Source organism: Trachurus japonicus, chromosome 2 (assembly GCF_045865225.1).
Source record: "Trachurus japonicus isolate A0001 chromosome 2, Traja_1.0".
In the NCBI taxonomy this organism is placed as follows: Eukaryota; Metazoa; Chordata; class Actinopteri; order Carangiformes; family Carangidae; genus Trachurus; species Trachurus japonicus.
This window is the reverse complement of record NC_140908.1, coordinates 706,626-778,714: the sequence shown is the minus strand read 5'-3', so window position 1 is coordinate 778,714 and position 72,089 is coordinate 706,626. Positions and strand designations below refer to the sequence as shown.

Genomic DNA, 72,089 nt, shown 5'->3' with positions numbered 1-72,089 from the left:
GTGATCAGAGACTAGCAGCAGCAAAAGTTGTAATCGTCATGGCAACAGAGTTGTTGTCGTTGTTGTTATAGGGAAAGAAGAAAAAAAACACACACCACATTTGTAGAAAGTCAGTTTATTCCAGCATCAGATTTCAGCAGTTCAGTCGACCCTTCAAAATAAAAGCTCAGCAGGACACAGATCAACTTCAATAAGGGCTTTTACTTTGAAATTATATGTTTTAAGGTGTTTTAGTGCAGTTATTAAATACAAAGAGCAGTTCAATAGTGTTACACACCGTGGTCACACAACCTGACTGAGACTTCATTAGAATCTAAGGCTGAGAACTACAACTGTTCCTCCAGATCCAGATCCAGATCCAGATCCAGATCCAGATCCAGATCCAGATCCAGATCCAGATCCAGATCCCTGTGGATTCATCCTTCATTCATCCAGTTGCAGGTTGTATGAGTCAGTCAGTTTAACTGATAATAATAAATAAATAAACGGTGTTCAGGCTGCAGCTCTTTCCTTCAGTTCTTTCTCCATGAGAGGTTTGGTTCATTCACAACAATTTAAAGCTGCCCTGTGGAGCTTTGCTCATTATGAGCCATCAGCCGTGTTTTTTTTCGAGTAGGCTACTGCAACAGTCAGCCTGCGCCGTTCGATGACGTTGAACCCCCCCTTCCCTCCCTCCCTCCCCGAACGGTAAGTGCAGGTAACCAGGCAACCAGGTGACTGGCGAAGTAGGAAGAGAAAAAAAAGTTGTGGTCATTCAGCTTTGGCATTTATTTAGGGGTGTGACCTTATACATGTGTAAACGTTTACACGGAATGAAACTGTAAACGTTTAGTAAAAAAAAAAAAAAAAAAAATCCCTAAACGATATCTAGGCCTACACGCAATTTATTTTCATATTTTTATACATAGGCCTACATTTTGGGGGGGGGGCTGGGTGAAAAATAGTCCCGCACACTGTCTTAATTTAGAGAAAACTATGATTTAATAAAAATGATGCTGTGACGCGCTTCCCTCCTCCAAAATGTGTGTAAGTGCGTTTTTTCTTTCCTTTTTTCTTGTCTTTTTTTTTTGCGAGCGAGTGTGATGGCGCCGCCACGCCGGGTCAAACATTGCTTTTCTGGTTGCCAAAAAATATTCTAAGCAAATATAGCCTCTCTAAACACAAACAAATAACCTTAAACGGATTGAAAGAGGTGTCTCGGGACATTAAAGACGGCCGAGGACCGACGAGACGCCTCTGTATTGCTCCTGCCCGGTCTGTCCTCCTCTCATCCGCACTTCAGCACCTGTCCTGGGCTGCACCGTGTCGGCTCGGCTCGCTCCTCGTAAATGACTTTACTCCTTTTAAAAGTAGTGTAAACAATTTACTGTTCTGATCACTCATACGCGTGTATAGTTAGGCTATACGTTGCATTATTATTAGTTATAGCTACTTCAAAAGTAAAGGACGGTGGAGCGAGCCAAGCTGTAGCCCAGGACAGGTGCTGAAGTGTGGGAGAGGAGGGAGAGACTGGGCTCCGCGGGGCTCTTGCAACTTGCGGCGGATCAGAGAGGGTGGAGGACCGACATGACAGGGGGTCTTGGTCTCCTGGTACCTGTGCGGGCCAGGACCGCGGAGGTCAGCGAGAGGGGGGGTACGGTGGTCGACTCTGAACGCGCTCACCGGGCGGATCTCTCCAGGTACGGTGCGGTGCGTGTCGGGGGGGGAGGGGGGCGGGATAGAATCCGCCGTCGGGTCTCCTCCGCTCCGGTGGCTGCAGTGTCAGTGCTTCCACCGGCTGCATATCAGACTAGACAAAAATAAGATAACATGTTCTTCTTCTCTTCTGTTTACCAGCGCTCTAAACCCTACGTCAAATCCGAACGTGTTGCGTTGCATGCGTAATTCCCTGTGCGACAGCGCGGGAAAGTCGCTCCTCAGAGGCAATTGCGCTCCTGGGTAAACCAGGGACTGTTGTGTGGTGGAGATGCGTTCAATGATCATCCTAATAAGTCGTTTGGCAGTGGCTGCAATGTAACGGACATTGTTTTATATGTATAAACTCCACAGGCCAGCTTTAAACAATATAAAAATAGACTCGGCTTTCATTTGTGACCCGCGCTGGCGAAATGTGTCATAAGTCACAACGTTCCAGTTTTATATAAATATAAAATTCCATGTACTATTGCATTTTTTTAAGCTTTAGCTTTCAAAGAAATGTTGTTTAAAAACAATGTTCTAAAGTTTCATCGTGCAGATAGATGAGAAAAGGCACATGAATAAAGATTAAAGTTGACTTAGTTGTAACCTTTAACCCTCTAAAGACGAACACAACATGAAACAACGGTGTCTCTATGACAACCACAGACGTTCTATAGAGGGTATGCACATGACGTCACGGTACTTGGAAGTCGCTGTGGAACGTCCACTGAGTGGCAAAAAGACGAGTGGCAGAGCCGCCAAAGTTTAAAAACGAGCAAGTAACTAAGCGATTTTCTCCGAGTCCATACAAGTCTGACATGTCTAGCTTTGCCAGCATGTAAAGCAGCATGACCTAACAGAGCTGCTAAACATCTTGAGGATACGTCTCACTCTGACCGAGTTACATTCAAGAACCTGTTCTCAATGACGGAAAGTAAATTCACTGGAGCGGTCATTTTTTTCGATCGATCAGCTGTGTTTACAGTTTCAGGTGTCATAGTTATGATGTTTAGACAGATAAATTAGTCCTCTAACACATCCTACAGTTTGACTGGTCAGAGTTTTTCAGAATAAAAGCAGCTCGGGAGTCAGTGTCAGGACGACAGTAACAGCTGTGATCTCGTCCCGTCTGCACTATAACAGTGAGCCTGTCAGTCACTCTGCAGGTACCGCGGTCACACTGTGTGTTACCGTCTCCCTTTGAGACAAACTGTTTGTAAAAACGGGCTATACAAATAAAATTGCCTTGCCTTGCCTTGCCTTACTATGGTTACAGGAAGTGTCAGTGGAGCAGACGGTTTTGGGGAGCTGGTTGTCGATTCCTTTTGACATCAATTTGTTTTGATATAAGATATTTTATCCAGTTTATGAGTCCACCGCTATCCGCCAGCATGTTGAGGGATGCTTGTTCTGCCACTCAGGGGGCAGAGGGCAACGTGACGTAAACGCATACCCTCTATTGTTTAAACACAATTTTCTCAGGTTTTCAATCAGAAGAAGAGAGTGAAGACCATAATTGAAATGTAATAATATCCTGCTTTAAATAACATAAATATCTGCATGACCCTAACCTCATGCAGCTGCAAACAAGCTTCAATAAGAAACTATATAGACTACGTCAAATACTATTTTCATTGTAGGCCTATTGTTTACTTGGTTTTACTTTTTGTAATTGTTGTTTGTTCTTAAAATACGCTCATCTAAAATCCATGGATGTGTGCATACATGTTTAAAGCTGACACAGATGTGTCCTGTTACAAGTGCCTTTGATATTTTTGTATAGGCTACACATCAATAAAAATATGAAACGAAATAAGAAACTGTGACACTACTGACCTGTACTGTAAACCTATCACTAGCTTATTGATAAGAGACCTCAGAGAACAACAAGCCCCAAGTTGCTTCTTCTTTTGGGTTTGACTCTTGTGACAGCAGCTGCTCCGTGTTGATGAGAAGTGACTTAAATTAATCATATTAAAAAAAATAAATACGCCCTCAGTAAATAAAAGTGAAAGCAGTAAAGTAACTTATTCCTTTAAAGCAGAAGTAAGCGATATTTTTGTGTTAATATAAGTCTTAAATAGTTGTATCTTCCGACAGCAATCACTTACATAGAGTGTTTGGACCGAAACACGGGTCTCTCAGTCACTCTGCTCTGCTCTGAGCCCAGGAGAAAACTTTTCTCGTATCCTACAAGTGTTATCCAATGAGGAGAGAGAACGGCATAAAGGGTTGTGTGTGCAGCCAAGGGATGCGCCTGAATGTGGTGACGTAGGGACGAGGACCAATAGATCCATGACGAGGGCGGGGGCTGCTAACTCCATCGGCTGACAAGAAGTTATGGTGCGTTCAAGGCAACCCGTAACTCGTGTTTTTCCGACCTGTGAAGTCGTACCAGTTTGATCTGGTATGAGTTCACGGGTCAGAAGTTACGAGTGGCCGTTATAGTGACTTTCACAGGTAAAACAGGTCGGAAAAACACGAGTGGGTTGCCTGGAACGCTACAAAGTCGTAAGTTGTGACATGAAGCTGTAATTTACGGTTTCAAAAGCCTGCCTGGAACGCAGCATTAGCCAAAACGACCGGATCGCTTACTTCTGCTTTAATCATATTAAAAAAAATAAATACGCCCTCAGTAAATAAGAGTGAAAGCAGTAAAGTAACTTATCCCTTCAACATATGAAATGCGGCGTGGAACGGCGTGGCAGAGGTGTCGCTGCTCGTCATCATTGTCGTTGCCATGCCGACGCCAGCAGGAGGAGGAGGAGGGGCGGGGCCAGCGAGATTCCAGCGTTCCCAGCCAGAGGAGGAGGAGAAGAAGATCGAGGATGAACAGCAGGAGCAGGAGGAGTCGATGCTGGGACGGGTTTATCTGCAACGACCAGGTGAGACGTTCACAGACAGTCAGGAAATCTGAACGCTTTAATTCTCAGGTGTTAACAGGTGTTTAACTGTTTTAGTTGGATCCCCATTACTCTTCCTGGGGTCCAACATAATGTCCAGTACATCACAACAGACAATTAAAAGCAAACTTAACCTAACAAAAGAAAAAATATATATAAAAAATAAATACAAATGAGAGTACAACAATGCTTCACAATCTTACCAATTCATATATTCTATATCAGGGGTACTCAAATACATTTTTCGAAGGGCCAGAATTTTTCTTAACAGACACCTTGGGGGCCGAACATTCAAATAGGCCTAGATTGAAATTAAATTCACCTTTTTCGTCTAATAATTTAAATATTTTTTATTTTACTTGTAAGCACATAATTTTTATTTATACACTTCATGGTGTTTTGTATGATATGAAATGAAAAATCTTGACATTATCATATCATCATTTACATATCATGCTGGAGCTTTACACTGCTGACTTGTATCCTCAGACATGCCCTGTGATTTTCAGCTTAAATATGAAAGGAGGCTGACCATCACAGGACATGTCTGACTCTGTTCTGAGGATACAAGTCATTGGTCCTGAAATGTGTGTTTCTCTTCTATAACACACATTCTACATCTCAGAGGCGACGTCTTTCCACACACGGGCTTCCTTCACCTTTCAAACGAGGCAGAGCTCAGTGGGAAACAGTAGGAGACACAGGCCGAGGGCACCGGGGCACAACACCGGGGGAGAAGCAGGTCGTGCAGCTGTGCGCCGCTGACGTGCACGAAAAAACAATCGCGTCTCATCAAATGCGCGCGGCTACGGCTTTTGAGTTGTGAGCGTGCATGACTCGCGGCTACATTGAATGGGTTTGAGCGCGCGCAAAAGACGCTTCATCTGAACGGCCCCCCATGCATGATGCACACACAGTTGAACCAAGACGGCGGTGAAAATCACCCACGGTCTCTGCAGACAGGCAGGGAAAACCCTGCAGTCCAGCCCGCTCCCCAAACACTCGCGCATGGTGATTTGGGTTCGTCGGCGTTTCTGTATCCCAGTGCAGCGCCTCACAGGCACACACAAACGCTCCGCACGTGTTTCTATGTCCCAGCGCATTGACTTACAGGCGCACGGAGCCCGAGAAATACAGTATACAGTAATATGTAAACTAGTAGAACTCAGTCGCGGGCCTGATTGGAAGGTTCGGCGGGCCGGATGCGGCCCGCGGGCCGCCTATTGAGTACCGCTGTTCTATATCATTCTATTTTATAATTTCATTCTATATCTGTATATTAAATATCCATTTATTTTAAGGTATTTTAATAATGTATATCAATGGTTCCCAAAGTTTTTTCTAGAATTTATTTTAAAGCTCTTTATTTGAGAATTTTTACCACTTTCCACTAGAAATGTTTTTAACTTTTTTGGAGGAATTGTGCCACTTTTTTTCCCTTAATTTCTCTATAATCTTTCCACAAATTCACACCATTGGTCCTAATTTGAAGGAACATTGACTAGAGAAGTAACGTTCTTCAGTCTCAGAACAAATATTTGTGTATTTCTGGTGTTCGCTTCATATCCGTGGTCTAATTTCTGTCAGTTTACGGTCCTTAATGTAAAACAGTTGGAGAACCACTGGTCTATATCTATATTATTACTTAGTAGTTCATATTCCTTAGTGAATAAGATGATTCTGTACCTATTAATAATGAATAATAATTGCATAACTTCTATATGCATCGTTTTGAGAGATATTTTTCCACCAATAATCAGAATAGTCTTGTGCTATCAGTCTGTAGCTGTGCAGCAGCTGTCTCACCTGCCACCTGCAGCCTGTAGCTCTTCTCCACGCCTACAGACGGGATGTTGCAGTCGTACGCGCCGGCGTCGTCCTTCTGCAGCTTCTGGAGGATGATGGAGAAGTTCCCCTTCTGGTTCTGGTCCGGTGGACTCAGGACTCGTTGGCTGAACTTCTGGTGCTGCGTCGTTGGGTCGTGGACGCCATCAATGATGTCCAACAGCACTTTGTCGTCTTTGTCCCTCCAGTAGACGTTGACATTGGGGGATGGGGAGAAGCAGGGCATGAGGACGTCGTCTCCAATGAAACCCGTCACCTCGGCAACCTGAGCGATGGCTGGAGGAGGAGGAGGAGACAGAAGTCAGAAGTCAAGACAAAGACAAAGAGAAGCAGGAAGCAGAAGCATCTACAGTCCCTGACAAAAGTCTTGTCGCTTGGGTACAAGTTGACCTTCAGTGCCCCTCAAATATATGTGCAATCAATTTTTTTTTATTTTTTACAAGAAATGGCTAATTTCAACATTTCACAGCCGCCGCAAATATTGCAGGAGACCTACTGGAGTCCGCATGGATCCGAGATTCACCCAGAAAACAGTTAAAGGACAATTCCAGGCGAATTCAACTCGGGGGTGTATTTTCATATCATTTTAGGTCTAAAAGAATGAATCTGAAGATTTTCAGTTTAATCGCTCCTGTTTTGCGGTAGCTGCGTCTGTCCGCGCATCGCCACGGCAGCAATGAATGGGAGTGGATGTAAGTTCCGCTGTTTAGGCTGTTTCCATCCCTCAAAGCCGCAATTCTTTTCCATAGACAGCATCAGATGGCTACTCAAACATGCACCGAGAAGTTTATTTACTTCAAGCAAGCCGACATGTTTGTAAAACTAGATCTAATTCAAAGTCTCCCGGAGTCTCGCGCGAGACCCAGTTGCCGTGCGCGGTGTGTTCACATGCAGTGGGAAAAGCTACCGTTTGTGTCATAAACACAGGAATATCAACTCTTTACTTGCTTCAAGTAAAAAAAACTTCTCGGTGCATGTTTGAGTAGCCACCTGACGCTGTCTGTGGAAAAAAATGTACACTTCAAGCAAGTAAAGAGTTGATATTCCTGTGTTTATGACACAAGCGGTAGCTCCTACTGCGCCTGAATACACCAGCACTGCAACTTAGGGCTCGCGCGAGACTCCGGGAGACTTTGAATTAGATCTAGTTTTACAAACATGTCGGCTTGCTTGAAGTAAATAAACTTCTCGGTGCATGTTTGAGTAGCCATCTGACGCTGTCTGTGGAAAAAAATTGCGGCTTTGAGGGCTGTAAACAGCCTAAACAGCGGAACTTACATCCACTCCCATTCATTGCTGCCGTGGCGATGCAGGGACAGACGCAGCTACCGCAAAACAGGAGCGATTAAACTGAAAATCTTCAGATTCATTCTTTTAGACCTAAAATGATATGAAAATACACCCCCGAGTTGAATTCGCCTGGAATTGTCCTTTAAGTTTGGTGGTGGAAAAATCATGGTCTGGGGTTACATCCAGTATGGAGGTGTGCGAGAGTTTTGCAGGGTGGAAGGCAATATCAATAGCCTAAAATATCAAGAAGTATTAGCTACCTCTTACATTCCCAACCATAAAAGGGGTCAAATTTTGCAGCAGGATGGTGCTCCATCGCATACTTCGATCTCTACAGCAAAGTTCAAGGCGAAGAAGATCAAGGAGCTCCAGGACTGGCCAGCCCAGTCACCAGACATGAACATCATTGAGCATGTCTGGGGTAGAATGAAAGAGGAAGCATGGAAGACGAAACCAAAGAATCTTGATGAACTCTGGGAGGCATGTAAGACTGCGTTCTTTGCTATTCCTGATGACTTCATCAACAAATTGTATGAATCGTTGCCGAACCGCATGGATGCAGTTCTTCAGGCTCATGGAAGTCATACAAGATATTAAATATGGATCTCACAGCACCACTACTTAATTCACTGATGTTGTGCAACATATTTTTGTATTTGAAGTAAATTATTTGTTCAATTTTCACATTACTCTATGTAGGGCGACAAAACTTTTGTCTTGCCAAAGTCTGACCTTTCTGTGTTCATTAAATGATCAATCTTTCTTCGGTGAAGGAAATTTATTTTAGTATATTAAACATAATTTGGGAGGGTTTTAGCTTTCATATGAGCCATTTCTAAAACCAATGGATTAATTAAAAGTCAGGTTATAAGCTGTTGTTTCAGCAAGATGGATGAGTGACAAGACTTTTGTCAGGCACTGTATGTGACAGCTGGTGGACAAACTCACCTGAGTCCAACCAGAGGACGGAGACGATCCAGATGAAGCTGAGGAGACAGAGACACAGTTTGACTTTCTGACTGAAGGAAAAGACAAAGAATGAAACAACATGGACTCTTCTCATTATTATTATTATTATGCTTCTTCTCCTCCTTCTCCTGTGAATATTCTCATTTGTCCAGGTCATCGTTATCCCCCATATATACTGACCATTGACTGTCAGTATATATATCTATGTTTATATATCTATGGTTATCCCCAAAGAATTTAAGTCAAAAGCAACTGGACTTGGACAAATAACCAAGTCCAGTTGCTTTTGACTTAGCCTAAATTCTTTGGGGATTCCTCCTTCTCCTTCTCCTGCTTCTTCACCTTCTCCTCTTCTTCTTTTCTCCTCCTTTATCTCCTTCTTCCTCTCCTTTTCCTTCCTCCTTCTCTAATTAACTGTCTATTGTCTGAAGCTCGCTCATTAGCTCATTAGCTCCAGGCCTAGCCTGTCTCCATGCGGCTTAGTGTGAGTTAACCAGGTCAGCTGGCTCGTTACCGTGTCGTTACCATAGTTACAACAGGTGTTAGTGAGTCGTAACGGTGTTGTAACGTGTTAGTTACTGTTCCGTTTTATTACTTTAGCCAGAGAGAGAGACCGGAAGCTGAGCCGTTAGCCTGTTAGCTCATAGTTAGCTCGTTGGCTAAAGCTAAAGCTACTGTCCACTACGTCACTCCGCTCCAGCTGCGTTCAAAGACCAAACCTGAAGCTCATTAATAACCAACCTGCTGAAGCGGCGCATCCCGTTTTATGACAGTGTGACGTCTTCTACACACCGGGACCGAAGGGAACTCTCCCTAAGGAAAAAAAAAAAAAAAAAAACTCTCCCTAAGGAAACATATGGGAAATGAAACAGGAAATGCGGAAGTCACGTGACCGGACGGACCGGATGTTGGCTACGTCACTCAGGCTACGTACAATATTAACCCATTAGGCTATTATAACCCATATTCATGAAATAAATAACTTTGAACGTTTATATGCGGACAGGTATCTATCTATCTATCTATCTATCTATCTATCTATCTATCTATCTATCTATCTATCTATCTATCTATCTATCTATCTATCTATCTATCTATCTATCTATCTATCTAATTGATTTTGACGTCAGCTGAAGATGATGTCATTGTGAGTTCCGTGTGTGTGTGTAACACTCTTCTCGTTTCCTCTTTAACACAAACTCCTTCTGCTTCTGCACAACTCACCACAAATGCGGCACCAAGACAATATCAGAGAGCACTGAGTTACACAATAATAATAAAAAAAACTGTCATTTTTATTTATTTATTTATTGTATTACCAATGTGTTGTTGTCTCTACCTGCCCAGCATTTCTTTCACAGACTTTGCCCTTTCGCTCATTCATCCTACATAGGCTATCGTATTATGATAAACATATTTTAAAGTGTTGTATTAACAGTTGGTTGCAGTGTCATAGTCATTCCTACCTGAGATGAACCTGCATGAAGCTCTGAGTCCTCATAGACTGTAAAAAGAAGTGAGTCCTGCACCACCTGCATCCTCATAGCGAGTTTGACAGTGACCATTGGAGTGCAGGTGAGTTATGGGTAAATAATATAGCGACGCAGTAAAAAGATTAAGTAGTTTTCTCTTCAACAAACAGTTTAAAGACAAAGAAAGAAAAAAACTTTAATTCTGTGTTTTGCCGGAATGAAGACCGCAAATTTCCCATTAGTCTCTACGGTCCCACCCAGCTGCTTCAAGTTAAGTTTCACTTGAATCTGTGTGCGGTCACTGCGGTATTTTCTCCTGTGAAGGTAACGTAACCAGTTCTAATGTTTTATCAATGTACTAATATCATACGTTATCTTTTATGGGACACGTTACAACATTTAAAATATTTCTGGAGACACGTTTGAATGGGTCCATGGCACTGGTCCGACCTCCCATTAGTTCGACCTCCCATTGGTTCGAGCTCCCATTGGTCCGACAATCGGAGTAATGAGAGTTCGAACTAATGGGAGGTCCTCATTAGTTCGAACTGGACTAGTTATTAGTCCAACTCTCCATTCTTACCGTTCACTATGCATTTATATCATTATTCATATAGGCTCCACCTGTCAATAAGACACAAGTGGAAGAAGAGGTGCAGTTTATTGTGTTGCACCAACGAGGAGCTGTCATTACGCACGACTTTTACGCACTGCTGCGCGCTCATTGGTGTCCGTAATTAAACCTTGACACTCATATCAAATCAAACTTACATTACAGACAGGTGGATTGGGTTCTCTGTCTCTCTCTCCCACTCCGAACAGACAGACGGACGCAATCAGAAAGGAAACAGAGGCTGCGCATTGATCCTTTTTTCCTTTCTGGGATCAAACGGATCATGTGCATAATTAACTGCAAAACAAGCACTTCATATTAATAACATATAAGGCTCATTATGCTTCCAGCCTGTCTAGCCTCTACCTGCTGTTTTTACTAAACTTAACCAACTCCTTTCTTCATTGCCTGAACCTAACCAAAGCCAAATTTACTTTTTTTTTCTCTCTCTCTCTCAGTCTGCTGCCAGCAGCAGCGGCGGCTGCAGCAGGCTCGCGCCCGTGAAGTGAGCTCAAGCCGGCCAGGTTCAGCCGTGCTCGAGCGGAGGGGGGGAGAGAAAAAAAAGTGTATTTCTTTTACTCTGTACTCTGGGAGGGGGGGCTCTGATTATCAGTTTACACATCTTGATCAGCATTTATGATGGTTGTGCGCGATCTGACATGATCTGGCTCTCTGACTGAATATGGTGATATTCTGGGCCGCGCGTGTATGTGTGTGATGTGCGTAGAGAGAGAGAGAGAGAGAGAGAGAGAGCGAGCTGCATGCTCCTATCAATGGAAGAGCTTGTCACAAAGTAGCGATGACAGTTCGAACTAACGGGACCACCCACTGGTTCGACCTCCTATTGGTCCGACTTGTGGTTGGTTTTATCGGAGTAACGGGAGGTCGAACCAATGGGAGGTCGGACCAATGGGCAATTCCCGTTTGGATATGGTTAGTTATAGTTAGTGATGAGAGTCTGGGAGTTATTATGACTCAGCATCAGTCAGAGACACTTCAACATAGAAATGTTGGATAAGCTGCTTCTGTTTGGTTTCTAAATGTTTGTAAGTATTGTAAGAATTATTATTTTCGCTGTAAAACGTGAGGAGCCTGGTGCTGTACAACTGGTGGCCTGGTGAGTAGTTTCTGCAGTGGTAGCTTATTGTTAGGTTTATTATAAGATGACTGACGAAGTGGAGTGGACATTATCTCTCTCTTTGTGTGCTGCTTGCGATGAAGAAATATGTCAGACTCCTGTGTGTCTCTGGAAAGAGAGTATTATTCCTGCTTTAGAGGCGTCGTCCTGCTGCTTTACGACATGGAGACACTGCAGAGAGACTTTATGACATACCGAGTTCAACAGGGAGAGGGCGCCACCATCACATATCTGGACATTAAAGCTAGGGTCTGTAATCCTGGAAAACTAGTAAGAGAGCGAGCAAGATTTGAAAAAGCACCTCCTAAAGTTCCTCCCCCCTGCTCCCCCTCCCGTCAGTGAGTCCGTCCAAGCCACGCCCCCACACACTAGCACGCGCACAGAAGCAGCACGGAGGAGAGGACAGCTACGAGCTAAGGGCTACGAGCTACGAGCTAACGAGCTAGGAGTATTTTTGGACGACAACAAACAGTCATGTCTCACTTACCGTACCTGTAAGTAAACTATATTATTATTATCATTATTATTTTTGTTTGTTTTATAGCACATCAGTCTGTGCAGACCCAGGGGCAGGTCGGGTCTGAAGGTCTGAATCTGCTGAATCTTCCTGAGGATCCGGCTGGATTCAGACCCATCAGCTAAATTACATTGTAACAGTTAGCCTGATTGTGATGTGTTTTTCACTGACAAACGTGTATTTAGTGTTTTTAATAGTCACATAGCATATCTGCCTAACTCAGTTTTTCATTGAAAAGTATGCAGGGTGATGCAGAAGTGTTAGGAAAGTAAATTTGGGCAGGAAAAGCAAAAAGAGGAGACCGCACACATCAGCTCCCTTCTGTGCAGATTTATTAGCACATCAATAGTAACGTTTCGAGCTCATAGCTCTTCATCAGACTAACTCATACACATAGGACGCCCCGTTTTTAAACCTGCCCCCGAGGGTCACATGGTGAGTCACATGGTAAAGGGAATGTATACATCAAAACCCATCTTGTACAAAACCAAAGCATACAAACAATCAAAGACACTTCATCATAATTAAATAGACCAACACCCATCAGGCCGACTGGCCGTCATACAGATCTAATGAATTAGAGGCGCCTCTAGTAATAGGATGGCTAATCTTCAAAATCTAGGACAAGGTTATCACATTATTAATATTCTAAACATTTTGATCTTGTTTAAAGATTTAACAAATTTTAAAGTTCAATTATCCACAACCCTGAGCTAGAATAGGGACAATCCAACCACAAAAAATGGAAAAGTTAATATATAGACGATCAAATATGCATATAATGGCACACTCCAAGACGTTTGAATTCACGGAGGATGATTACGCACAGATACTGTGTAAAGACTCTTTGTTTGGGGAATCCACCCATATACATGATCACGGCATCTCTACAAGAGCACTGAACAAACTACATGAAAGGGAAACACGCTTGTTTCTCCACGCTGTGACGCTCAGTGACTATCTCAGATCCAAAATGATTCCGAGGGGATTAAGAATAACAAAAACCCCATTTCTGAGTCGGGATAACAAAGACTTCTGTGATCGTTGGTGTGAAATTCTTAATAAATGTTCATTTGATCTTATGGCTTTGACCATCAAAGAGGTGACGACACAACTTACAACTGTAAGAGAAGAAATAATGGAAACAAAAAAAACAACTAACGGAGAATATGACGGACAAGGAGGAATTGGACAAGATGTTAAAGGAATGTGAACAGCGGAAACAAGAGCTTGACAAAGAAATAAAACTGTCCAAAAAGAAAAAGTTTGTGAGAGACCGGGCGGACTACGAGGGGGGCGCTGTGTACAAGTGGAGGCTGCCACACGGTGCTGCGACTTCCGGGGGCGGTAACATAAGAAGCGCCCATAGGAGACACAACTACAACTACAACGACACGATGCTACGTTCTTCCCTTTCCTCTCGGGACTCCGACTCCAGCCAACCCTCTGAACGAGAACAAGGTTTTTTAGAAAGAAAAACACTGCGGGGCCGAAGAGGAGGAAATGCCGACGCGGGCAGAGGACAAAGAGAACCATACTGGACCCGCAGAAAGAACCGGGACCAGCTGTGAATGTTGTCGTCAACCTATCCAGTAAGTCCCTCTCGGAAACATGTTTATCTGCCCTTTCAAAGGGTTTATCATTCGTACCCACGGCCCAATGTAATGAATTCACCACGTACATTGATATGCAAAAGTTTTTTCGCTCTTTAAGACTTAAGGAGTTCTTTAGTGGCCACTCCGGGTCCCGTTCAATAGACGGGCCCACTAATGTTTCCTTTCCTCCTATCACCAATCCCCAGACGGTCCCCCCACTGTCTATGATGGACACCGACGCGACGGCAGAATCTACTATGGACTCGCCCACAAACATTTTGGAGCCACGTGTTGAACCACCCAGCACCCGCTTCAGAGGTAAATCCTACTTTACACCCCCCAAACACAGAAACTCATCGTTGGAAACATACTGTAGATTGGTGGAAAGAGATGTTTCTACTATATTGAATAAACACAAACAATATAAAGTAAGAAATAATCTCTCTAAAGAACAGTGGGAGGAATTAAAAGCCATTAAGGAGGATACCACCCTGGTAATACAATCTGCTGACAAGGGAGGGGCGATTGTGATCCTCAATCGTGAGGCATACGACAAAGAAATTCAAAATCAACTGAGCAATTCAAAATTCTACAGAAAGTTGGATCACAATCCCATAACATCCTTCAAGAAAAAAGTGCATGATTTGGTGGATCTTCTGTGGATCAATGGGGACATAAATCAATCTGAACAAGCATTTATGAAAGTGGATTTTCCCATTACCCCTGTGTTTTATACTCTACCCAAAATCCATAAAAAGTTTGTGGATACACCACCTGGAAGACCTATAGTCGCTGCAATAGGTTCTTTAACCGAAAAAATCTCTGCTTTTGTTGACCATTCTCTGCAGCAGCTCACCACATCTCTTCCCTCCTACACGAGAGACTCTGTGGATTTTTTGAAACATGTTAAAACTATTAATATATCTCAGGAACAACAACTTTTGGTAACAATGGATATTGAATCACTTTACACTAATGTGCCATTTAAAGGGGGCCTTGAAGCTGCAGAATATTTCTTGAACAAAAGGACTATACACACCCCAAAAACACAATGTGTTCTGGATTTAATTGAATGTGTATTGACCTCTAATTATTTCTTGTTTGGTGCTGACTTTTTTCTCCAGGTGTCTGGGGTAGCGATGGGATCCAAAATGTCACCGAGCTTTGCATCCCTCTATGTTGGACTCTTTGAACAGGAGGTGATCTCCAATAAAGACATTAACCCCTTCATGGACCACATATCTCATTGGAGAAGGTATCTTGATGACATTTTTTTCGTTTGGACTGGCACAGAGACACAATTAAGACAATTTCACAAATTTATGAATGACAAAAATGAACACTTGAACTTTTCTTTGGAGTTTGATGCTCAAAAAATGAACTTTCTTGATATTCTGGTTTCGAAGGAGGGGGACACTTTAAAAACCAGCCTATATCGAAAAAGCACAGATAAAAATTCACTACTTCATGGGGACTCATACCATCCTACCCCTCTCAAAAAGAGTCTCCCAATTTCCCAATTTAACCGTATTAGACGGATTTGCAGCGATGATATGGATTTCCAGGAACAGTCGGCCATTCTACAGGACCGCTTCAGACAGAGGGGATACAAGGAGGAGTGGATCTCTGGAGCGGAGAACAGGTTTCGTATGACCTCCCAGAATGAATGCCTCAACAAAATAAAAAACAAAAAATCTGAGATTAAGACATCATGTTGCATTCAATATTCACCTGTGGGTCGGGAAATCGAGAAAATCATCAAACAGCACTGGTTCATCCTGGACTCGGATCCAGCATTGAAGGGATGCTTCAAGGACCCTCCTCGAATGATCCATAAAAGACCTCCGAACCTTCATAACATATTGGTGAGAGCAGACCGACCACCATCCGTCGCTTCACATTTCCTCACCCAAATCCAACCTGGTAACTACAGGTGTGGCAACTGCCAACAATGCAATTCCACATACAAAACACACTCCTTTAACCACCCCCACTCTGGAAAGAGATTCCCCATTAAGAGCATCATCTCCTGTAAAACTAAAAATGTCATCTACATGCTTCAATGTCCCTGTGGTCTCGCCTACATTGGGAAAACCACTAGACCTTTAAAAACGAGGATCACAGAGCACAGATGTGCTATCCGGAACCATGACCCGTCCAGTCCAGTTGCGGTTCACTTCACAGAAGCACGTCACAGCGTTGCCTCATTGAAGTATATTGGGATTGAATCAGTCAAACTCCCTCGCAGAGGTGGCAATGTTGACACTTTACTCCTTAAGAGAGAACTGTACTGGATATACACGTTAGACACCTTAACTCCCAATGGTCTAAACGAGGACTTTAACATCAGACCTTTTATGTGATCTTTTTGTGAGCTCATTTTGAGCTTTTTTGTTGGGGGCTTGATGAAGAAATTGAACATTGTGAAAGAGTCTGTGTAATATTCTAGTAATGTGTAATATTTTAGATGATTTTCCCCTGATGTATTCAGCATTAGGGTCGACTATGACGGGTCTTGATATTTGATATTTGCTATCTTGTTTTTTTTTTTGTTTTTTGTTATTTGCTATCTTCTAATGTTTATATTCCATCTTTTGTGTGATAGGTGGTTCCTGAGTTGTTCTGCGTATGATCATTGTAGTAGTCACTTCTCATGTTACACTTATCATGAGGGAATTCTACTGTTTGGATTATATGCATATTTGATCGTCTATATATTAACTTTTCCATTTTTTGTGGTTGGATTGTCCCTATTCTAGCTCAGGGTTGTGGATAATTGAACTTTAAAATTTGTTAAATCTTTAAACAAGATCAAAATGTTTAGAATATTAATAATGTGATAACCTTGTCCTAGATTTTGAAGATTAGCCATCCTATTACTAGAGGCGCCTCTAATTCATTAGATCTGTATGACGGCCAGTCGGCCTGATGGGTGTTGGTCTATTTAATTATGATGAAGTGTCTTTGATTGTTTGTATGCTTTGGTTTTGTACAAGATGGGTTTTGATGTATACATTCCCTTTACCATGTGACTCACCATGTGACCCTCGGGGGCAGGTTTAAAAACGGGGCGTCCTATGTGTATGAGTTAGTCTGATGAAGAGCTATGAGCTCGAAACGTTACTATTGATGTGCTAATAAATCTGCACAGAAGGGAGCTGATGTGTGTGGTCTCCTCTTTTTGCTTTTCCTGTCCACATTTTTTGAGGCCAGCACCTATTGAACTGGATGTGCGCGACCGTGTCTACTCTTTGAAAGTAAATTTGGGCCAATATCTCAATTTGGCTACATAAATTAGTTAGGCAGATATGCTAATAGGATAACGATATCTTTGTTGTTTGATTGTTAGAGTTTACACGATGACAGCACTGGCTCAGACCGAGCTACAGTCTGAGCCTTTTTTTTTCTCGATCTCAACATAATCAAGAACTGTAAACAACTGTAAACAATGACATGCCATTTACTGTGAACACAACATTTCTGTTAGAGAGTTCATTGTCATTCATAAACTGTAAAAGGAAAAATATAAACATACAAAAAATAATAAATGAAATTCCAGTAATATTAGTAATAATAAAGGACAACATGATGAGAAAGTCTAATCTCCTTGATGAACTATTCTCTTTACAGGCTAGAAATGAACGACTTGAGCTTGGAAGAATCTCATCAACCCAAACCTCCTGTTTGATACCTGCAGATGTCAGCATCAGGAGATGCTCCTCCACCAGGCCCTCCAGCTTCACGTCTACCTAGTTCCTGTGTCTGGAAAATAAAGAGACCGCTACCCAGATCCTCATGGACAGTATAAAGGTTTTGTCCCTTGTAGAGTGTAAACACACTGTAAGATTTACTAGAGCCCTGCCGTTTATACTGTGTTCTACATTAGATTCCTGTCAAATTTGCACTGAAGTTTACAGTCTGTACATTCCAAAGTTATTTTATTATTCTTATTTATATTTTTGACTTATATTTAAATTTTGTCTTTTGTTATTTATATTGTTTTTAATAAAAATTTGAAAGTGATGAATGCCTTTCATTTTAGTATTTCTGCAAAAGAAGCTATACATTTTCTCACCACCACAACAAAAATAAGTGATTACAGAAAAATTACAACCAAGTTGGTATAACCCTTTATTGTTACATAAGTATCTGTACATTTTCAACATGAGTATATCTACACATTGGAGAAGGTGTTTACATGGAAAAGGTGTTTCCAGGGAAGGCAGACAGGTAAGGCTGTGTGTGAGGAGTGTTTTGTCAGCTCTGTTGATCTGCTCCTTTGGCCTGCAATGTAACTGTAGTCCATCTCCACCTTTTCTGTGGAAAGGCTCCACTTCTTCGACTTTTTATTGTACACCTTGCCGTAGCTGTAATAAGAGAAAAGATAATAAGCTTTGTGTGATACATTCATATTAGCTTACAGTTTACTCGGGGTGGAGTTGTATGCGTCAAGGTCTGAAGCATAAAGCTCTGCCCCAGTTGAGCAACGTCTGAAAGGAGCAAAATCATAAGGAGCAGGAGGTAACTCCTGTCTAGTGTGGTGGCTGTGATACAACCTATAACCTACACCCTTATGAAAAACATACGTTCTTATCATTTAGGGACAAAAGTGTCCTCTTCAAAAATGCCAATAATATTTTTTGCCCCTTTTTTTCCTGATTAAAAAGGATTGAAAAAGAACAAACTAAGCATGGCGTGTGTGGTCTGTAAGATCAGTAATGTAAGTGGGTGTATGGATGGAAGAGTATGTGTGTGTGGGGTGTTATAGAGTGTAAAAACAGAACCAAAACATTAACCAAAGAGCAGGAGGTGTTGCAGGCAGGAGAGAGGAAGAACAGCTGACTCCAGGAGGGGGTTGTAGACCACAGCCTCCCCAGAGCCCAGGTGCAGCTTCGGCCACTGACCACCCTGCTACTGTGAGGAGAGAGAGAGCAAGGCAGCAGGGATGGTTGTCACAGTACCATACCTTGCATCCAATTGCTGAAGAGCTGTCTCCTCTGGGCAGCTAATGTCTGATTCCTGAACCCCAGCTACTGAGAAGTCATCATCTCTGTGAAGATTGCAAAATTAGAGAATACTGTCAGTGCAGCATCAACATACATTTACCCTTCATTCATAGAGCACAAAACACAGAACTGCTTATATGTAGAAATAGAAATCTTGGGTTTGGCAGTTGAAAGGAAGATGTTTTGACAGAACAAAAAGGCATAAAGATTTATATCAACTGTTGAGAAGATCCTCAGTTTTCCCCTATCCTCTCTGCATAGCAGCTAACAGAGTATAGTCCATAGACAAGCTTGTAGGCTAACATTATCAATTACTCCACCAACACCACACAAAGTTAGAGGTACAACCTATAGTAGCTGTGTTTTATTTTAGTGTTGGTGGTTGTTGTAGTTGATGTTAACAACTGTGTGGAGTGCTGGACCTCCTAAGGTGAAGGACAGGTTTTATCCTCAGGCCATCATATTTCTCAAAAGATAATCACTAACATTTACTCAATGCCTGTATAATGATACGGCAGATATCACTTCATATAATGTATATATACTATATGTGCAATATACTTTTCTGAAGTACCTCAAATAGCACTTTGAGCCACATAAAACAGAAAGGGCTAGATATGAAAGACAGATTTTTACACCACACCAAAGACAACGTTGGTCAAATTCATATTCATAGCAGCAGCAGCAGCAGCAGCAAGTTGAACTCACCGTGGACAGAGACTTGGAAACAGTAGTTGAAGCTAGCGGGGCCTAATCAATCCGTGTTCAGACTGCGTTGAGGTTGATCGATCCTTCTCATGTCATGACTATGAAAACATAAATACGCAACAGTTGTAAAACGTAAAAGCCAACATATGTGCGTCTTTTATCACAATAATAATGCAGACACTGACGACGATGGTAGAATCTATTCAATACTAGCGTCACCGACCAGTTTTAAACCCACAGAGAAGCTAATATTAGCATTTGGCTAATACAAGCTACAATAGCTACGTTAGCAAAGGTTAGCCTACACATTTCATGAAAATAAGAAATCCTCCCCGAAGCAAAACAAATAATTACCTGTCCAGCAGAAAGAGAGCAACCTCGGCATCACTTTTCAGGCCCAGATCCCTCCATTGTTTCCACCGACCTGAAGCTACACCGATGTACTCTGGTTTAGCCTCTTGCTGCATCCAGAGCATAGACTGATCCCGAGCCGTTTTGTCAGCAGCCAGCCTTTTCTTCCTCCGGCTTTCTCTTCCTTGCCTTTTTCTCGGGGCGAGTCGTTACAAGTAACCGTGGAAGTGGTGATTTGGGCTGCATTTTCTCAGCCGTTGCTTTGAAATGAGCATGAAATCCTTTCTTCTGCAGAGCAGTGCTGACTTTTTCCAGCCGGCAACAACAGCGAGACGTGAAGACTGTGCACGCGCGCGTAGGAGGGGGACGGGTGCAGAACGAGACACGGAGGCATCTGATTGGTTCTTTACTCTCCGAGCAAACTTCGACCAATCCGTGCCCTTCGGTCTGAAGGGCACGGATTGGGTGGAGTTTTCTCAGTCCTGCGGCTGTCACAGAGCTCTGTTTTTTTCCGTTCCTTTTCCTGATGACATAATGTACTGATTCCTCTGAAATTAGACGGGCCATTTCCCCCAGTATAACGAAAAGTGCTTCTGAACAGGACTACATACCCCAGCTTTAACTCAAGGACGAGCCTGGTCTTTTCCTGCTTGTAGCCCAAACTGATGGATTGGAGCGGAAGTTGGAGGGTGTTCCTTCCGAAAAGGCCCGTTTCAGAGAGGCATCGTGGCAGCCCCAACCACTTTCTGATGAATGAGTTGGCCTTTCCATCCATCTTACTTGTGGTGGATGAGGGGATCTCACTAATTTTCAGCGGCCAGATCACTCTCCTGTAGAGTGTGAACTGGTAGCACCAGACTTTGTACTTACCTGGGAGTTGGCTTTGGTCGATCTTTGCCAGGCCTTCTGAGAGCTGTTTCAACACGGTTCTCCCCATCTGTTTGTCCAAAAGCTCTGCTGTGTACTGCCTCCCAAGGCTTTTTATGGGTTGCTCAGAAAGGAGTGGGATTTTCTCTCCCCCTACGATGAAGGTGGTGCTGTCATTTCTGACTCCTCTTCTGAGAGACAGGCTCCGTGATTTTGAGGGCTTAATCCTCATTCAAGCCCAACATTGGGTCCATCGGCTCTGTGGTATTCGACCTGGCTTTGGTCCCTCTTGTCTCACCTGCCGGGGCAGTGCAAGGTTGCTGTTGGCCCTTCTGCCCACACTTTCGCTTCCCCTGGTGGATTCGCAACCCTTTGAATGTGGTCACTTTCTCCCATCCGCATGCACACTTACGGAGGGTCTTCTCCTCATTTCCTTCATTATAAGGTCAACTGTCCTGTCTTCCTATTCTCCTGTTTGTTGCTCAGAATTTGCCTAAATTTGCCAAAAAATAGCCTGGACCCGACCCATCGCTGCGCAGCAGCTATAATCTTTTCCCTTGTGTTTTTCTTTCAGGACATTTTGATGCAGTTTGTCGACGTAAACTCAAATCTGCCCTGAAGAGGAAGTTCCAGTGTGTGTTTGAGGGGATCTCTAAAGTAGGAAACTCAACTTCTCTTGACAACATCTACACAGAGCTCTACATCACAGAGGGAGGGGCTGGAGAGGTCAATGAGGAACATGAGGTCAGACAGATTGAAACAGCGTCCAGGAAACCAGACAGACCAGAAACAACCATCAGACAAGAAGACATTTTTAAAGCCCCACCTGGAAGAGACCGACCAATCAGAAGAGTGATGACAAAGGGAGTGGCTGGCATTGGGAAAACAGTCTTAACTCAGAAGTTCACTCTGGACTGGGCTGAAGACAAAACCAACCAGGACATAGACTTCACATTTCCCATCACCTTCAGAGAGCTGAATATGCTGAAAGACAAAAGGTTGAGCTTGGTGGAACTTGTTCATCTCTTCTTCTCTGAAACGAAAGAAGCAGGAATCTGCAGGTTTGATCAGTTCCAGGTTGTCTTCATCTTTGACGGTCTGGACGAGTGTCGACTTCCTCTGGACTTCCACAACACTGAGATCCTGACTGATGTGAGAGATTCCACCTCAGTCGACGTGCTGCTGATCAACCTCATCAGGGGGAAACTGCTTCCCTCTGCTCGCCTCTGGATAACAACACGACCTGCAGCAGCCAATCAGATCCCTCCTCAGTGTGTTGACATGGTGACAGAGGTCAGAGGGTTCACTGACCCACAGAGGGAGGAGTACTTCAGGAACATCAAGACCTCACGAAGCCTCCACATCATGTGCCACATCCCAGTCTTCTGCTGGATCACTGCTACAGTTCTGGAGGAGGTGTTGAAGACCAGAAGGAGAGGAGAGCTGCCCAAGACCCTGACTGAGATGTACATCCACTTCCTGGTGGTTCATCTAAAACTGAAGAAGGTCAAGTATGATAGAGGAGCTGAGACAGATCCACACTGGAGTCCAGAGAGCAGGGAGATGATTGAGTCTCTGGGAAAACTGGCTTTTGAGCAGCTGCAGAAAGGAAACCTGATCTTCTATGCATCCGACCTGACAGAGTGTGGCATCGATATCAGAGCAGCCTCAGTGTACTCAGGAGTGTTCACACAGATCTTTAGAGAGGCGACAGGACTGTACCAGGACAAGGTGTTCTGCTTCGTCCATCTGAGTGTTCAGGAGTTTCTGGCTGCTCTTCATGTCCATCTGACCTTCATCAACTCTGGACACAACCTGATGTCAGAAAGAAGAAAAATTGAATGTACCCCGACCTCTTTCTACCAGAGTGCTGTGGACGAGGCCTTACAGAGTCCAAATGGACACCTGGACTTGTTCCTCCGCTTCCTCCTGGGTCTTTCACGGAAGACTAACCAGAATTTTCTACAAGGACTGATGACACCGACAGGAAGTGACTCTCTGTCCTATCAGGAAACAGTCCAGTACATCAAGAAGAAGATTGAAGAGACTCCCTCTGCAGAGAAAAGCATCAACCTGTTCCACTGTCTGAATGAACTGAATGATCGTTCTCTAGTGGAGGAGATCCAACAGTCCCTGAGATCAGGACGTCTCTCCACAGATGAACTGTCTCCTGCTCAATGGTTGGCCCTGATCTTCATTTTACTGTTGTCAGGAGAAGATCTCGATGTGTTTGACTTGAAGAAATACTCTGCTTCAGAGGAGGTTCTTCTGAGGCTGATTCCAGGGGTCAAAGCCTCCAACAAAGCTCTGTAAGTGTAGAAAGAGTTGAATAAATTCAGGATAGTTTGGTCCAAGCTGTGTAACACAATCATGGTGATTGTTTGTTGTTGTTTCTTTAGGCTGAGCGGCTGTAACCTCTCAGAGAGAAGCTGTGAAGCTCTGTCCTTAGTCCTCCGCTCCCAGTCCTCTAGTCTCAGACACCTGGACCTGAGTAACAACGACCTGCAGGACTCAGGAGTCAAGGTCCTGTCTGGTGGACTGGAGAGTCCACACTGTGGACTGGAGACTCTCAGCTTTTTATCTTATGACACTTTAACATACCTCCAGGTGTTGACAGAGGGTTCCTGTGTGTTGTGTGTGTGTTCAGTCTGTCAGGATGTCTGGTCTCAGAGGAAGGCTGTGCTTCTCTGGCCTCAGCTCTGAGCTCCACCCCCTCCCATCTGAAAGAGCTGGACCTGAGCTACAACCATCCAGGAGCCTCAGGAGTGAAGCTGCTGTCGGCCGGAGTGGAGACTCTCAGGTATGGAGAAGCTGCTGCAGCCACACACAAAGTCTGATAGAGGAGGAGGAGCTTCATGCAGGTGCACACTTTACTGTTAGACAAGGTGATGAGGTTCATCTCCTCCTGCTCTGTATCATCACAGCATGAAGACTCCAGCTTCTTCTTCTCTTCTTCTTTCAGGGTGCATCCTGATGGAGTCCAATGGTTGACACCAGGTCTGAGGAAGTGTAAGTGTGTTTAGACTTCATTCAACCATCTTCACACTGGGGCGGTGCGTGGCACAGTGGGTAAAGTGGCCGCCCCATGTAAAGGCTACAGTCCTCAACGCAGGCGTCCCCAGTTTGAATCTTGCGTCGGGCAGCCCCTTCCTGCATGTCATTCCCCCTCTCTCTGCCTCCCCCTTTCCTGTCCATCTATACTATGTACTATCAAATAAAGGCAAAAAGCCAAAAAATATACTTAAAAAAAAACAAAAAAACAAACAAACAACCATCTTCACACTGTCACATCACTGACCTCATGAGTCTTCATCAAACTGCCAATAACTGATCAGATGAACAATAACTGCAGCTGTGTCTTGTTCTCTTCATCAGATTCCTGTCCACTCACAATCGACACAAAGACAGTGAACACAGAGATCAAGCTATCTGACAACAACTGGAAGGCAACATGGGTGAAGGAGGATCATCAGTCATATCCTGATCATCCAGACAGATTTGACCTTCGACCTCAGCTGCTGTGTTCAACTGGTCTGACTGGTCGCTGCTACTGGGAGGTTGAGTGGAGTGGAGATGTGGATGTATCAGTGAGTTACAGAGGAATCAGGAGGAAGGGAGACAGTGAAGACAATGAGTTTGGAAGGAACAATCAGTCCTGGAAACTGAACTTCTACAGAGGTCGTTACAACGTCTGGCACAACAACATAGAAACAACCATCTCCTCCTCCTCCTCTGTCTCTAACAGAGTAGCAGTGTATGTGGACTGTCCTGCTGGCTCTCTGTCCTTCTACAGAGTCTCCTCTGACTCACTGATCCACCTCCACACCTTCAACACCACCTTCACTGAACCTCTGTATCCTGGGTTTGGGTTTGGGTCCTGGTCTGGTTCCTCAGTGTCTCTGTGTTGAACAGATAGTTCAGTCTGGAGACGTCTGTCAGTCACATTCAGATTCATTTAAGACATACTAGCTGTGTCCCAATTCAGCGTCCTCCTCGACCGGTAAAGTAAGGCTGCATTTGTTGGCCACATTTGGAGGAGCCTTCGAATTGAATTGAATTAAATTGAATTGAATTGAATTGGGACAGGCCTAGTTGTGACGCTGTACCTGGCCTTCAAATGCCGCCTCTGAAGGCTGCAGCCACTGAATTGGGACACGGCTAATGTGTAAAATTTTCTTCCATGTCACGGTGAGGTTCCAACTGAATAATATTCTTTATGCTGCAATCACATGGAATCGGGCAGACGGCAGAGGTACGACAGCCGCTGCATGGAGCTGGATAAACAAACAAGTGGTCCAACGGAACGGCACGCGGCAAAATGAAACACTTCTACAATATGTTGTCATGGTGATGTTGTATTGTTTACCTCACCCACGTTTTAACGGCCCTCTCTCGTCAACTAAAATAACATATGGTTTGTTTGCTGTCTGCCTGATTCCACCTGAATGCAGCATCAGTGTGACCCTCCATCCTTTCTCTCTCTACCCCGCAGTGATCATTTCTCCCAGAGCCAACACTCTGGTATCCCCGTTGACTATATAGAAATCCTAACGTAAAAGATGGCGGCACAACATGGCAGCCAGCATTGAGCTTTCTATGTAAATATTGATTGATGAGCTTTAACATCCTTAAGGGGCAATTGTACAGCAGCAGTTATATTATATAGTTATTACATTACTTAATGCAGCCTTATATTATAGTTATATTAGGGGTGTAACAAAACCGATTTGAATCGGAAAATCGATTTTGATTTAAACGATGCAAGTGCATCAGTAGACGGATGAATGAATCGGTCACAAAGTAGTTTGAACCGGCCGATGGCCCGATTACAAAGTTATAAATCGGTTTAATGTTACTGATGCAGCTGCGGGACCGTCTCCCTCTCTTTTGCAGCGTGCGCTCGCTCGCTCAACCTTTTTTTTTAACACATGTGCGGACTTCCACTCGCGCCATCAGTCATATTGCACAGCAAAAAGTTACACAGGAGGACTTACTGTATGTGCCAGTGAGGCAGCGCATTCCCTGTGAAGGAAGATCAGAGGACAAACGTACACGGAGTCGCGGACATAGACGTGTATCGCCTTTAACAACAGTGCTGCTATCCACCTTTTTCCGAACGTCAAAAACATAAGCCTGTTTTGCCGGTTTTGCTCTTCCGGTGGAATTTTATGTTTACGTTTCCATGGTTTCGGTAGTTGCGGTAAATGCATGGATTTTTTTTTTTTTTCAATGAAAATCTGTAAAACGCATGGATCATCACCAGCTTTTAACAGTGGATATCACACAGACTGACATCCGTGTTAAAAGCCAGCGTTAATAGATCCATGCGTTTACCGCAACTATGACAACGACTGAAAACCATGGAAACGTAAACGTACAATTCCACCAAGCCACCAGACCACTATGACGTTCGGAAACATGTGGATTAACAAAAGGACGGCGCTGCTCTCCAGCCGCTTCTCCTGCAGAGGAGCTCCTGTCAGAGGAGACAGGAGCTCCTCTCTCTTCAGCCTGGTGTTTGACTGCACTTTGTGGAAAACAAGTTCAACACTGGAAGATCCAATGCTACACGGCGTCAGCATTGTGTGTGTGTGTGTGTGTGTGTGTGTTTCTTTCTTTATAACAGCTAAAAAAGAAAAAAATTGTGCAGTGCAGCAAGGGAGCAGCTGTTTGTTTGCTCTTTGTTGTTTCTCTGACTTTAATTTGTGCCAGCAAAACGTGAATATTGGGCTTTGGTGAGCTCTTACATGTTGTTGTTACATGTTGAAACATGACAAAAGTTACATCTCTAGTCTTTGATATATGTTTTTCAAGGAAATGCTACATTCACATTATTGACATGTTAATTCATATTGTAAAATGAGTGTCTACTTTCAACAAGGAACTATCATTGCATCATAACCCCTTGAATTGAACTGTGTCATATTGAATTGAATCGTATCGAAATCAAATCGAAATCCCACTCCATCGAACCGAATCGAATCGTTCCATTTTAAAATGTATCGTTCCTGAATTGTAGCCTATCGTACCCCATGTATTGAGATACGTATCGAATCGTCTTGTATTGGAGAGATGCACACCCCTAGTAAATATGAATTCCAAATTCAAAGCTTAGGGTTAAGGTAGGGGTAGAGCACTTCAGATTGTAGATAGGGTTAAGTACTCATTCATGCAAGACACACTTTTGAACGAAATAATTTATTTTTGTTAAAGGTAGAGTCTGGAGTTTTGTTCGTTTCAGTTTGTTAACAAAACATTCAAACTGGGCCCCTCCTCTTGGGCTCAAGTGTGTAGCCTCCTGCCCCTGACAGCAGCAGCAGAAGCAGTTGTCAGGACCACAAAGGAAAGGTAATACCAAGTGAAGAGTTGGAGCTGTGGATGCTAACCGCTACCGCTAGCCGAAGTTAGCATCGAGCTAGCTCACCACAACGGTACTGTTACCACTCAAGACTTTAGTTGTCGGTGATGTCCGGGTATCCGTCCGTGGCTCCAGCACTTCACTCAGACGGTGTTTTTTTTTCTTTGCGGTCCTGACGGCTGCTGCTGAGAGAGAGAGACGTGCTCGCTAACACAGCTAGTGCGGCTAGCAGCCCTGAGCCTCATACTCTGCTGCACGCAGCTTCACCTGAACTCCTAAGGGTAGTAATTATTAAATCCTGAATTTAGTATAGGGATAGGCCAAACCTGTCCAACTCCACCCTGAGCTCTGTCATTGGCTGGAGACAAAACACAGACTCTCTCGCTCTCCACCCAGAAACGTCCACGTGCACAACAAAACAAAGCAAAAGACCAAAATACAGACGGGGAGGGGGCGCTGCAGACACAGCCCCCACCAAGACAAGAAGCCCATAGGTGATGATTAAGATAGATTTCATTTGTATTTGTCTAGCGTTTATTTTTCGGCAAAAAAACTCAACCTAGACAGCATTAAAAAGTAACACAGTGGGGCTTGAATTAAATCAGTAAATTTTAAACTCTTCTAACAGATTCTTGTAAACTTGTTTTCGTTTATAGATTAAGTTTTTGTTATTAAATGTGATGGTGTGTTAGTTTGTCAATAAAGTTTTATTGATCTGCCATTTTGCCGCCTTTTGTCTTTTGTAAACGGGGTGAGTGTTTATAAAGTTGTTTTTTGTGTAAATCAAACGCACGTTGTTCGGTGACGTAGCGGATGTTGTCGTCTGGCTTCTCGAGTGTTTTCAGACTATGCTGCGGAGGCTCATGGGATTTCTTGGTTTCCCTCATCAAATTCATCAAATACACAATCCAACAACTCCACAACGCTCTGGTGGACAAGTTGTGACCTGCACATTCACCACGCTATGAGATAATAACACAACGTTACCACACAGAGTTGTTTTAGAGGGAAATACAGAGACTGCTTGATGAAAAACTGTCCCTGAAGGCAACGCGCATCAGTGGTTTTGCATGAATTGCAATGCATGTTTTATTGTCTTGTGGTTGTTTGACCTTGTGTTTGTCATGTCTCCTCCAGGTCCTGACTCTGAAGCCTCTGGTTCTCCACCTGCAGACACACAGGAACATTTCATCTCACTCATCCTGAGCTGCAGCTCTTCCTCCTGTAAACAACACCTCCATGATGTTTCCTCCAGAAACAGTGAGGTGAGTCTCTCCTGGCTCAACGTGGTGGTTTGGCTCCATCAGGTGGTCAAAGCTTAGAATTACACCAGGTTAGTGTAGTTAGTGTTGAATGACAAATCTGCTGTTAGAGCACAAAGTCTAGTTTGGTCCTCAGCTCTGTTTCCATGGACACAAACACTAGTAGACAGTAACAGGAAGAAGCGGCTCATCCCTGTGTGACGTCTTCTACACACCGGGACTGAAGGTGAGCCCTCTCAACACGGTAGGACACATATGGGAAAATGGGGAAAACTGACGGACGTCCAGCGGTAAAAGGAATGCGGAACTTAACGACGGATCCAGATGTTACGTCACTGACGTACAATATTAACACTGAGGAAATAAATCACGTTTAAACTTTATATGTGGACAGTTGTGTTCATTAACATTAATTGGGACTATCTATCTCTTGATTTTGACGTCAGCTGAAGATGACGTCATTGTACCGTGTGTGTGTATGTGTGATATGAAACCTTCAGAAGTTCAGTGAGTGTGAGTGTGTGTGTGTCTCTTCTCGTTTCCTCTTTAAAGCAGAAGTAAGTGATCCGGTGGTTTTGGCTAACTTCTTGTCAGCCGATGGAGTTAGCAGTCCCCGCCCTCGTCCCTACGTCACCACATTCACGCGCATCCCTTGGCTGCACACGCAGAGAGGACCGCCCCTTTATGTCGTTCTCTCTCCTCATTGGATAAAGGTTGTAGGATACAAGGAAAGTTTTCTCCTGGGCTCAGAGCAGAGCAGAGTGACTGACAGACCCGTGTTTCAGACCAAACACTCTATATAAGTGATTGCTGTCGGAAGATATAACTATTTAAGACTTCTATTAACACAAACATTCACCTTACTTCTGCTTTGATATACTTCTGCTTTGTTAAATATCCCAGTGACCGTTTTCAAAGCCATAGATAAAATGTTCAGTTCAGACAGACTCCTATAATAATTGTTCTTTTAGTGGCACCATTATATACATTCAAATGAAACGTACACCAGCTGTATAATGACTGTATAGGTGGAGTCAGTGGTGTCGTCTGTGTGATACTCAGGTAGGGGAGAGTGGGGTAAGTTGAGCCACTTTTTGTATTCAGGATCACTACATCAAGACAATTATAGTTTTGTTGCTAACTAACACATCTGCATACTGTATATTTCAGGATGTTTTGCATCCCTACAAATTAACAGAATGAGTGTAAATATAACTGTTTTTAAAATATAGCATGTTCAAAAAAAGTGGTCTTTTTTACTCTTAGGAGTGGGGTAAATTGATCAACCCCCGCCTTCTTTCCTTCCATCCATCTCCTACCTCCCCCTTTACTTAATATTTCATCTGTCCAGGCTACAGGTGAACACAAACTGCAGGGACTTCCTGCTGAGCCACAAACTCCGCCCTGTGTGACCAACGTCTGACCAACACTGTCCACAGGTGACTGAGGTCAGCCACTGGAGGTGTGTGTGACTGACAGGAAACAAACAGCGACGCCCTTCATAATCTGGAATCTGCTGCAGGTTAAATATTAATGATGATAAAGACATATTAAACTGTAGCAGCTGAACTTTGAGCTGCAGGTTTTATAACAGACACTGAGCCAGGACTTGAATTGGACACAGACTGTCAGTTATTACTGCTGTTTCCAACCGAAGCTTATCAGACTGTTCAGATCATTGAGGACTGATCCTGAAGGGAAGAACCAAGAGTTTGTTCGTGATGTCAAATCAGTTTTATTGAGAGAGGTCATTCAGGATTGGCCGGTTGAATAAATTGGCGGGCCAGGGTCCGTTTGCCCCGCAACCAACACCACACCTGGTGTTTCAGAGTGACGGTAGCCTGCACACACTCAGGACAGGTGGAGCTCAACAAGCAGAGGACTTCAGCTCCTGGTTTCTCCACAGACCTGGTCCAGATCCAGAAAGCTGCAGAGGGAACATCTGAGTAAGTGGACCTTTGAGTGGTTACTCGATGTCTGATCTTCATCACTGACGAGCTGCTGTTTGTTTGTTGCCGTGGACGACAGAAAACGTCCTGTCTGAGACAACCAACGGACTCTGGATAATCCAGATCAGCAGGGCTCCAGACTAACTTTTTCACAGGTAGCACTGGTGCCACCTAGCTTTTCATTTAGTAGCACCAAAACAAATTAGGTAGCACCATATTTTTCTTTGTATAGCGTGTTATTAATACGTGACCTAATACACAGAGTGGCATGTTTTAAGAGGCTGCGGTAGAGTGGGCTGTTGATGAGGTAAGAATGCTAAAATAATCAACTATAGACCACAGTGATGGAAAGAGTACCAAAAAAATCTACTCAAGTAAAAGTACTGTTACCTTGATGAAATTGTACTCAAGTAAAAGTAAAAGTAGGCCTACTGGTATAAAAATCTACTCAAGTAAAAGTAAACCCATTTAAAATGTACTCAAAAGTTACTTAGTTACTTCTTTTGGGTGAGGGGGTATAATGGCCAGAGATTGGCCTCACATTCTGCGTGCATGTCTCTGTGTTCCAAATCCGTCCCTTCTCCATCGATACACTGGTCTCCATCATCTTTTAGCTCGTGGCACCAACTTCTCTATTCTGACCTTCTGACACTGCAGTTGTCCAGATAATCAGATGGACAGTTACTGGCACTAAGGTTGTCACGATCATGATCAGGATACTAACATTTTCAACTCAATATCGATATTCGGGAAAATATTCAATACTTGATACCATTTTCGATACCACAGGGATAAAAAAATATAATAATAATAAAAATCTCTCTCCCTCCCTCACTCACACACACCTGCTTCTTTACTGTCTTTCCTGTCTGCTCTCAAGGGACGACGCTGAAGTTAGCCTCCGATTCGCCAGCCTCCGATTCGGCACTTAAGGGGAAAGTTAAGAGGAAATTGACGTAATGAGCAGAGCGACTGTTTGTACAATGATTGCCTGGTTTTTGTGACACTTCCTGCTGTAAAAACATTTTAGATATTTTAGGTTAGTCATTAATTGTGCCTGACACCCGCTATTGTATTTGTGAAACGTTTATTTTATTTGTGAAAATGCTAAGGGGAGGTTTCACCGTTTTTGTTTGATACCTGCAGACCTCATTAGACCTGGTCCAGATCAAAAACCGCTTTGCCTAGACTTCTCAAATCTGGCCTAGATTATCCTACAGAGGCTAAACATTCATTCAGACACAGTTTCTGATCTGTGAAACCTTTATGCTATGTGTGAAAATGCAATAAAGGCACATTTCACTGTTTTTTCATCATATAGACTGCATTAGACCTGGTCCAGATCAAAAACCGCTTTGCCTAGACTTCTCAAATCCGGCCTAGATTAATCTACAGGTAATGAAGATTCGTTCAGACACACTTTCTGATCTGTGAAACCTTCATTCTATGTGTGAAAATGCAATAAAGGCACATTTCACTGTTTTTTCATCATATAGACCGCATTAGACCTGGTCCAGATCAAAAACCGCTTTGCCTAGACTTCTCAAATCTGGCCTAGATTATCCTACAGAGGCTAAACATTCATTCAGACACAGTTTCTGATCTGTGAAACCTTTATGCTATGTGTGAAAATGCAATAAAGGCACATTTCACTGTTTTTTCATCATATAGACCGCATTAGACCTGGTCCAGGTCAAAAACCGCTTTGCCTAAACTTCTCAAATCTGGCCTAGATTAATCTACAGGTAATGAAGATTCGTTCAGACACACTTTCTGATCTGTGAAACCTTTATGCTATGTGTGAAAATGCAATAAAGGCACATTTCACTGTTTTTTCATCATATAGACTGCATTAGACCTGGTCCAGATCAAAAACCGCTTTGCCTAGACTTCTCAAATCCTGCCTAGATTAATCTACAGGTAATGAAGATTCGTTCAGACACACTTTCTGATCTGTGAAACCTTCATTCTATGTGTGAAAATGCAATAAAGGCACATTTCACTGTTTTTTCATCATATAGACCGCATTAGACCTGGTCCAGATCAAAAACCGCTTTGCCTAAACTTCTCAAATCTGGCCTAGATTAATCTACAGAGGCTAAACATTCATTCAGACACAGTTTCTGATCTGTGAAACCTTCATTCTATGTGTGAAAATGCAATAAAGGCACATTTCACTGTTTTTTCATCATATAGACCGCATTACACCTGGTCCAGGTCAAAAACCGCTTTGCCTAGACTTCTCAAATATGGCCTAGATTATCCTACAGAGGCTAAACATTCATTCAGACACAGTTTCTGATCTGTGAAACCTTTATTCTTTTATTCTGTTTTTGAAAATGCAAAAAGGGATAAATTCACAAAACTGTCACAAAACAAGACTTTAGCTGTATTCACACACCCATTATGATAGGCAATGAGGTTCAGTGTCTTGCCCAAGGACACTTTGACATAATGACACAGATTGGAGGAATTGAGATTCGAAACACCATCCTTCCGGTTGAACGACCCGCTCTACCTCCTGAGCCACAGCCACTGTAAGTAAAGCTAAAAAACATCCAGCAGTATAAAATAATAACAGTTTTTTTGTGTGCCTTTATTGCATTTTCACACATAGCATAAAGGTTTCACAGATCAGAAACTGTGTCTGAATGAATGTTCAGCCTCTGTAGATTAATCTAGGCCAGATTTGAGAAGTCTAGGCAAAGCGGTTTTTGATCTGGACCAGGTCTAATGCGGTCTATATGATGAAAAAACAGTGAAATGTGCCTTTATTGCATTTTCACACATAGAATGAAGGTTTCACAGATCAGAAACTGTGTCTGAATGAATGTTCAGCCTCTGTAGATTAATCTAGGCCAGATTTGAGAAGTCTAGGCAAAGCGGTTTTTGATCTGGACCAGGTCTAATGCAGTCTATATGATGAAAAAACAGTGAAATGTGCCTTTATTGCATTTTCACACATAGCATAAAGGTTTCACAGATCAGAAAGTGTGTCTGAACGAATCTTCATTACCTGTAGATTAATCTAGGCCAGATTTGAGAAGTCTAGGCAAAGCGGTTTTTGACCTGGACCAGGTCTAATGCGGTCTAGATGATGAAAAAACAGTGAAATGTGCCTTTATTGCATTTTCACACATAGAATAAATGTTTCACAGATCAGAAAGTGTGTCTGAACGAATCTTCATTACCTGTAGATTAATCTAGGCCAGATTTCAGAAGTCTAGGCAAGGCGGTTTTTGACCTGGACCAGGTCTAATGCGGTCTATATGATGAAAAAACAGTGAAATGTGCCTTTATTGCATTTTCACACATAGAATGAAGGTTTCACAGATCAGAAACTGTGTCTGAATGAATGTTCAGCCTCTGTAGGATAATCTAGGCCATATTTGAGAAGTCTAGGCAAAGCGGTTTTTGATCTGGACCAGGTCTAATGCGGTCTATATGATGAAAAAACAGTGAAATGTGCCTTTATTGCATTTTCACACATAGCATAAAGGTTTCACAGATCAGAAACTGTGTCTGAATGAATGTTTAGCCTCTGTAGATTAATCTAGGCCATATTTGAGAAGTCTAGGCAAAGCGGTTTTTGACCTGGACCAGGTCTAATGCGGTCTATATGATGAAAAAACAGTGAAATGTGCCTTTATTGCATTTTCACACATAGCATAAAGGTTTCACAGATCAGAAACTGTGTCTGAATGAATGTTTAGCCTCTGTAGATTAATCTAGGCCATATTTGAGAAGTCTAGGCAAAGCGGTTTTTGACCTGGACCAGGTCTATTGCGGTCTATATGATAAAAAAACAGTGAAATGTGCCTTTATTGCATTTTCACACATAGAATAAATGTTTCACAGATCAGAAAGTGTGTCTGAACGAATCTTCATTACCTGTAGATTAATCTAGGCCAGATTTGAGAAGTCTAGGCAAAGCGGTTTTTGACCTGGACCAGGTCTAATGCGGTCTATATGATGAAAAAACAGTGAAATGTGCCTTTATTGCATTTTCACACATAGCATAAAGGTTTCACAGATCAGAAACTGTGTCTGAATGAATGTTCAGCCTCTGTAGATTAATCTAGGCCATATTTGAGAAGTCTAGGCAAAGCGGTTTTTGATCTGGACCAGGTCTAATGCAGTCTATATGATGAAAAAACAGTGAAATGTGCCTTTATTGCATTTTCACACATAGCATAAAGGTTTCACAGATCAGAAAGTGTGTCTGAACGAATCTTCATTACCTGTAGATTAATCTAGGCCAGATTTGAGAAGTCTAGGCAAAGCGGTTTTTGACCTGGACCAGGTCTAATGCGGTCTATATGATGAAAAAACAGTGAAATGTGCCTTTATTGCATTTTCACACATAGCATAAAGGTTTCACAGATCAGAAACTGTGTCTGAATGAATGTTTAGCCTCTGTAGGATAATCTAGGCCAGATTTGAGAAGTCTAGGCAAAGCGGTTTTTGATCTGGACCAGGTCTAATGAGGTCTGCAGGTATCAAACAAAAACGGTGAAACCTCCCCTTAGCATTTTCACAAATAAAATAAACGTTTCACAAATACAATAGCGGGTGTCAGGCACAATTAATGACTAACCTAAAATGTCTAAAACGTTTTTACAGCAGGAAGTGTCACAAAAACCAGGCAATCATTGTACAAACAGTCGCTCTGCTCATTACGTCAATTTCCTCTTAACTTTCCCCTTAAGTGCCGAATCGGAGGCTGGCGAATCGGAGGCTAACTTCAGCGTCGTTCTCAAGGGGGGGGCGGGGGCGGGGGGGTATTTTACTGTAGTCTCTCTCTCTCTCTCTCTCTCTCTCTCTCTCTCTCTCTCTCTCTCTCACTCACTCACTCACTCACACACACACACACACACACACACACACACACACACACACACACACACACACACACACACACACACACACCTGCGTCTTTACTGTAGCCTAACTGCTCTGAAGCAGTGCGCTTCTTGTCTGTTCCTCTGAGCTCCTACCATGGATCAACAATGGGCTCCTACATTTAACTCAACGGGCCGGTACCGAGAATGCAGTCGGGCCGCGCCGGTCCGCGGTCCCGTTAAAAACAATGAACACCACCGATGATTTCATTTAGGAAGAAAAAAAAAGCAAAACAAACAAACCCGGACGCCTCGGACAGGACGTGAAATGTGGACATGTCTGGGCAAACAGGACGTTTGGTCACCGTAAACGTAGCCTAATAGATGGACATGCCTGATAAAGTTAACGTCAGCTAGCTGCGGATAATGGTTAATAATAATAAGACTACAACATTGTAGCGACCAGCCCTGTGCACATGTAGCGGTGAGGGGGAGAGGGAGTGTACCTGCCTGCTGCTGTGTGCGTGTGTGAAGGGAGAGGGAGAGAGAGGGAGAGAGAGAGAGAGAGAGAGAGAGAGAGAGGCGGCGGCGGCGTATTTTTGACTGACAACCATAGTGCGAAATACGGGGGGGTTTGGGGGGGTCGGACCCCCCCGATTAACCCCTTGAGACCCCCTGAAAGACTCAAAAGCAAAATCTGAGGGGGGTCTCAATCTTGTCAAAAAATAAATAATATAATATAATATAATAATTTTATTGTGGTCAATTAAATGTGTTTAAGATCACCATGTCCAGTATTCATAATTCAAAACATTTATTCGTTTAACATTAAGCTGAACCGTGTCACCTGCGCATTATGCAAATTAGCCATGTGCGCCAGCCCAGCGCAGGAGTCGAGCCCACTCGCTATCAGAACAGAGGATCCCGTTCCTCTCCCACCCTCTGCCGAAGAAAGTGAAGTTGAGGCCGAATGCTCTGAAGACGTAGCCGCAGCCCCTGCTGCTAGCACTGGTGATTGGCCGCTATACCGCAACCCTTGGCTTGACATTAAGGCAGGAAAATAACTTGAGGTAAGAGGCTAGCCTGCTTCAGCATACTATGGCCTGAACCCCCAGTGGTGTTGTTTGGCCAGGCGCCTGTTGTGAGCTATTTGTCTGTGCTTTTTCAATTTTCATGATGGCCCGTTATACGAATGTGATTTGTGGATGTGTTCAATGCTGTGTTTAAACGTATTTGCTAGATGGATGGTTAGATAAGGCTATATGATCGGTCATAGTTGCAGGCTGAGGATCTCGTGCACATAATTGCACGTCAGTCTCCGATCTCCAGATTTATACAGTTGGTTGTTATTTGAGTGCACGAGTTTGGTGTCTTTCATTCATTTTAATTATTGTATTTTATTTATTGTCTATTCGTTTCTGCATCGCCCTGATCACGCGCCAGTCTCCTATACCTGGCATTTATTCATTGTTCAAGTGCGCCAGTGTGGTGCCAATTATTGTCTATTGTCTATTTATTTGAATTATCGTCTATTTATTGTCAATTACTTTCTGCATTGTAGTGCACAACTTTGCCTCCCCTTTTTAGGCTATAGGCTAATTTTCTTGGCTTATTGTAATGTTATAGTCCTACTTTATAAAAAGAAAAAAAAATAACGGTATTGCGCAACAATCGCGAGTTAGGGACCCCCCCGAATATTGATGGGTATTTCGCACACTGCTGACAACCCATGCAGACGCAGTGCAAGTTCATCTATTTCTTTTTTTACCTTGTAACGGAAGCTATTTAAAATAAAATAAAAACTAAAAAATTTTTTTCACTCGTCCTCCTGCAAGTAGTAGCACCGGAGCGACCACATTAAATTTTAACTCGCACCTTAAGAAATTAAGTCGCATATGCGACCTAATGGTCGCACGCTGGAGCCCTGCAGATCAGTCCAAGAGACAGGATCAGTTACTGTGTGTGTGTTTGACATTTGTCTCCTTTTCACACTGTAATTGATCCTGTCTCATCGTTGAACCTGTGGTTTGGTTTTTACTGTGACTCTGATTTCATTTGAACTTTGAACAGACTCATCATAAAACTATAAACCAGATCCTGGTCTAAGATGTCGGACTGGACTTTGATAAGTTGTTTTATGAAGGATCGTGATTTATCTTTGATTGGGGCAATCAAGTCAAGTCAAGTCAAGTCAAGTAATTTTATTTGTCCCAGCTTGGGCAATTTGTTTGCAGTAGGTGTAGAAAAATTAAAAAACATTACTATACATGCAATCGTCACACATACAACAGATCACAGCTATCACATAAACAACAACAGGCAGTTCAAGTGAGTGTCAGCCACAGTGAGGATCACCAACAATGACAATGGTTACCATGGTGACACACTGAGTGAGTTAATGATTAGCCTAGTGTTAACAGAAGTCGGTCCCTCAGTCACTCTGCATTCATTCTCATGCTGACTGTTGTTCTCCCGCTGTCTCAGCTCCATGGCTCCATCTGGTGGACTGAGAGTAGAAGTGCAGCAGCTTCCTCTTCCTCACACTGAAACAGAGAAGAAGAGCCAATCAGGGGAGGAGCAGCTGGACACATGATGGACATGGAATGAGCTGGTAATGATGTGTGTTTCCTCTGCAGTGTGTGACCTGATGTGGATGTGAACTCAGCAGCATGGACAAAAAACAGGGAGAACCTCCCTCGAAAACCAAACTGCATGGGGAACATGAGAGCCAGACCAGAGGTCAAAGGTCAGATGAAGATCTCTCAATGTCCATGAGATCACTGCTCCATCATTATTACTCACATTAAACTCTTTGTGTGTGTGTGTGTGTGTGTGTGTGTGTGTGTGTGTGTGTGTGTGTGTGTGTGTGTGTGTGTGTGTGTGTGTGTGTGTGTGTGTTAGGGTCAGAGACAAACATGAATCTGGACCTGGATCCAGCATAATGTCCATGAGGAGCGGCTGCTCAGTGGGTCGTCTTATAAACTCAATAGAATCTGGAAGGTCAGAACTTAAAACATTCAGAAACACTTTTCTCACTAAAAGTTCCTGGTGTTAGGGTTATACCATTCCACTGTTAAACTGTAAATATGCAGGATTTCTACATTTTCCTCAAACTTTTTATTGACATGTTTTACTTTTACCATTCAGATATGTTGTAGTTATTTTTAGTTATTCTCCCGGCCCGCCCACGGGCCCCCGGGGGGGTTTTAAACAGGGAGGTGTCATAGAGGATGTCACCAGTCACTTGAAATAGTCATGCCACATATCGTTGGAAAGCTAAAACTCTTGTGATTAAAGATATGCCGACCATTCCTAAATATAATCATCACAGCAACACTCGAATCAGACTATAAACATGCTAACAAAGTTCATAAAAAGCTAATATAACTCACGATTTGTGTCAGGGCAGGCTCAGGATCACAGGGTTTCCCCACAAACTTGGTGTCGTTACATTCAGAAAAGTCCAGTAAATCCAATCCAGTAAAGTATTTAGTCCAAAACACACGGTTGTACCGGTAGATAGCCTCATCCCGCTGCTGCATCTTATGAAATTACGCATTGTATATCCAGTAAATCCGTTTATTTCTCCTCATAAGTCCGGCGTTTACATGAAAACAATGTTTATTTCACTTCACAAAATGGCGCTGCACTCTGACCTTTCGATTGACAGCTCACTCGACCAATCACAAGCTCCCTGTCCCCGGCTGCCACCTGCAATAGCGAATGAGTGGCTGTGTCTCATGAGGAACATCCCCTCCGACAGCGCTGAATGGCTTCAGCCAATTCATGGGTTGCAGTGACGTCACGTCGAAGGGGCCGCCGCCATATTTGTGTCCGATTTGACAGGTCTCCTCATATGACAGCATGCAAACCGCAGGATGGAAATGACAGTTTCTTGACAAAATGACAGGGTTTCATACATCCTGTCTGGGTTTATATCTCTATAACAACAGACAAACCCTATATTATCCCACTTATTACACAGTTTATGAATTAATTAATTAATTTGAGACGTAATGTTGATCAAAGTCCTTAGTCCGGTCACTTCTCTGCTGTTTGCTCCTCACCCTCCTCTCGGGCGACTCGTGTGCAGTGGCGGCCTTAGACATCTGGGGGCCCGTTTCAATATTTCATATGAGGCCCTACCCTGTTAAACATAAAATGATTTTCCAGCTATGTGCCCATGTGTCGCTGATGCTTTAAACTCTGAAAGGATGCAGTAAACGCACTATCCATGCATCCCAGGTACGCACAGTGTTAAAATCACTATCAGGGCAAGAAACCAGGACTTCGCAGAAAAAACGAGGACTGAAGTTGGTTTTCATCAAAAAGCAAAATCATTATGTACATTTTCAGACAAACTACAGGCGTTTAACAATATTCTGAATTTAAATTGGCAACAAAAGTAATGAGAGCAAAGTGCTCCGCGTTATTTCAGCACCACGGACAAGGAAAGGACGAGACATGCGGACAGACAGACGTCTACAGTCGCTGATCCTGTCGGTGCTGCGGTGCTGGAGCAGCAGACAGACAGCTGTCTCCTTCATTATTAAAATCTGTAAATAAGCTGCCAATAATATCACATTTTAGTTGTGCTCTCGCTGTGTTTTATTTCTCTGTTAAGTTAGGACGTACTCATAGATCGCCTGTTTGGAGGCATTTTAACCCGAGGCAAAAAAGGAAAGAGGAGGAAAGTGATTGACAGACGTCGATCATCAGGTTACGCAACTGGGCGCACGTCAGGAGGAAAGCAGGAAAAACAAACACTGAGAAAAGGAATAATACTGGGAGAAGGAAAACGAGGGTCTATTGATAGTTTGCGGGCCGTTTTCAAAGGTAATAGCCTACGTTGTTATTGATATTTCCTGCCGTATTATTAATTAGGAGCGACTAGTAGGCTACAGTCGCGGTGTGGCATGATACGCGCATCAGTGGTTGTAGAGCGGATCAGGGGTCGAGTGTGTGACCGCACGGTGGACAGAGCTGTTTCTGTGTGTGGTGTAGGCCTGTGTGTGTGTGTGTATGATAAGGTGAAACCTATGAATTATTGTACTGTCTTTTACTTGGTGACTGGCAGCTGGGGGCCCCCCTGGTGGCTGGGGCCCGTTTCAATTGAAACGGTTGAAACATAGGTAAGGCCGCCTATGCTCGTGTGTAGTTGTTTTCAACGAGCTTTTGATAATCAATCAGTAGATTGTTGAATTACCATGTAAATGTTACGATGTGCGCATTTATGTAGACCTGTCTGTCATAAGAGACTATGGTTACGGGACACGTTTGTGTCACGGACTCGCGGTGGCACAGACACAGCTGGTCACAGCTGTGACACTGCGCTGGCCCGTCCGCTCTGTCCGCTCTGATCGCAGGTTTGGTTTCCAGCAGCGGTGAGGGAGGCAGAGAGCCTCCACTCTCCCTCTAACAAGCTACAAGTCATTTTTCTAACATCACAATTAGGGTGCGTTCCGATCGACCTTTAGTTCCCTGCGCAGTGGACTACACAGGGTGTGCCGCCATGTTAAGTGTGGTTCCAAACCGCAGGGAGCAGTTTGAAGGGAACTGTGAACTGTGCAGGGAAGGAGTGAACAACGGTTCCTCACTTCGCCCAGTTCACCGGATGTTGACAACCGATATTACCCATCAGCCATTGCGGTCCGTTTACGTGCGTTACGTAAATTGGTAGGGCTAACGGTTACCTGTCTAACTTTAATAGCTCAGTGGCTCAATAAACGGTCCATGAAAAAATATTTTTTCCGGCGAATATCTTAGTTACAACCTGATTGAGCTAACAAGAGTAGTTTCATGTCGTGTCCAACAACGGGAGGGTTTTAACAGCTGACGTCCTGTTAGCTTAGCTGCGTTAGCTTAGCTGCCGCCGTTAGCTTAGCTACCGCCGTTAGCTTAGCAACAGCCGTTAGCTTTCCTGTCAGCTGAGCCACTGATGCTTTCTACACATCCTGATACCCCCAAACTGAATAAATACCACGCATTGTAACACAAAACTGCTTTGCTTGTGCACACAGAAATAGTAATGTTTCTTAAATAATTTCAGATCTGTCTAAACGGTGATAGTGGCGTGAAACATTTTGAAACTTAAAAACTTTATTTTTGAACTCGACCGGAAACAGCTGTGACGTTGCAGGGTGTTCCGATTGGTGTAATATCGGTTAAATGAAGTTTCCTACGGCAGATTCCCTGTGCAGGGAGCAGGGAGTAGGGGGCTCTGTCCAAGTAAACTGTGGATCGGAACGCAGCTTTAGTCTGAAGCTGGTAAAAATGAAACACAAGGTAAAAACCCTTGATAGTTCTTCTGCCCTGCTCCGCTGATCAGAGCGGCGTCCCTAGCAACGGCCCGTTTTACTTAGCAACGGTCTGTTATACAGAAATAAAAGACCCTAAATGCGGAATCAGTGAGTAATTAATAAGAAAGTAATCAAAATGCAGAATTCAATATATCCATGTTATTAAAAAAAAAGTGAATCCCCTCTTTTTGTGAGACTTGTCACAGCCCATGCTGCCACTGATACAGTAGACTGCCTGCAGTCAACCATTTATTCCGCCTATAACTTTACGTCTTTTGGGATGGAATAAAACTGCAGTCCGGGTTTTTTTTGGCGACTGCTATCACAGTCAACAGCACAATATAATCCTGGCATCTTTCAAATAACGTCAATTTTCGGTCTCTTGTTGATTTCCTCCTACTACTCCACTTGTTCTGGTAACGTGACATGCTGTGATCTGTGCCCAGATTGCCCTGATTCGGACACAAATATGGCGGCGCAGAAACACAGTGACGTCATGTGAATCTAATGAATAGGAACCGATCCCGATGGCAACTGATGCATTGAATAGCCAATGAAATTCCGAAAAAAACAATGTGCTGCATTCACGGTCCCTGGGAAAAGGCAGCACTGCCATTTTCATGCGTAACAATGCAAATGCTGCACTTTGGCGCATGTATTGTTTCTCAATGGCAATTTTAGGAAAACGCCTAGATATACACTTAGAAAAACATGTGTAAAATACTAATTTTTAGCAGGATTGTTATCAAATTTGAACTGGGGCCAGGTAAGGCTTCATGCTGTGGTCCCATTGTGTTTTCCAGCTAAAATTCTCAGCTACACTCATCTTCAGGCATCTGATTGCAACAAAAAAATTCAGGCGAGAATAAAAACATTCTAATTCAGTGTGTTCCAACTTAGATTACTCAATGATAATAGCACTTATAGTGATTATTTCAGTTTGGGGAAAAACTTCAGAGTGTTACCTTTCAAAAGAGACCAAGCCCATCCATATTCTCCAAACAGTTCAAGAACAGCATTCAATTTACTTTGGGTACGCCTTGGATAGGCGAATATTACAGAATTTATAGGAGCGAAAAGGGGTTAACAGATTGTATCTATATTATTCTACTTTTACACTTCAGATATTGTTTCATCTATTAGTAATGGTTCAAAAATGTTTTCAAACTGTTTTAAATAAATCTGAGTGCACTTTAACCTTTCAATTCATTCATACTATTCTTCACTAATTCAAGTAATTACCACCCATTTCATACATCCTCCATCTTTCATCTTCTACTTTTACTATTCAGATATTGTTTAATCTACATTAGTAATGGTTCAAAAATGTTTTCAAACTGTCAGTTTTAAGTAAATCTGAGTAGACTTCAGACTTTCAATTTCTTCATACTGATCTTCAACAATTCAAGTAATTTCAAACCATTTCATACTCTTCATATATTGTTTCATCTCTTCAAGATTTCTTCAGCAGTTTCTTAACTTAATTCAGCATAGTTTCAACAATTTATTCAGCTCATTCAGCTTCCAGCTTTCAGCATTCACCCGTATTTCCTTCAGGAAATGCATTTTCTAGTTATTACTCACATTAAACTCTTTGTGTGTGTGTGTGTGTGTGTGTGTGTGTGTGTGTGTGTGTGTGTGTGTGTGTGTGTGTGTGAGTTAGGGTCAGAGACAAACATGAATCTGGACCTGGATCCAGCATAATGTCCATGAAGAGCGGCCACTCAGTGGGTCGTCTTATAAACTTAATAGAATCTGGAAGGTCAGAACTTAAAACATTCAGAAACACTTTCTCACTTAAAGTTCCTGGTGTTGATTAAAAGATTGAAAACATTTTCATCAGTTTTCTCCATCATGTACATTTATGAGTTGTGTTGTTGTTTCAGGATCCAGAAGCAGAGACCAGACTCTCCTGAACCCAGCTGTGTGTCTCTAAAGAGCAACATGTCAGCGGGTCATCGAATAAACTTGAAGGAATCTAGAAGGTCAGAACTTTATCAGTCAGAAAAACTTTTTTTCATTAAAACTTACTTGTGTTTATTAAAAGATTGAAAACATTTTCCATCTGTCGTGATCCAACATATACTGTACATTTATGAGTTGTGTTGTTGTTTCAGGATCCAGCAGCAGAGACCAGAATCTCCTGAACCCAGCCGTCCGTCTATAAGGAGCAAGTCAGTGGGTTGTCTTGTAAACTTAATGGAACCTGAAAGGTCAGAACTTTTTCAGTCAGAAAAACTTTTTTTCATTAAAACTGATTATATATATTAGGGGTGTAACGGTACACAAAAGTCACGGTTCGGTACGTACCTCGGTTCAGGGGTCACGGTTCGGTACGGTTTCGGTACAACAGACACTATTGAATGTAAAACTAAAATCTGTCTTGTGTTATAAAAGTAAAAAAAAAAAAAAAAAATAGAATATAAAATTAAACAAGTGCATTAGGAGTGTTATCATGCCATTCATTAATTCTAGAGGAAAAAAACTTGCACTTGACAACTGGCAACTATTATAAAAACAAAAAACAAAAACAAGAAACTAACATCAATGTTGGTTTAATTTAGGCTAGATGCCAGTTGCTTTGGTGAAGTTTCTGGTCCTGTCTATGTTCATGTCAAGAGGCTTAAAAGCAGCGGGATAAGTTGTTGCACACAAGTTGTCTTTTTCCTTGCACCAGTAATTGACATGTGGGAAGGCGGGGGGGGGGTGAACATGCGCTAACGTGTTTGATGCGTTTCTAGCGACGCAGCGCGCATCCGTGAAACATCGCCGACGGACTTTGTCAGGTGGACCAGTCGCGAGCTGTTTTCTATGGTCGCGAGCCGTCACTGCTGCCGTCGCCGTTGTGTTTCACTGAGAAGCCACGGTGACATAAATGAAGCAGCTGCTCCTCTTCACACCATGGATGTATTATATGCTTCACACTCTCCTCACTTCTCTTCTTCGTCTGTTATGACGGTTGCTGGCAGCTTTGAGGCTCATTACCGCCACCTAGATTGGAGTTAGGACTAGACTTTTTTTATTTTTTATATTCTCTCAGACATATTCGTCGTGTGACTGTGTGCACCGAACCGTGACCCCCGTACCGTGACGGCACGGGACGAATACATATACCGTTACACCCCTAATTTATATATATACAGGGTGCGATTTGTGAAAAAAACAGAGGGGGGATACTTTGCAGGGGGGGGGTTGGGGCACTATAGATCTGTCAGCAGCTGCTCCAAACAGACACGTCACTAACTTTATTTTGAAGGGACAGATTAGATGTTGATTTTGTTAACAGTGACTTTGTTGCACCCAAACATTAAGCATAGAGACCCGGCCTTTATTTGCTCAAACCTGGAGACAGACCCGACCCACTGTGCAACCGGCATCTCGAGACTCGCCTTTTTTTTCCTTTTTTTGTTGTTGAGAATTTACAGTAGCCTAGGCTACATATGACGGTCTGGGAGACGATGTGCGCTACTGTAGGGGGGATGAGAGGCTCGCGGTTCAAATGATGTAGACTTGATCTAAAGTAGGCTCTGTCTGACCAGAGGGGGGGACAACACGTAGTATCCCCACTGGGGATAATAATAAATGACCAGAGGGGGGGACATCGAAAACAGAAGGGGGGGAAAATCCCCACCATCCCCCCCGGCAAATCGCACCCTGTATATATATATATAATATGATTACATATTATATATATGTGTTTATTAAAACATTGAAAACATTTTCCATCAGTTTTCTCCATCATGTACATTTATGAGTTGTGTTGTTGTTTCAGGATCCAGAAGCAGAGACCAGACTCTCCTGAACCCAGCTGTCTGTCTCTAAAGCGGCGTTCACACCGGACGCGATAGACGCGAATATAATCGCGCCAGACGCTTTCATCGCGCCGCTTGGTCATTTTGGATCATTCGCGTCCATCGCGTCATTCGCGCTAGACGCTCCGCCCGTTCATTTGAAAACCGGTCTCAACCTGCTCTCTTTCCACGTCAATCATGGCTGATATCACCACCGTTGCTGCACTGTACTACTGCTGTACAAGTCTCAGAAACACCGGAAAACCACCCGCCGTCCTGTCTGGGTTCACTGTGTGTGTGTGTGTGTGTGTGTGTGTGTGTGTGTGTTCACTCTGTGTAGAAGACGGCAGCGGTGCCACACACAGCTCAAATACAATCAGCTTCTCCTTCATGTTGTTCTGAGTGTAAACAACCGTACAGAGAAGTGACGTCGTCGGCTTGAACTCGGCGCTGATTGGATGTCACGGCGCGATGCCGCCTGAAAAGTTCAATATTTTCAACTTTATTCTCGCCGCTTCAGACGCGCCGCTTCATTCGCGCCGCGTCTCATCGCTCCAGACGCTCCATTTGCGCCGCCTCCGCCTGAATCGCGTGTCATCGCGCCATTTACATTGATTTTCAATGTAGAGTTGCCGCTCCATTCGCGTCTATCTCGTCCGGTGTGAACGCCCCTTAAAGAGCAACATGTCAGCGGGTCATCGAATAAACTTGAAGGAATCTAGAAGGTCAGAACTTTATCCGTCAGAAACACTTTTTTCATTCAAACTTACTTGTGTTTATTAAAAAATTTAAAACATTTTCCAGCAGTTTTCTCCAACATGTACATTTATTCGTTGTGTTGTTGTTTCAGGATCCAGAAGCAGAGACCAGACTCTCCTGAACCCAGCTGGTCTCTTAAGAGCAACCGGTCAGCAGGTCGTCTTATAAATTTGAAGGAATCTAGAAGGTCAGAACTTTATCAGTCAGAAACACTTTTCTTATTAAAACTTACTTGTTATGCTCATTAAAAGATTGAAAACATTTTCCATCAGTTTTTCTCCAACATGTACAACATGCACTGAACATTGTATAATTTTGAAATTTCTGATAAAGTCCTGGAATTTTGTATTTTGACTTACCAACTGTAGCTTTAAAGCAACACTATGTAGTTTTTTGACTTGCTATTGAAACTAATGTTTCTAAACTCATTTGAACGCCAGCTGGAACTTTCCTGATCAGGTAGAAACACAGCGCCACCGTGGTCTTGGTACACCGCAGTTCTGCTAAGCTCCAGAGACCGAGCTCAAGCCTGGTCTCTCTGCTACTCTCACCCACACATGAATGCCCTGTGCTGGGCTGCATGGCCGGCCAGCCTCCCCTCCTGGGGCCTCATTTATCAAAGAGGGTGTAAAACTGCTACTACATTTTTGCGTACGGCGAAAAGACGAAAATGGCGTACACCCAAAATATTTACACCTTTTTCAGATCTATCAAACTGTGCATACGCACAACCCTCCGCAATAAATCACACCGGACCCAAGAATGGTGCACACGTGAACACACCTCTTACTCCGCCCCCGGAACGCCTATACAGGGTTGGGAGGGTTACTTTAAAAATGTATTCCAGTACAATTACAAGTTACCTGTTAGAAAATGTAATTAGTAACTTACTCTAAGTACCACAAAATTAAAGTAATGTAACGGATTACATTTAGTTACTTTTGGATTACTTTAATACCAAACATGCAATCAATCCACGCAGAGGAAACAGGAAATGAAACGCACCAAGCATCCGCTAAATTTCAAAATAAAGCACAATGGATAAACTTTCGATTGTAAATCATCACTTTATCAACATTAGTGACAGCTGCCGGCACAAACCACGAGTTAATACACACTCAAACCGAAGCAACAATAATGTTAACTGTACTCAACAAGCTAGTATTACAAGGTTTACAACAGATATGACAACCTGGGCTGTGTGTGTGTGTGTGTGTGTGTGTGTGTAAGAAAGAGAGGGAGAGAGAGAGAAAGTCTGTAACCTGTTAGCTGCTAGCTGTTAGCTACCGTAGCTCAGGCGTCAGTCTCCCGTCAGGTAAAAGCTGCCGTTTATTCCTCAAATGAAGCTCATGAAGTTGTTGAGCCACTCCGGTACAGTTATCCATCACTGCTGTTGAATTAGCCGCTAAACTGCTGGACGCTAAAACCGAGGGGACCGTCTTTGTTTAAAATTCACGAAGGCAACGTGAACGTACGTGCCGCTCACACTTAGTAGAGTTACGCAATGAGGCAGCGTAGCCTCAGCCACATACACCAGGCAGAAGAGGCAGGTGCTCTGTCTGTGTGCCTCACCTCAGAAACTACAACGAGACGGCGAGTGGCTTCTACGGCCGCTCTATAGCCTGTGGTTGATTTTTAAAATGTGCAGTAATCAGCCAAGTAATCTCCGTTTTTATCAAATGTACCGGTAATCTGATTACGGGTTTTTTTTCTGTACTTGTAACGGACTACAGTTACCCTTTTTTTGTATCCTGATTACGTAACGCCGTTACATGTAGTCCGTTACTCCCCAAGCCTGCCTATATACAACTATATATGGTCAGCACGTGCATATTTAATTAGCCATGTGCGCTCTGTGGAGCGGCTACAAAGTGACAACAAAGTGACAACAGAGACAACGGGCGGAGGACGGGGGAAAAAAGCGGAACTTCTCCGAAAGCAGATACACGGCGATATCGGGCAATAACTCAGTCAGAAAAATGATCTTGCATTTTAATAAGCTACAATAAAAACAAAAACCTCCCAAATCTCAACAAAAGGGAGCAGAAAGAAGAAGAATCTTATGTAATCTGCCCCTTTATCCTAGAAAATCTTTTTTTTTTTTTTACCTAGATGTTAAAACAATGTAGGAAGCAGGACGATAGTTACCATTACTTTGCACGCCTTTCCACTACACAGTTACAGCTCTACTGGACTCGGTTTAGGTCATTTTCCATTACAGCTGAGTCCTTCATACAGATGTTACTGGTTCAAAATTGCGGACTTCACGCGTGGTCCACGCGAGACGGCACAAGACTCAGGCATTTTTTTTCTTTGGCGAGACAAGAGGTTTTAATGAAAAGCCTCAATGTGCCAAAACAACCACCAGGTGGCATCAGTGAGAACGGAGGACGACAGGCGGATGACTCAGTGATCTGTGCAGTAATCCACAGCTTAAACTCTAGGCTATTAAACTAGAACTAACTACTGTATACCCTGCCTAAATCACAGAAACTATTGTAATATGATAAAGCCTGTCTTGCTTTATGACTTGATGATTATGTATCACAAATTATGAAGGATCATCTGCGCAAGGCAAAGATGATAGCATCAACAAAACACGGCGTAACACACGCGGCTGTATGGGACAGGCTTTTATTTAATTCAGAACAAACCGCTTAGCAAAAATGGAAAATATAGTCTATAATAATTAATTGATCTGTTGTTTGGCCACTGTTTGAAAATAACCCGAATTATGAGCAAATAATCTGATCCAGAGCAGCAGTCATAATCAGACTTCTTCTAAATAAACCTAAACATTAAATAACTGAGTCAGGTCGGACCATGGGGTTGTTTTTCTCTTCTTCTTCACAGGAGAAAATGAGGTGCGCTGTGCTCACGGACGCGTTGATGTTTTGTGATTTATCTGCTGCCTTGACTCTGCCCTTTATACATGTGCGTTCAGATTAACAATAAGACAAGCCATGGTTGAGTTTATTTAGTTAATAATCAGCATCTTAGTACCTCTGATCCGGAGCGATAGTGTTATGAAAATCGCTACAGTTGAACTGGTCTGGTTTTTAGCTGCTCAATCTCATTGTTTCAAAGAAAAGGGATTGATTTTTATAACGAAATGAAACGAAAACAATATTATATTGATACATTGTTGTAAAAAAAATCCAAAAGAAACGAAAATGAACTAAAGAAAATAACTTTCACACACACATTAAAACAGTGCGATTGGTTGAAAGCTGATAATTAGCCATGTGCTTATAAGCTGATTGGCCGAAACCAAGAACAAAGCCGCGTGAATGGCCAATCGCCATGTGTTAACGGACACACATCGACTCCTGATCTTTCCTCGTCGCAAGCCTTGATGTCTCCGCTGGTTCTATCTTCAACCTCGGACAGCATTAACATCTCTCACCAACACCCCGATGTAAGCTTGAGGCAGAGGGAGGAGGGGGAGGGGGGCTGTCGGGGTGGAGGTGCTGAAATGGAGAGCTGTCCCCCACAAGGTGCTAAAGTGAGGGAGAGGAGTGGAGAGACTGGCCGTCCTAAGAAACGCCGGTTGATTTGAGCGATTTAAGCAAAGCAAAGCCTGGGCTTTTATTTGGTTTTATTATATGCTTGTGTTTTTTCTCTATTTTTGCCTGTTTTCACTCTGATGCCTCGAGCAAACTTGGATATGAAAACATTTTATTGAAGAAGAAAAAACACACACACATTGTAGCATCAAGTAGGCTACTGTAGGCTACAGTAGGGTGAGGATAGGACCCTCAGATGATCTTCTCGGAGTTCGCAAGAACTCGTTGATCTTATCTATGCATTCTTTCAAGTCCTTTCTGTCCATGCCTGGAAACTCCATTCTCAGTGACTGCACTACAAAGTTCTTCACATTTTGTGGCAGTTCATGTTTCCCCCTGGATCCGTCCCAGTTTGTCGTTTTGGCCCAGGCTCGGTAATTGTCCTCTGAAATGACTCTCCGGAACAGTAGGCACCCAAAACGTCCCACCTGGCCGTGGCTCTGGTGACGGACTCGAGCATGGTCTTCAGGTCCGACATGCCTCAAGCTTACATCGGGGTGTTGGTGAGAGATGTTAATGCTGTCCGAGGTTGAAGATAGAACCAGCGGAGACATCAAGGCTTGCGACGAGGAAAGATCAGGAGTCGATGTGTGTCCGTTAACACATGGCGATTGGCCATTCACGCGGCTTTGTTCTTGGTTTCGGCCAATCAGTTTATAAGCACATGGCTAATTATCAGCTTTCAACCAATCGCACTGTTTTAATGTGTGTGTGAAAGTTATTTTCTTTAGTTCATTTTCGTTTCTTTTGGATTTTTTTTACAACAATGTATCAATATAATATTGTTTTCGTTTCATTTCGTTATAAAAATCAATCCCTTTTCTTTGAAACAATGAGATTGAGCAGCTAAAAACCAGACCAGTTCAACTGTAGCGATTTTCATAACACTATCGCTCCGGATCAGAGGTACTAAGATGCTGATTATTAACTAAATAAACTCAACCATGGCTTGTCTTATTGTTAATCTGAACGCACATGTATAAAGGGCAGAGTCAAGGCAGCAGATAAATCACAAAACATCAACGCGTCCGTGAGCACAGCGCACCTCATTTTCTCCTGTGAAGAAGAAGAGAAAAACAACCCCATGGTCCGACCTGACCCAGTTATTGAATGTTTAGGTTTATTTAGAAGAAGTCTGATTATGACTGCTGCTCTGGATCAGATTATTTGCTCATAATTCGGGTTATTTTCAAACAGTGGCCAAACAACAGATCAATTAATTATTATAGACTATATTTTCCATTTTTGCTAAGCGGTTTGTTCTGAATTAAATAAAAGCCTGTCCCATACAGCCGCGTGTGTTACGCCGTGTTTTGTTGATGCTATCATCTTTGCCTTGCGCAGATGATCCTTCATAATTAAAAATAAAAAGTCCAGACCGGCTGCATGGCTGACGGTGTCACCACTCTCATTATCACTGGCTGTTTGTGTTGTCTGTCAAAAAATGGATGAATGAAACCTATCGACTTTGTATCGGCCGCGTCTTCTATCGAGGGAAAGTTATTTATCCTATGTTTTATCGCCCAGCCCCAAAGTGACACAGACCCGTTCATTCACAAGAAATCATCCAGCTGCACTCTCAAACAAGGTGCGGAGTGAGAAATCTGCGGCACTACTGCACAGTACTGTAGTTGGCTCATTTTAAAAAACACATTTTGGAGATGACGAGACAGATGACCGAAAAAAGAGAGTGAGACGTGGACTATAGTCTACTGTAGCTGCCGTCGTTACATTTTGTCATTGAAAAACTAGGCTACTATATTATTTACTGTCTGCAGCTAGTTCTCCTTTCATCCTCTTGTATTCTGTATCATGAACAGCGCCACTCCTAATCGCGGCTACATTGTGTGACTGTCAGCATTGTCCCCAAAACGTCTGAGCAGTATTTAGTACGGTGCTGCCACCTAGAGGAAAACAGTTGTGGTGAAAAGACACGCGTTCACACGATCCTGCAGTGCAGGACAAACCCCGCAATTTTGAACCAGTAACATCTGTAGTTCCTCCTCAGGGCCGCGTTGTCTCGCTCTTTATTCTCTCGTCAGCTTCAAACACACGTGCACCTCGTTAACTCAGGTGACAGATTAATAACAGTCTAGGCTGCAGATCAGTGTGCGCTGCTGCCGATGTGTTTTTGAACTTGGATGGCTTGATCCTTGTCGGACGTCACACATACATGTAGCCTAATCAAAAAAGCAAAATCCTCAATGCGCTCTGTTTATCCATTAACATAGATGTTGTTATAGAGCGGGTTGGATTGCCAGCATCAACGGTCCACCACTACCACAATTACTTCAAAAAATCCTACTGTGCTCTTCTAAATGTACTCCGCGCTCCTCTCTCCCTCTCACACTGCAGTTCTCTGACTCAGCAACGGTGTCACCAATTCCTCCTGTTCCTCAAAAAAGGCGTAAATCACGGTACGCCAGGGTCAAAATGGGTGTAAATGTCCGCACTTTTCCCTGTCAGGTTTTGGCTTGATAGATCCCAAATTTGGCGGAGAAAAGTGCGTATGCACAAAACGGGGGAAAAAGGGTGTAAAAAAAGGTGTATCCACAATGATAAATGAGGCCCCAGAGCTCACTGGAGCACCCTCTTTGCTTGGCACCGGCACCAGTACTGGCAACAACAATGGCAATGGTCCCAGTGCCGACAAGGGCAATGGTGAAGGCACCGGCGACGGTACCAGCAATGGCACCATTCATTTTGACAAGTTTTTTCATCATTGCAACCCCGAACATAGGCGACCTTTGACACCAAAACTCATAAAAATCGTTTTAGACACTCTCAAATACCTTGTGTGTGAATATGGTCATCCTCTGTTACGTAAAACTGATAAAACTACAATCAAAACATGATGTTTTTTATAAATTGTGATCTTGGTAGACGGTAAACAGCAAATTCCACTGGATGGGACGGCAAAAACAAATGGGCCGAGTCAGACAGGAGGACTAATTTTTCAATTAGTCGATTAGTCAAACTATTAATAAATTGCGTAATCTATGTAATCGTCAACAAGTCAATGGTATGTTGTACGTGAAGATGTATTTGTGTCACCGACGTAATCGATTAAGTCGATTAATCAGGACATCCCTCGCACCATTACCGATGGAACTGGCAATGGCAACAAATTCAAGTAGGCTACTGTTCTTCTCTGATACAGGTGGCAGACAGTTGCCCTTCTCAACCAAAGTACCAGTAACGTACATAGTGTTGCCATAGACAACCAGTCCAAGTACTGGCCCATTAACTGGAAGGACGAGGATCAGCTAATCAGATCTAAGTTGTAACACTCAGACTCAGGTTAATGTAGAAAACAACCAGTTGTATGAGGTGTTGTTGGACCAGGTCAGAGGTCAAAGTGTCTCTGTGTTGTGAACGTCCACACTGGAAGGTGGAGGTCAAACTCTGAGGGGTGGTGAGAGCTGTAGGGACTGAACCAAACTCTGAGCTGAAGCTACAAACAGCTGCAGACTGAGCTGTTGATTCTCAGTGGGATCAGCAGGACTAGTGAACCTTCACCTCTGCAGGGAGGCTTCTGATTGGCTGTCACATCAAACCTGACTTCATGGACCTTCAGCTTGTGTGTCTCTGTGTGGACAGACATGATGTGAGCTCATTCTCCATGATTCCTCCACAGAGTGGACCAGGAGAGCTCAGAGGTTCCCAGTGGTCAGTCTGCCCAGCAGCATCAAACACAGCTGGACTCCACATTTAAGGTGAGGACATGTCCAACAGCTGCTGTTACATCTGTTGTGTTCACCATCATCTCCATGCTGCACTTTGACACCAGTGGATTGTCAGTCTGTCCAACATGGATCTGATGTTTGGCTCCATGGTTTTAGTTTGATGCTGTCACTCATAGAGTTTCTGTTCCAGCTGCTGGAGGAGGACATATTCACTTTTGTCAAGAACGAGCTGAAGAAGATGCACAAGCTTCTGAGTCCACATTACCCAGAATGCTCAGGGAGCCAGAGGAAGGATGAGGAGGTGTTGGACAGTGAGGATGATGAGCAGAGGAGGAGCAGCAGAGAGGCATTAGTAAAGATCACACTGAACTTCCTGAGGAAGCGGAAGCAGGAGGAGCTGGCTGAGCGTCTGAAGAGGAGTAAGAGGATTTCTCTAAACATTCAACATGATGGACAAATGAGACGTTCACTGACATCAACACATGTTCAAATAATATTTTGTTAGAAGAATTAAAATGTCCACATGATTAAATGATTTCACATCATTTCCTCCATGAGTTGGTTGTAGATTGGATTTCTTCTAGTATAATTCTTCAGTATTGAACACTAAGGAGGAGCTAACAGTGCAACCTTGTTTTAAATCTTACTTGTCTTTTGCAACTGAAAAAGTTAAGATACTTTACAACCATATTAGAAAATGTGTTTTTGTGTTCTTGCAGAATCTCCTGCTATGTGCCAGCAGAACCTTAAATCTGTCCTGCAGAAGAAGTTCCAGTGTGTGTTTGAGGGGATTGCTAAATCAGGAAACTCAACTCCTCTGAACCAGATCTACACAGATCTCTACATCACAGAGGGAGGGGCTGGAGGGGTCAATGATGAACATGAGGTCACACAGATTGAAACAGCGTCCAGGAAACCAGAGAGACCAGAAACTACCATCAGACCAGAAGACATCTTTAAAGCCCCACCCGGAAGAGACCGACCAATCAGAAGAGTGATGACAAAAGGAGTGGCTGGCATTGGGAAGACAGTCTTAACTCAGAAGTTCACTCTGGACTGGGCTGAAGACAAAAACAACCAAGGCATAGACTTCACATTTCCCTTCACCTTCAAAGAGCTGAATGTGCTGAAGGAGAAAAAGTTCAGCTTGGTGGAACTTGTTCATCACTTCTTCTCTGAAACCAAAGAAGCAGGAATCTGCAGGTTTGATCAGTTCCAGGTCGTCTTCATCTTTGACGGTCTGGACGAGTGTCGACTTCCTCTGGACTTCCACAACACTGAGATCCTGACTGATGTGACAGAGTCCACCTCAGTCAACGTGCTGCTGACCAACCTCATCAGGGGGAACCTGCTTCCCTCTGCTCGCCTCTGGATAACCACACGACCTGCAGCAGCCAATCAGATCCCTCCTAAGTGTGTTGACATGGTGACAGAGGTCAGAGGGTTCACTGACCCACAGAAGGAGGAGTACTTCAGAAAGAGGTTTAGAGATAAGGAGCAGGCCAATAAGATCATCTCCCACATCAAGACATCACGAAGCCTCCACATCATGTGCCACATCCCAATCTTCTGCTGGATCACTGCTGGAGTTCTGGAGGAGATGTTGAAGACCAGAGAGGGAGGTGAGCTGCCAACCACCCTGACTGAGATGTCCATCCACTTCCTGGTGGTTCAGTCCAAAGTGAAGAAGGTCAAGTATGATGGAGGAGCTGAGACAGATCAACACTGGAGTCCAGAGAGCAGGAAGATGATTGAGTCTCTGGGAAAACTGGCTTTTGAGCAGCTGCAGAAAGGAAACCTGTTCTTCTATGAATCCGACCTGATAGAGTGTGACATCAATATCAGAGCAGCCTCAGTGTACTCAGGAGTGTTCACACAGATCTTTAAAGAGGAGAGAGGCCTGTACCAGGACAAGGTGTTCTGCTTCGTCCATCTGAGTGTTCAGGAGTTTCTGGCTGCTCTTCATGTCCATCTGACCTTCTTCAACTCTGGACTCAACCTGATGTCACAACAACAAACAACCTCCAAGAAGAAGAAGAAGAAGAGGAAGACTGAAACAACAGGAGTCAAATCTGCAGAGACAACCTTCTACCAGAGTGCTGTGGACGAGGCCTTAAAGAGTCCAAATGGACACCTGGACTTGTTCCTCCGCTTCCTCCTGGGTCTTTCACTGAAGACCAATCACAACCTTCTACAAGGTCTAATGAAAAAGACAGGAAGTGACTCAGAGTCCAATCAGGAAACAGTCCAGTACATCAAGAAGATGGTTCGAGAAACTCCTTCTGAAGAGAAAAGCATCAACTTGTTCTACTGCTTGAATGAACTGAATGATCGTTTTCTGGTGGAGCAGATCCAACAGTCCCTGAGATCTGAAAGTCTTCACATGGACAAACTGTCTCCTGGTCAATGGTCAGCTCTGGTCTTCATCTTACTGTCCTCAGAAGAAGATCTGGACGTGTTTGACCTGAAGAAATACTCTGGTTCAGAGAAGGCTTTTCTGAGGCTGCTGCCAGTGGTCAAAGTCTCCAATAAACTTTTGTAAGTGTAGAGCTGGATTTATTCATTATCATATGAAAACACAAAATAATCTCGTCTTCTTTAATTCCTCCTGATCATCTCTTCAGACTGAACTACTGCAACCTCTCAGAGAGAAGCTGTGAAGCTCTGTCCTCAGTCCTCAGCTCCCAGTCCTCTTGCCTCAGACACCTGGACCTGAGTAACAACGACCTGCAGGACTCAGGAGTGGAGCTTCTGTCTGGTGGACTGAGTCCACACTGTGGACTGGAGACTCTCAGGTGAGATCAAGTTACTGTTTGTGTGAAATGGAACAAATGTAAACTCTGGTTAATCCACCAAAAATCACTTACTTTTTAATCAATTACTTTTTAAAGAAATAAAGTTGACTTTGGTCCAACTGAATTATGTAATAGTTGGTTTGCAGTCACGTGATTCCGATGATGTGCAAAGTTCAGATGGGGGTTGTAGGTATTGACTAAAAATAGAAAAACATATTGGATATGACCCATACACAATGAGGAAAAGTGAAAAACAGGCCAGCGGAGTGGAGAGACTGGGATGGAGCATAAACCAACCCTTGATCGGTTTCTACAGCCATACAGCGCATTTTCCAACCGTTATCGTGCCGGCAAAACACTTCCTGCCCCCAATCTGCAGTCGTAATGTTCCGCATGACGTCACCTGCAAACCACCTATAGCTGTTACTTTGTTGTTTCCCTGTGAATATGTGTTTTCTCTTTCTTGTTTAGTCTCATCATTGAAGGTGATCAGATTAACACAGATCGTATTTTTCTTCTTGTTCATGATCATGATCATCTCTTCAGCCTGAGTTGCTGTGACCTCTCAGAGAGAAGCTGTAGAGCTCTGTTCTCAGTCCCCAGCTCCCAGTCCTCTAGTCTCAGACACCTGGACCTGAGTAACAACAACCTGCAGGACTCAGGAGTCAAGGTCCTGTCTGGTGGACTGGAGAGTCCACAGTGTAGACTGGAGACTCTCAGGTGAGGATCCATCCAGCTGTCTATCTGATGAGACTTGAACACAGCAGCAGGTGTTGACAGAGGGTTCCTGTGTGTTGTTGTGTGTGTTCAGTCTGTCAGGATGTCTGGTCACAGAGGAAGGCTGTGCTTCTCTGGCCTCAGCTCTGAGCTCCAACCCCTCCCATCTGAGAGAGCTGGACCTGAGCTACAACCATCCAGGAGCCTCAGGAGCGAAGCTGCTGTCGGATGGACTGAAGGATCCAGACTGGAAACTGGACTCTCTCAGGTATGGAGAGGCTGCTGCAGCCACACACACTGGGTCTCATTCATGAAACGTGAGTAAATCTGTGTGTAGATTTGCACATAAAAGCTCACTCTACTAAAACTCTACTCCGGATTCATGAACGGTGCGGGAAACTCAGATTTGATCGTAAACACGTGTGTAAGATGATGAATGCCAACCCATCGTAAACTAACAACACGCCCCCGGTGATCAGCAATTAGCATGGATCTCCATACATGAATAGCCATATAAGGAGATCCTGACCACCATATTAGGAGGTAGCTGCATCCTGTTCACCTGCGGCCATGAAGTGGAGTCCAGAAAAAATATTTAATTCTCTTCTGTTAGTAGTGGTGTGACTGGGACAGGTCAAAGGCTGGAGGGAAGAAACAGATTTAGTGAAATAAGTGTCCTTGGTTTGTTAAAGAACCGTTTAAGAAGAAAAGCCAGAATAGTTCGATATGAAACATGAAAAAAAAATTTAAGCTACACATAACTACAGAGCTACAGCAGCGACGGGAGGGGGAGGTTCTTCACAGCCTCAGCTGTATAGGAGCATGGTTGTATCAACACATGAAGTTATATAGGCAGGTTATATTGTTACAGAAGCACAGTGTGCGCCCACCGAGCATGTACTGTAGCAACACAAAAACGTTTTTTCCGGTTTTATATCAGATTATTTTCATCATAAAATGGAGCCTTGACGTGTTTGTGTGTGTCCGATCCCTAAAACGTCTCTCTCTCCAAATATTTCTAATTGTTTGTCATGTTTAAATTCCGTGTTTCAAAGGCGTCGGCGTATTTTGAACATGAGAGAGAGTAATACGGATTAAAATTGTAATTTTCAACAGTGACAAGCAGTATTTATTTGCATTCCTACATTTACACAAGCGCTACACACAGTCCGGAGCAGGTGTAAATTTTGTGAGTGACTACGAAAAAATCAGCACTACTAAAAGATTGATGAATGCGGAAATCCACGTAAATTTGCGCTGCTCAGGGTTTACACACAAATCCGTGCTGCTCACGTTTCATGAATGAGACCCAAAGTGTGATAGAGGAGGAGGAGCTTCATGCAGGTGCACACTTTACTATAGAGAGCCTAAGCGGAAGCAGGAAGTAACGTCGCCATGGGACCTCAATTTGGAAAAAGTCTCCATGTAAGTGAACGAGAGTCAAAGTTTTATTTCTAATCTGATTGAATTGTGTGATGATAAAACTCTCTGACCTCTACCTGTTTAAAACATCACGGTTCATGAAGATAAATCAGCAGTTTGTTGTAAAACGGCAACAGAAGAATGTATTTAGTGTGAAGACACTCTACAGACTACAGATCTGGTGTCCCACAAAAAATACATCACCAACTGACACGGGAAAGGGCGCCATGTGGTGACGTCACCTACGCCACCTGGAGTCTTTCTGGTTACAGATTCTTCAGAATTTTATTTTACAATAGTTTTACAACAAACTGCTGATTTCTCTTCATGAACCATGATGTTTTAAACAGGTAGAGGTCATATTGCTTTCTCATGGCACAATTCAATCGGATCACAAAATAAAACTTTGACTCCCGTTCACTTACATGGAGACTTTTTCCAAATTAAGGTCCCATGGCGACCGTTACTTCCTGCTTCCGCTTAGGCTCTCTATTAGTCTCCTTCTGCTCTGTATCATCACAACATGAAGACTCAAGCTTCTTCTTCTCTTCTTCTTTCAGGGTGCATCCTGACGGAGTCCAATGGTTGACACCAGGTCTGAGAAAGTGTAAGTGTGTTTAGACTTTGGTTAATGGAAACAAAGCAGCACATTCAACCATCTTCACATTTACCACAAGACTGGGTTTGCTTGGCAGGGTGGGAGGTGTGTGTATGTGTGTGTGTGTGGGGGGGGCTACTGAGGAGAACCATTGATTGATCAATGGGCTCTTTGCACAGCTCCACTACTTCCTGAACTTAATGCTGCTCCGTCAGTGCTTAATTTGTAAATCATAAGGTGCCGGAACGCAAAGTACACATGACAGCTCGGGAATGACGAGACGGGCAGAGGTCCTGGAACGTATGCGGCGCACGTCGGGGGGGGGGGGGGGGGGGTTAAAAAAAAAAAAATCCTTATCACAGTAACGGGTTACCCTAACCCACCCTCCGAGTCCCCCCTGAAGTCCTGCCGCTGTTACACACTGACCTCATAAGTCTTTATCAAACTGTCAATAACTGATCAGATGATCAATAACTGCAGCTGTGTTTTGTTCTCTCCATCAGATTCCTGTAAACTCACAATCAACACGAACACAATGAACAAGTGGATCAAACTGTCTGATGACAACAGGAAGGCGACATGTGTGAAGGACAAGGATCACTTATATCCTGATCATCCAGACAGATTTGAATGTTGGTCTCAGCTGCTGTGTTCAACTGGTCTGACTGATCGCTGCTACTGGGAGGTGGAGTGGAGAGGAGATGTTTACATATCAGTGAGTTACAGAGGAATCAGAAGGAAGGGAGACAGTAAAGACTGTGTGTTTGGATGGAACGATCAGTCCTGGAGACTCCACTGCTCTGATGTTGGTTACCATGTCTGTCACAACAACAGAGAAAAACACATCTCCTCCTCCTCCTCCTCCTCCTCCTCCACCACCACTTCCTCTGTCTCTAACAGAGTAGCAGTGTATGTGGACTGTCCTGCTGGCTCTCTGTCCTTCTATAGAGTCTCCTCTGACTCACTGATCCACCTCCACACCTTCAACACCAAATTCACTGAGCCTCTGTATCCTGGGTTTGCAGTCTGGTACAGTCCTGGCTCCTCAGTGTCTCTGTGTTGAACAGACAGTTCAGTCTGGAGATGTCTGTCAGTCACATTCAGATTCATTTAAGACATACTGGCTGTGCCCTAATATAACTGCAGCAAATGAGTCGTGAAATGTTTACTACGACAGTAGTCTCGCTCGCCAGACCCTCCTCCAGAGAAGAAGGGTCTTGCTGGTCCGCCTAAGATTCTGCAATTGGAGAAAAAAACGCTCCGGTCGTTTGGAATTCTTTCAACCAGTCACAATCGTTGTGGTCGGCGCCGTAGCAACGGTGCACTTGCAAAATATTGCCGGTTGGAAACTGGATTTGGGTCCGCAATGTAACGACGGTCGGCAACCGTTGACGGATATTTATTATTTTGTTCGGTTTAACGGCGGTCGGCAACCGCTGACGGATGTTTCTTCTTCTGTTCAGTTCATGACATGGATGTATAATAGATCTACAGTTTGGTTCCTGTTGTTGTTTGTTGATGTTTCCCTTTACCTGGCAGACTGTGAAAGCTGCAGCACAGAGGCGGGTGGCTCGTTCCGGCCAATCAGAGGCTAATCGCAGCAACGCACTTCCGTCAGGGCCAGACTACTACGACAGTGACTGAAGACGAGGTCACATACTAATGGAAAGCAAGCTGAGATTAATTAACGTTGAGCTATATTGTTTTAAATTACCGGTACATACTCAGCCATGCAGGTGCAGTTCACAGTCAGGATGCAGTTGTTCCAGACTTTAACATGTCTGTCCTCTTGTAAGAGTATTTTCCTGAACATGATTGTCTGTTAAATAGCTGTAGGTAACGTTAGGGATGCACAGTGTTGTTTTTACCGATAACCGACACCATGCTCTAAGTGTCTGTGGCTTGTCCCTTGGCTGAGTTGCCGTTGCCGCGGTACAAACTTGATCCTCCGTCCTGACGTTTTTTTTTTCTGCCGTTATAAAACCAACAGTCTATGTATAAAACACACACTACATCAGTAGGTGATAAACTGTTGTAGTACGCTGACAACATTGCTAGCTAACACCACTTTGACTACACTAGATCCATAGAGGTAACCATGACAACCAGTCAGGTTGCGCATGCATCCTGCCTTGTTGGTAAACAACTAATCCCTCTATAGAAATCCTACCATAAAAGATGGCGGCACAACATGGCAGCCAGCATTGATCTTATCAGTTCTATGTAAATATGAATGCCAAATTCAAAGCTTAGGGTTAGGGTAGGGGTAGAGCACTTCAGATTGTAGATAGGGTTAAGTACTCATTAATGCAAGACATACTTTTGAACTAAATAATTGATTTTTGTTAAAGGTAGAGTCTGGAGTTTTGTTCGTTTCAGTTTGTTTCAGCAGAAGCAGTTGTCAGGACCACAAAGGAAAGGAAATACCGAGTGAAGAGCTGGAGCTGTGGATGCTAACCGCTACCACTAGCCGAAGTCAGCATCGAGCTAGCTCACCACACGGCCCTCAAACTTACCACTCAAGACTTTAGTTGTCGGTGACGTCCGGGTATCCGTCCGTGGCTTCACCTGAGCTCCTAAGGGTAGTAATTACTAAGTCCTGAATTTAGTAGAGAGATAGGCCAAACCTGTCCAACCATGGTCCAACCCCACCCTGAGCTCTGTCATTGGCTGGAGAGAAAACACAGACTCTCTTGCTCTCCACCTAGAAACGTCCCCGTGCACAACAAAACAAAGCAAAAGACCAAAATACAGGCAGGGGGAGGGGGCGCTGCAGACACAGCCCCCACCAAGACAAGAAGCCCACAGGTGATGATTAAGATGGATTTCATTTACTTGTCTAGTGTTTATTTTTCGGCAAAAAAACTCAACATTACAACAGCATTACAAAGTGACACAGTGGGGCTTGAATTAAATCAGTACATTTTAAACTCTTCTAACAGATTCTTGTAAACTTGTTTTCGTTTATAGATGAAGTTTTTGTTATTAAATGTGATGGTGTGTTAGTTTGTCAATAAAGTTTTATTGATCTGTCATTTTGCCGCCTTTTGTCTTTTGTAAACGGGGTGAGTGTTTATAAAGTTGTTGTTTTTTGTGTAAATCAAACGCACGTTGTTCGGTGACGTAGCGGATGTTGTCGTCTGGCTTCTCGAGTGTTTTCAGACTATGCTGCGGAGGCTCATGGGATTTCTTGGTTTCCCTCATCAAACTCATCAAATACACAATCCAACAACTCCACAACGCTCTGGTGGACAAGTTGTGACCTGCACATTCACCACGCTATGAGATAATAACACAACGTTACCACACAGAGTTGTTTTAGAGGGAAATACAGAGACTGCTTGATGAAAAACTGTCCCTGAAGGCAACGCGCATCAGTGGTTTTGCATGAATTGCAATGCATGTTTTATTGTCCTGTGGTTGTTTGACGTTGTGTTTGTCATGTCTCCTTCAGGTCCTGACTCTGAAGCCTCTGGTTCTCCACCTGGGACCAGACACACAGGAACATTTCATCTCACTCATCCAGGGGCCTCATTTATCAAAGAGGGTGTAAAACTGCTACTAAATATTTGCTTACAGCGAAAAGATGAAAATGGCGTACACCCTAAATATTTACACCTTTTTCAGATCAATCAAACTGTGCGTACGCACAACTCTCCGCAATAAATCACACAGGACTCAAGAATGGTGCACACGTGAACACACCTCTTACTCCGCCCCCGGAACGCCTATATACAACTATATATGGTCAGCACGTGCATATTTAATTAGCCATGTGCTCTCTGTGGCGCAGCAACAAGTGACAACAAAGTGACAACGGAGACAACGGGCGGAGGACGGGGGAAAGAAGCGGAACTTCTCCGAAAGCGAGATACACGGCGATATCGGGCAATAAATCAGTCAGAAAAATGATCTTGCATTTTAATAAGCTACAATAAAAACAAAAACCTCCCAAATCTCAACAAAAGGGAGCAGAAAGAAGAAGAATCTTATGTAATCTGCCCGTTTATCCCAGAAAATCTTTTTTTTTTTTTTTTTTTACCTAGATGTTAAAACAATGTAGGAAGCAGGACGATAGTTACTATTACTTTGCACGCATTTCCACTACACAGTTACAGCTCTACTGGACTCGGTTTGGGTCATTTTCCATTAGGCTACAGCTGAGTCCTTCACAGTTCCTCCTCAGGGCCGCGTTGTCTCGCTCTTTATTCTCTCCTCTCGTCAGCTCCAAACACACGTGCACCTCGTTCACTCAGGTGACAGAATAATAACAGTCTAGGCTGCAGATCAGTGTGCGCTGCTGCCGATGTGTTTTTAAACTTGGATGGTTTGATCCTTGTCGGACGTCACACATAGCCTAATCAAAAAAGCAAAATCCACAATCCGCTCTGTTTATCAATTAACATATAGCCTAGTGTTATTATAGAGCGGGTTGGATTGCCAGCATCAACGGCCCACCACTACCACAATTACTTCAAAAAATCCTACTGTGCTCTTCTAAATGTAGCCTACTCCGCTCCGCTCCTCTCTCCCTCTCACACTGCAGTTCTCTGACTCAGCAACGGTGTCGCCAATTCCTCCTGTTCCTCAAAAAAGGCGTACGCCAGGGTCAAAATGGGTGTAAATGTCCGCACTTTTCCCCGTCAGGTTTTGGCTTGATAGATCCCAAATTTGGCGGAGAAAAGTGCGTATGCACAAAACGAGGGGAAAATGGCGTAAAAAAAGGTGTATCCACAATGATAAATGAGGCCCCTGAGCTGCAGCTCTTCCTCCTGTAAACAACACCTCCATGATGTTTCCTCCAGAAACAGTGAGGTGAGTCTCTCCTGGCTCAACGTGGTGGTTTGGCTCCATCAGGTGGTCAAAGCTTAGAATTACACCAGGTTAGTGTAGTTAGTGTTGAATGACAAATCTGCTGTTAGAGCACAAAGTCTAGTTTGGTCCTCAGCTCTGTTTCCATGGACACAAACACTAGTAGACAGTAACAGGAAGAAGCGGCTCATCCCTGTGTGACGTCTTCTACACACCGGGACTGAAGGTGAGCCCTCTCAACACGTTAGGACACATGGGAAAATGGGGAAAACTGACGGACGTCCAGCGGTAAAAGGAATGCGGAACTTAACGACGGATCCAGATGTTACGTCACTGACGTACAATATTAACACTGAGGAAATAAATCACGTTTAAACTTTATATGTGGACAGTTGTGTTCATTAACATTAATTGGGACTATCTATCTCTTGATTTTGACGTCAGCTGAAGATGACGTCATTGTACCGTGTGTGTGTATGTGTGATATGAAACCTTCAGAAGTTCAGTGAGTGTGAGTGTGTGTGTGTCTCTTCTCGTTTCCTCTTTAAAGCAGAAGTAAGTGATCCGGTGGTTTTGGCTAACTTCTTGTCAGCCGATGGAGTTAGCAGTCCCCGCCCTCGTCCCTACGTCACCACATTCACGCGCATCCCTTGGCTGCACACGCAGAGAGGACCGCCCCTTTATGTCGTTCTCTCTCCTCATTGGATAAAGGTTGTAGGATACAAGAAAGTTTTCTCCTGGGCTTACAGCAGAGCAGAGTGACTGACAGACCCGTGTTTCAGACCAAACACTCTATATAAGTGATTGCTGTCGGAAGATAAGACTTATATTAACACAAACATTCACCTTACTTCTGCTTTGATATACTTCTGCTTTGTTAAATATCCCAGTGACCGTTTTCAAAGCCATAGATAAAATGTTCAGTTCAGACAGACTCCTATAATAATTGTTCTTTTAGTGGCACCATTATATACATTCAAATGAAACGTACACCAGCTGTATAATGACTGAATAGGTGGAGTCAGTGGTGTCGTCTGTGTGATACTCAGGTAGGGGAGAGTGGGGTAAGTTGAGCCACTTTTTGTATTCAGGATCACTACATCAAGACAATTATAGTTTTGTTGCTAACTAACACATCTGCATACTGTATATTTCAGGATGTTTTGCATCCCTACAAATTAACAGAATGAGTGTAAATATAACTGTTTTTAATATATAGCATGTTCAAAAAAAGTGGTCTTTTTTACTCTTAGGAGTGGGGTAAATTGATCAACCCCCGCCTTCTTTCCTTCCATCCCTCTCCTACCTCCCCCTTTACTTAATATTTCATCTGTCCAGGTTAGAGGTGAACACAAACTGCAGGGACTTCCTGCTGAGCCACCAACTCACTGACATTTAGTTGTGTCGTGTCGACACATGCAGACTTACATACGTGCCTTATGTACTGATTGTGTTCAGTCAGTGTTACTTTGCAGGACAAGTACACGACCTTTGACCTCCGCCCTGTGTGACCAACGTCTGACCAACACTGTCCACAGGTGACTGAGGTCAGCTGCTGGAGGTGTGTGTGACTGACAGGAAACAGCGACGACCTTCATAATCTGGTAGCTGCTGCAGGTTAAATATTAATGATGATAAAGTCATATTAAACTGTAGCAGCTGAACTTTGAGCTGCAGGTTTTATAACAGACTCTGATCCAGGACTTGAACTGGACACAGACCTTGTACCTGTCAGTTATTACTGATATTTCCAACCGAAGCTTATCAGACTGTTCAGATCATTGAGGACTGATCCTGAAGGTGTGACAGTGGTGGTCCTGTCACTATGCCTCCAATTGATCATGTGCCCTGGCTACTTGGCCAAGGGGATGTCCCTTTGGGTGACTGGCAAGTGCGCATGACTCTTGCTCGGGAGGTGTGGGTTCAATCCCCGCCCGGGCCCTCTTCACCTTGCCACATTCTGGCGTTGTTGGCAGGATCCATGTAGCACTAGGGGTGGGTCCATGGATTCCTAATGTGTGGCAGCCTGCGCGGAAGCACGAGGACGTGCTTGTGAAAAGAGGGGGAGAGATGTGACAGTGGTGGTCCTGTCACTATGCCTCCAATTGATCATGTGCCCTGGCTACTTGGCCAAGGGGATGTCCCTTTGGGTGACTGGCAAGTGCGCATGACTCTTGCTCGGGAGGTGTGGGTTCAATCCCCGCCCGGGCCCTCTTCACCTTGCCACAAAGGGAAGAACCAAGAGTTTGATTGTGGCACTTATCAAATCAGTTTTATTGACAGAGGTCATTCAGGATTGGCCGGTTGAACAAATTGGCGGACCTTGGCCGTTAGCCCCGCAACCAACACCAACCCTGGTTTCAGGGTGTTTCAGAGTGACAGTAGCCTGCACACACTCAGGACAGGTGAAGCTCAACAAGCAGAGGACTTCAGCTCCTGGTTTCTCCACAGACCTGGTCCCGATCCAGAGAGCTGCAGAGGGAACAATCTGAGTAAGTGGACCTTTGAGTGGTTACTCGATGTTTGATCTTCATCACTGATGAGCTGCTGTTTGTTTGTTGCCGTGGATGACAGAAAACGTCCTGTCTGAGACAACCAACGGACTCTGGATAATCCAGATCAGTCCAAGAGACAGGATCAGTTACTGTGTGTGTGTTTGACATTTGTCTCCTTTTCACACTGTAACTGATCCTGTCTCATCGTTGAACCTGTGGTTTGGTTTTGACCATATGATCACTAAACCTTTACTCTGCCACTCGGCTACAGAGAGCACACTGCTTTCAAGACTGTTGTCATTCATTGTAATGTGATGATGTGCTGCAAACTGGTATGAGTAATCAAGGAGATAACAAACACCTGTAACCAATTGAAGGCGGGGGAGGAGAGCAGAATTCAACATAACATAACAAGAGTTCTTCCATTGGATACGAACCAGTGACCTTAGGGTTGGCAAGCATCCACCCTAACCCCTACACTACAGTGGAGTTGTGAAGAAGAGAGGTTGAGACTTTGATGAATGTGAGATTTTTTGTGAAAAAGTTAAATATTTGAAAAAGTATAAATAGTTAAAAAGAGAAAAGTAATGCCGATAAAGTTCAAAAAAAGCTGCACGTTTTGATATATGAATTGTTGAAATAGCACAAAGTATGAAGGACTAGAAGAAGACCGTAAAAAGGCGGAAGAAAATGGCCAAACAGAAGAACAAAGCAGTCACACTAACTAGAAAAGGCATTTCCAAGAATGGAAATGGTGTGACTGCTGACAGCAGCTGAACGCTGTTGCAGAATTAGCAAATAGTGCAAGCAGTGATCACCATACAAATGTTTGACCAAGGTCGGACTCGAACCCACAACCTCATGGTCAATAGACTTCCACTCTGCCTCTAGGCCACAGTGCACACACAGTTGCAGTGCCTGTTGTCTGTTGATGAGCTGCACTCTGTCTCACTCTGACATCAAGAAAGCTTGAGAGTCAAGCTTGAATGACTTAGAATGAAAATTTCTGTGAATAATTGTTATTGAGGCAAGATTTGAACCAGTAACCTTCAAGTCTCCAGCTCAGCAAGCTAACCACTAGGCTACAGGCAGAGACGGTATGTGAGTGGCAAAGAAAACCTTTAATAAGAGGATCACTGGCTCCTGCTTAAAAAAAAAAGGTAAGGAAAGTGCAGAAATTAGCCACACCAAGTAAGACTTAGAATGAAAATTTCTGTGAATTTCAGGCTGAGAGCAGCAGTTTCAACATGAAGCAAGTTATCAGAAGTCAACAGAGGGCGACTGGGAAAATAATTCACTATAATTGTTGATGAGGCAAGATTTGAACCAGTAATCGAACCCACAACCTCATGATCAACATGATCATAAACCTTTACTCTGCCACTTCACCACAGAGAGCACAGACATAAGCATGTTGCCATTGTAATGTGATGATGTGCAGAGAGCTCCCTGGCTGCATTTAAAAAATATTTTAAATTATTATCTAAGTCTCTTTGCATTTTTGACCAGAATTTTAGCCAGAAGACAAGTGTGGCTACAAAACTGGAGAAAATAATTTGTCTAGAGTTTAATTTGCAGAAAAAGTTTAATATTTTAAAAAGTATAAATAGTTAAAAAGAGAAAAGTAACGCCGATAAAGTTCAAAAAAAGCTGCACGTTTTGATATATGAATTGTTGAAATAGCACAACACCTAACACACTAACCATATGGCCACAGAGAACCTGAGTTACAATGAGCTTTATACTATGAGGAATCAAAGACTGTCCAATGACAGCTGAATAATTGGAATCAAAAGTCAAGCAATGATGTGAAATGACTGAGGCAGGAATCGAACCCGTGACCATATGATTACTAAACCTTTACTCTGCCACTCGGCTACAGAGAGCACACTGCTTTCAAGACTGTTGTCATTCATTGTAATGTGATGATGTGCTGCAAACTAGTACGAGTAATCAAGGAGATAACAAACACCTGTAACCAATTGAAGGCGGGGGAGGAGAGCAGAATTCAACATAACATAACAAGAATTCTTCCCTTGGATTCGAACCAGTGACCTTAGGGTTGGCAGGCAGTTACCCTACCCCCTACACTACAGTGGAGTTGTCAAGAAGAGAGGTTGAGACTTTGATGAATGTGAGATTTTTCAATGATGCTTAAAACAAAAATAAATTAATATAAATTAGCCACAAGTAAGCTGCACGTTTTGATATATGAATTGTTGAAATAGCACAAAGGCGGAAGAAAATGGCCAAACAGAAGAACAATAGTGTGACTGCTTCAGCAGTCACACTAATAAAGAAAATGGCCGAACCGAATAACAATAGTGTGAATGCTAAACTAGGAAAAAATCCACACAATAACAGTAGGTCCCTGCAGCTATTTCATAGCTGTTGGGACCAGTGCCCGGTGCGATTGCCCGTGGCCCTAATTATACAGTAGAACATCAGACAGGTGCTCCAATATCTATCAGTAATCATAAATAATAAGTAAATCACAATAAAATAAGGTAAATATTAGCAATGTTAGTAAACATTCAATCAAAGGAAGGATAATAAATAAATGAACAAATAATATGACGGACGAAAAATAAATAAAAAAATAGAAAAAGGAAAGAAAAGGGGACAGAATGTAAAGCTTTATTCTTCTTTGAAAAATCTCTCGTAAATATCTATGGATGTGATGCTTTGTTTAGTGTCAATTAGTGTAAGGGATTTCATGTATTCTTTGAACTCATGCAAGAAACCTCTAAAGCTGGGTGAAGTTTTGGAGTATTTGCATTTATGTATGTGAAATTTGCCATACAAAATGAATAGGTTTGTAATAAAGGTGATGTCATTTTCTTCATGGGCAAAAAACATAATCACACTTTTACAGTCAATTATAATGTTTATCTTGATTTTACACACTATATATTGTTCAAGTTGAGTCCAGAAATTGATGGATTGAGCACAGTGGAAGAATAAATGAGTTAAGGATTCTGGTTCTGTATTGCAAAGACTGCATTTGTTTTCAATATCTAAAAATTTAGAGAAATATAAATTTGTTGGATATCTAGTGTGTAAAATTTTGATGTGAACCTCTTTTATTTTATTGGAAATACAAAACTTATAAGGCAAAGTCCAGGCCTTCTTCCAGTCAGTGTCCATAAAGATGTTATCCCAAAATGATTTCCCTCGTGGAGTAATTTTCCTCTTTTCATAAAAAATATTACGTATATGTTTGTTGTTGCATTTTGAATGCATTACATCAAGTCCATTTAACATCAAAAGGGGTTTTATTCTTATTGTTTCTTGATATTGACAATGGTTTCTCATAAGGAGAGAAAGACCATTAGGGATTGCTTTAGTTACGTAATTAAAATCTTTACTTGTAACAGGAAAGGATTTAAGACGAAGAAAACGTTCATAACTAAGCATTACACCATGACAATCAAAAAGGAGCTGCGGCTCCGCTCACGTTAACGTTTGGACTCGGTGCGTTCCTCTCGGTCAGCTGGTGAAGCAGCGGGCTGAGGAGCAGGATGTCCGTGACGTGTCCCGTTATGCGCGACGAAGTTGTGACGTTGTCAGGTGATGAAAAAGACACCTGATCACGTGTTTATGGAGTATCAAAACTGATTAAAAAATTAATAAACGATGCTTAGCCTGGCGGGGGGGCAAGGAAGGCCTGGCGGGCCGCCAGGCTTATAATACACTGGGGGAAACCCTGTGCAGCGCTGCCTGCTTCTTCAGATGCAGGGCTACAGATGTCTGATGGTTTGTGAACACATAGCACATAATTCACTGTGGATGTTCTTAAGACAATACTCACTATTTTCGCTATCTGTGTCCATCTATTAATTTTCACCTGTTGCTCTTTTGGCCACTTGTATTTGTGCTGTATAAACTTTACTTCAGATTTGTGCAATGAATCAACTTCCACTGCACATCATTAAGTCAAAGTGTTGTGCACTTTGCCCCTAATGATAAGCAGTAGAAGTTGATTCACGTTGATTTATGAAAGGGAGTTGTGACATTACCTTACGTCAGCATTAAGATCCGCTGTTGATTGGAGGAAAGTAGCCACACCTGTCCTCTCATCAGTGAATCTGTGATCTATCTCTGTGGTCTACTGACGAGAGAATTACACTTGACCTAGCCTCGGGTCACCAGGCTCTTCAGACAAGCAAAGAGCCTGGTGTCTGTTAACTCCGAATTTGGTTTGCATTCTGGTTCCCGTCTGTAGCGGATACCGAAATCACCAAAATAAAATAAAAGTGTTCACCAACATAAAACTTATAAAATAGACATTAACTTGTAATACAATAGAAGCAAAATGTTACCTTAATGGCTCGGGGACTTTCTTGTATATTATATTCCTTAAATTAAAGAGTTTCACCGCATTTTATTAGCTTGGTGCTTTTATTTTGACGGAAAGGCCTGTGTCTCTTGCCCTGGATCCGTTTCCTAGTAAAACAGCAAGTCAACGGTCCCAGACTACACTTGACCAAGCCTCTCCTCCTCAGCCTGCATGCTCGGCGCTCGAACCTGTTGTCTAACCGGCTTTTCCACTTATCCTGGATTTCTTTATTCTACTTTCGAACAACGGGCCCCAAGTGAGTTATGGGTAGTTTGTAGGGTTGTTTGTAAACAAAATTAAAGGACAACCGAATTTGTTCATAACTTATCTTTTTTGTTCTGACTAGTCTCTACGGTCACCCAGTTTCCTGGTTCAAGTTTAGTTTCACTTTTGAATCTGTGTGGTGGAGCGGTTTATTTTCTCCTGTGAAGGTAACGTAACCAGTTCTAATGTTTTACTAATGTACTGATATCATATGTTATCTTTTATGGCACACGTTACAACATTTAAAATATTTCTGGAGACACGTTTGAATATGGTTAGTTATGAGACTCTGGGAGTTATTCATCAGCCAGAGAAACTTCAACATGGAAATGTCGGATAAGCTGCTTCTGTTTGGTTTCTAAATGTTTAGTATTGTAAGAATTATTATTTTCGCTGTAAAACGTGAGGAGCCTGGTGCTGTACAACTGGTGGCCTGGTGAGTAGTTTCTGCAGTGGTAGCTTATTGTTAGGTTTATTATAAGATGACTGACGAAGTGGAGTGAACGTTATCTCTCTGCGTGTGAGCGCGACTGCGAAGTTACAGCAGCCAGTGTGCTGCTTGCGGGGAAAAAATGTCAGACTTCTTTCTGTAGGCTATGTCTCTTAGTTACTTTCTTTTATAATAATAATAATAATAATAAAAATAACAATAACAATAATAATTATTATAATAACAACTTTGGTAAAACAGTTGTCATTTTTTCATAATAAAAGCACTTTTATGGTTTTTTTGAGCACCTCCAAAGGTCCACGCTGGGTTTCACACTGATTCAATCAATTAATTAGTTGAAACAATTCATTGAAAAAGAGGAAGAGCAAAGAGCAGTCATCCAGGTAGCTGAGGCAGAGCTGTAACTGTAAAGTCTGAACCGACACAACCACATCCGCCATGTTGTATAGCGCTGGAATAAGAGCAGAAGCTGTTATCACTGGTCAATACTGAATATAGTATATTGACTAGCCTATTATTTCCTAGTTGTTGGATCAATAATCAGAATCAGGTTCTTCACAGTAACTGAGTAGGCTACATTTAGTGTAGTTCAGTTCTGAAGTAGGCTACTTGTGTTACTTCCTCCTTGTATAGGCTAGAAGTGCAACAGCTTCCTCTTCCTCGTAGTGGCCCTCATTTATCAAACCAGTTGTTGTAAACCTAGATAAGGGATTAAAGCAGAAGTAAGCGAT

General features: G+C 43.2%; 3 protein-coding genes and 1 long non-coding RNA gene across 4 annotated transcripts; 3 read left to right on the top strand and 1 right to left on the bottom strand.

Moving 5' to 3' along the window:
• Positions 1-2,598: 2,598 nt before the first annotated feature.
• LOC146990451 (programmed cell death 1 ligand 1) lies at positions 2,599-9,509 on the bottom strand. The gene is made up of 4 exons (XM_085793960.1): positions 9,429-9,509; positions 8,667-8,704; positions 6,390-6,704; positions 2,599-4,552 (listed from the first exon to the last, which is right to left on the bottom strand). The coding sequence occupies exons 1-4, from the start codon at positions 9,443-9,445 to the stop codon at positions 4,407-4,409; spliced, it is 516 nt and encodes a 171-aa protein (XP_085650086.1). The 5' UTR covers positions 9,446-9,509; the 3' UTR covers positions 2,599-4,406.
• Positions 9,510-13,789: 4,280 nt separating this feature from the next.
• On the top strand, positions 13,790-16,188 carry LOC146990450 (uncharacterized). The gene is made up of 3 exons (XR_015037293.1): positions 13,790-14,019; positions 14,229-14,340; positions 15,147-16,188. It is a non-coding gene; the product is annotated as an uncharacterized LOC146990450 (long non-coding RNA).
• A 2,524-nt stretch (positions 16,189-18,712) lies between these two features.
• Positions 18,713-27,996, top strand: LOC146990449 (protein NLRC3-like). The gene is made up of 6 exons (XM_085803921.1): positions 18,713-18,737; positions 21,529-23,263; positions 23,354-23,523; positions 23,598-23,754; positions 23,917-23,963; positions 24,330-27,996. Exons 1-6 carry the CDS (start codon positions 18,713-18,715, stop codon positions 24,860-24,862), a joined length of 2,667 nt encoding a protein of 888 aa, XP_085660047.1. The 3' UTR covers positions 24,863-27,996.
• Positions 27,997-43,270: 15,274 nt separating this feature from the next.
• Positions 43,271-60,201, top strand: LOC146990448 (NACHT, LRR and PYD domains-containing protein 3-like). Its single transcript, XM_085794546.1, is given in 11 exon segments — positions 43,271-43,425; positions 43,781-43,876; positions 46,305-46,400; positions 53,417-53,495; positions 53,656-53,884; positions 54,185-56,003; positions 56,090-56,388; positions 56,746-56,980; positions 57,072-57,245; positions 58,960-59,006; positions 59,501-60,201. Coding segments are annotated over 11 exon segments (3,693 nt in total). The 5' UTR covers positions 43,271-43,366; the 3' UTR covers positions 60,061-60,201.
• The last annotated feature ends 11,888 nt before the right edge of the window (positions 60,202-72,089 follow it).

Bases quoted from the DNA above. Each gene is read 5' to 3' on its own strand.
- LOC146990449 (XM_085803921.1), top strand. From the start codon at position 18,713: ATGGCGTGTGTGGTCTGTAAGATCA. The intron at 23,264-23,353 runs GTAAGTGTAGAA...TTGTTTCTTTAG, and splicing joins AAAGCCTCCAACAAAGCTCT to GCTGAGCGGCTGTAACCTCT. The intron at 23,524-23,597 runs TCAGCTTTTTAT...TTGTGTGTGTGT, and splicing joins ACACTGTGGACTGGAGACTC to TCAGTCTGTCAGGATGTCTG.
- LOC146990451 (XM_085793960.1), bottom strand. The intron at 6,705-8,666 runs GTGAGTTTGTCC...CTCCTCCTCCAG, and splicing joins CGTCCTCTGGTTGGACTCAG to CCATCGCTCAGGTTGCCGAG. The intron at 4,553-6,389 runs GTGAGACAGCTG...TGGTCGTTGCAG, and splicing joins CTACAGGCTGCAGGTGGCAG to ATAAACCCGTCCCAGCATCG.